This window comes from Silene latifolia, chromosome 6, assembly GCF_048544455.1.
Source record: "Silene latifolia isolate original U9 population chromosome 6, ASM4854445v1, whole genome shotgun sequence".
Classification (NCBI taxonomy): domain Eukaryota; kingdom Viridiplantae; phylum Streptophyta; class Magnoliopsida; order Caryophyllales; family Caryophyllaceae; genus Silene; species Silene latifolia.
The window spans coordinates 139,980,462-140,052,550 of record NC_133531.1 but is presented as its reverse complement, the minus strand read 5'-3'; the positions used below and the strand labels follow the sequence as shown (position 1 = coordinate 140,052,550).

The following is a 72,089-nucleotide window of genomic DNA, read 5'->3' as shown; positions in this document are numbered from 1 at the left end:
AAGTTATCGAGCTAAGTTAATTAAGACGGGTTTATAAGGATTCGAAAGGTAAACTAAATAATTAAATATCGGTCCCAAAATAATTATGGGAACCGTATTATGAGACAAGCATAAAGCATGCTTGATTATTTTTAGAGAACCTATGCTACCCATACTCCACGCCTACACCAACAACAATGCAAACCATACTTCATTGTTCTTCTTCTTCCTCTTTAAGACCGACTACACTACCATTTTCCTACCTTGTTTACTCACCCAACTGTGCAAACGAGAGAGAGAGAGAGAGAGCATAGGTGGTTGACGGTGCAGCAAGGTCGGGTAAGGGAGGTTGTCGACGACCTAGGGTGACCCTGGTGGTTGTCTTGGTGGCGGTAAAGGTAAGCATTCATTTAACTCCTCTGTTTTCGCATTAAGGTCGGGTATTTGGTTGATTGTTTTGTGTCTTATAGGTTTGTTTATGGTAGTTGTTGGCAAGGTATAAGGGTAGGGTGGTTAGTGGTGAGTGTAGTGGTGGTGGTCACGGTGGTTTTGGGTGGTGATTGTAATAAGAATGGGCGGCGTCGACAGGGTTGGTCAAGCAAGTTTTTATACGGTTCAGACGGGTTTGTGACTTATTGGTTGGACGATTAAACACGGGACTTGGGTGTCTGGATAGCTCGGCTATGGGCGGTCTTAATGGTGGAGTCAGGGTGGCTTGAGGTGGTGGTTGGTGCGGTGAGCTGTTTGTGGTGGTTCACGCGGATTGAGCTGTTTAGGTGGGTTTTGAATCGTTTAATGGGTCGGGCGTGGGTGTAGCGGGGTAGTGGAACCACCGTGGGTCAAGGGAGACCACGGTGGTGGCCACGGGTGGTCATGGTGGCGGTAGGATGGTGAGTGGTTAAGTTACTTTGTTATCGTGTCGGGTTTTCGGGGTTGTTTGGGCGTGATTTCATGGCCTGTATAGGAGGTTTCAGGTGGTGGTTAAGGGTTGTCGGGGTTGGCCGTGGTGCAGGCTAGAGCGTGGTAGGTTTGGGTGGTAGTGTCGGTGGCTCGGGAATGTCGCAATCGGGGTCATTGTGAGGGTTTGGGACTCGGTATCGTGGGCATGTCGTGATCCCTGTGTTACCTTTCAATTAGTTATGCGGGATTGTTATGGCAATGGAGTACGTAGAGTTGGTTTGTGTCAATAAATTAATAGGACGGATTACGTAATTGTTACACGGAAAATTAATTAATTGTTTCCGAGTCATTTAAAATAATTAAAGGCGGGTTAAGACGGTTGTGAGTTGTTCAATAAGTAATTCGGGTTTCTCTTAGTCGAATAATCCGTTTAATCTTTTAATTATCATATCGGTTATTTAATTTAATTCCCGAGCCATTTAAATAATTAATTAATGTGATTCCCGAGTTATTTAAATAATTAGAAATGGGTTTAAGTCGGGTTGTTGAATTGTTTTATGTTTGATTCGAGTTTTCCTAAAACGTTTAATTCATTTAATATTTAATTACCATATTCGTTACCCGATTGTATTCCCGAATACTAAATAATTAAAGACATAGTTGAGTCGGGTGTCGAGTTATCCAAATGATTGATTCGGGTTTTTATTGAATCACATAATTCGTTACTCCTTTAATCACCATTTGGTTTTAGTTCCGAGTTGTTTAAAATAAAATAATAATTAATCATAATTAATTATTCTGAGTCGGGTTTGTTAAAATGAAAAAGTTACTATATCGGGAAGGATTCCATTTTAAGAAATTATACTTTAATAACTGTCTATTTTGGGAAGTTGGGTCAAATACTAATCGGGTTATTTTAGCTATCAATTGGGCATAAGTTTGGTGTCGGGATTGTATTTCGGGAAGCTTCTGTTTTGGGAGATTGCTATATTTAGTAGTTAGTAATTATAAATATTATAATTGTTTTAGGTGGCGGATTCGTGAAGGATCGATAATCAATTCATTGCTTTATTTAATCTGACCGCTTAATCGGATTTGCTGGCACTTGAGGTAGGGGAAATACACTTGTCCTAATATCGTTGTTGTTGAATTGTGTTGGTTGGATTCGTGGTTGACTTACGTTATCATTTATACTCGGGAAGGTGATTGACTGATTTGATTGTATTGAGCATGATATCACAACATCGGGTAACTGGCATGATTTTATGATCCATCAGTCCATTGATTTATATATATTGTGTTGCATCCATTTATCTTGAGCATTCATATGCATTGGAGTTGGAGGATGATCGTATTGAGTATGAGATCATTGATTATTCAGGGTATGTGATACGGTGTGGAGATTATTCAGGGTATGTGATACGGTGTGGAGATTATTCAGGGTATGTGATACGGTGTGGAGATTATTCAGGGTATGTGATACGGTGTGGAGATTATTCAGGGTATGTGATACGGTGTGGAGATTATTCAGGGTATGTGATACGGTGTGGAGATTATTCGGGGTATGTGATACGGTGTGGAGATTATTCGAGTGGTCCTGATATGGAGAGGTGGAGGATGTGACGAATTGGAAATGGAGTTATGTATTTTGTTGTCGTACTTATTTTGTTTTCCCTACTCAACCTCGTGGTTGACCCTGTGTATTCGTGAACACCGTGATGATCCGTTTTATGGGGAGCGGACTTGACAGTTTAAGAGATAGGATGGGAGCTTGATGGGCGTGCGACATTGGATCAGACGACTTAGTGGCTAGATCATCATCTAGAAGACTTTCACTTTTATTTATGTCGATTCTTGTAATTCGAGTTGGAAAGAGTATTTGTAATAATTAAGTTAAAATATTACATAAATTGTCTTGGAGTTTAATTTGTTATTCACTACCTCGGAAAAACCGAGATGGTAACGATCCGTTTATTAGAGAATGTCTTGACGAGGACTTCTTTTATAAACCGGGGTGTTACAAAGTGGTATCAGAGCGAACGATCCTCAGGCCTAAACCAATGAGCCCAATGAACATAGGAAGAGTCTAAATAAAATGAACACCGGGATAGAACTGTTAGGAGCACACTGAGGTAAGGTTTGAGTTAGGGGCCCCCTCACACCGAACCACAGTGGCCCTCTCGATTTGACTTTCGGAAAGCCCCGAGGGTGTATGAGAGAAAGGGTAGAAAAGTTGCCTAAGGTTGAACCTGAAATGCCTATACCGTTGCCTAAGTGTTAATTGATTGATGCGTTGATTATTGCATAATCGAGTTGATATAAATTTTGAAACCCATATATTCTAACCATTCCGCAGGACAACGCTGCGGTAAGTATTTTGTATGAACGCTGGCGTGATCATATAATGTTGGGAAATGAGAAATAAATTTTTGGGTTCAGGTTAATAATCAATGGAGTGTTGTGCTAGTCGTGAGCATGAAAATAATTGCAAGTCGATGATAATTACCTAGGTGGATGTTGAATGATGTGCTGATAGTACCATTATGTCTAGTGATATGCGGTTATGTGATCCCAAGCCATGTTAATATAATAATGTGATAGTAATAAGAAACGCCCGAATTGCCTGTTTTTAGTCATAGCAATCGTAATGTAGATGTAATGAGTAGATCGAGATGCGAAGGGGTTCTATGGGGTATATGTTTACGTAAGCACAATGTGAGATTTAAGTTAGGATGGGTTAGTATCGACAGTATGGTTGTAAGAGTTGGAACATATAAAATGAATTGACTTAGTGATGAAACTTGTTTTGGTTGGTGTTACTCTTTAATTGACCTTACTACCATTTCTTTTCTGTTTATTGCCTAACGATGAAAATTTTATGAGAGGTGGTCTCGTGAGTTAGTGTTCATTTGACGTTGGGTTCATACTCATATGATATACGGATTAGGAGAAATAAATAATTTAGTAAGATGTGGTTAGGAAGTTCTGTGCAGTGACGCCTGACCAATGATGTTGTAAAAATCCACATTTAAATTGCATTAATAATTCTCACATAATTCCAACTCCACCGATCATAAAATTCGCACATGTGTTCAAATTGATAAGCCACGAAAAAAAATCTTGATGTCTCAATAATAAATAATAAGTTTTACAAACTGACCCAAGTTTTGGACCAATAGCTGTCACATGTTTGGTTGGACCAACTGAATTGTAAAATTCTTTAAAAATGGTCTTCTTGTGCTTTGAACCTAATTCTCTTCCCTGTGATTCTAACTCTCCGAGTTTTGTAAAAGTAATATGAATCAAGTTTTAATCGAACGATTATTTATTCGTGATCTTTGAAAGTTACAACGTGAATCATGACCTGGAAAATGTGTGTTCTAGGTTGAGTCTACATACGATGGTTGATTAATTCACGAGCTTTAATAATATGAATTTATAATGTCCTTATATGATGATAGTAGCAGGCATGTTCGTGAGTTACGTATCTCAACCAGTGATAAAAATTGAAGTTTAGTTGATAACATTGTTGGCGTGATGGTATGAGTAAAATTGAATAAATTAATTTGATTTGTAATCGGGGTAAATATTTTAAACGAGTCCAGTTGTTACATGTTTTATATATGTTTGGCATGTTAGTAATATTTTATATATCATATTTGCATAGTGGTCGGACATATATGAATAATAAAACTATATTGTCACATCTTAGTAAAGTTGATGGTATTGAAAGTAATTTGATTATTCTAATACACTCGCATGAAAATTATAATAGTTATGTTTAAAAGTTTACACATGGATAATAGTAGTGATTGTGTCTAAATGTTCACACATGTAGGATGTCATTTGAGTTCTAAGGTCTTTCATATGAGTTGAGTGCCCATAGTTATAATTATTATCTTCATCGCAATAAATGATTTCAATTGAACCTAAACCTGTGACACGATAATAAACAGTGTGTTATTTCTTATTGGAAATGATCGTCATTAGATCGTCATAAAATGCTAAAGAGATTCTTGCAATTGTAGGAGTATAATATAAAGGAAATTGTTTGATATAATACGACGATTGGTATATCTAGATTCTCGAGTCATCACTATCAAGTATATTTTAAAAAAGGATTGTTTATGAAAACTATGTGGGCAATATTATAATGGGATAACCCTTTAATGATTCATATGATATGCGTTGGTTTAAATGATAATTGTTATAATTACGTTTAATTGAGCCGTGAACATAATCGAGTAAAGAAGTGCAACAAAAATCCACGATGATTGAGGTAATGGTCGTTCATTAATAAAGATAGGATTAAAATGAATAAGATGAACCTGTAATTTACAATATAGGAGTCGACACCTCAACTGGTTGTTTAAAGGAATTGTATCAAATTAAGTTTATCTGATTTTGAGTTTCGTAGTAAGCTATAAATGAGTTCTATGATGGCCCTGTTATAAGAATATGTTAAGAAAATTAGTCACCATCCTGTATGAATGTAAAAGTTAGAAAAATGAAGTTAGATTTTGCCGTGGGAGTATAAATTCGGAATGAGATTTCCAGCCAGTGTCTGTTTGTGAGTGTCCATGATAATTGCTAGTCTGGAGGAATGAAACTAGAACGGAGTCATAAGTAGCGAGAGAAATTAGTCATGTTATTCGTTCATGAAGTGAATTGGTGGGTTGTGGTTAGTACGAAGGTCTGAACAGGAAATGAATGTGGTGATTTAAAGGAGTTAGGTGTTAACATGGTAGGTTGATATTAGCATAACATATAACGAATATTGTAAAGTTGGTATAGTTAAATACATTTAATCTGTTATGTCATTGTGTGGGGTGCAGTTAAATAAATTCAATACCAATAACGAAATTTTATGAATGAGAGTCTTGTATGTTAACTTCCCAATATCGAGGTTTACTCGCTTGTTTGACTCGACCAATATGTTTGTAGAATTTGTCAATCAAGACGCATTCGTCATTCGTGAATAATTCCTAAACCCTTTGTTATAAGAATTGAAAATATTTCTGGGACGATAAGTACTGCGAAACTGGTTGTCTTCATTTGTTATCGGTGATTCGGTGTCTTGACCAGAATTTCTACAATTGTGTAAAGGAAAGTTAGATTGGACCTATTAGGGTATAAATTTTAATAAGATCGATTTACCAAAGTGTTGACCCTAATTCTTTCCTTATGATGATTGATCCCTTATATTCTAAAGTATGAAATTACAATGATTGGTGAGATGAATAATTACTAATGATTTTTACTGGTAACGGTAGCATCCTTGAAAGAGTTGTATATCGATTGTCTTTGGTAAGAACTATTTATCTGGAACGTGAGTTGGGAACCTTTTATCTTTTTTTTTAGTTGTTAGCAGTAGTTGAGACCATTGTTATAATAATAAAGGTTACGAGGACGTAACCATGTTTCTAGATGGGGAGGATTGTAAAATCTTGATGCTTGATTTGCACTTGTTTGTAGGTTATAGTTGACCAAGTTGATGTTTAGTTGTGGGGTACCTATACAAATGAGTTCCATATGTGTTGTTCCTACTTCTTTTAATTGGTAGATGTGTAAAAGGAGAGTGTGTTGAAACTGCTGGTAATGAGTTATGAGTGGCCTATGAGCCGAGTGATGACTACGGAGATATGTTAGCGGTCCAAAGGCGACCATGGTTAATGAGTTTATGTTGAGTTTGAGATCAGAATTGAGATGAAAAGATGATGGTGTCCTCAGATGAGTATTTAATTGTTATACAGTTGTGTTCTCCGGTAGTTATTAGTCGTAGTTAATTGGGTTAAGTAAAGAAGAGCTAAAACTTCGGGACGAAGTTTATTTTTAGGAGGGCAGAATGTAACACTTCGTTTTTGTAATGTTTAATTGATGTGTCAAAAGTGTGTGTTAACAGTGTTAGAAATGCGTGACGTTTGTAAGTACGATATACAATACCATTTTGAGGTTTGGGTATGGGAGCGAACTTCGGGACGAAGTTCATTTTAAGGGGGAAGACCGTAATACCCGTATTTTTTATATAATAAAAATAATTAAACGGATATTATTTTATATTAATTATTATACATTTATATTGCTAGTTATGTCGGGTTAATTGTTAGTCGAGAATTATGTTAAGTTATCGAGCTATGTTAATTAAGACGGGTTTATAAGGATTCGAAAGGTAAACTAAATAATTAAATATCGGTCCCAAAATAATTATGGGAACCGTATTATGAGACAAGCATAAAGCATGCTTGATTATTTTTAGAGAACCTATGCTACCCATACTCCACGCCTACACCAACAACAATGCAAACCATACTTCATTGTTCTTCTTCTTCCTCTTTAAGACCGACTACACTACCATTTTCCTACCTTGTTTACTCACCCAACTCGTGCAAACGAGAGAGAGAGAGAGCATAGGTGGTTGACGGTGCAGCAAGGTCGGGTAAGGGAGGTTGTCGACGACCTAGGGTGACCCTGGTGGTTGTCTTGGTGGCGGTAAAGGTAAGCATTCATTTAACTCCTCTGTTTTCGCATTAAGGTCGGGTATTTGGTTGATTGTTTTGTGTCTTATAGGTTTGTTTATGGTAGTTGTTGGCAAGGTATAAGGGTAGGGTGGTTAGTGGTGAGTGTAGTGGTGGTGGTCACGGTGGTTTTGGGTGGTGATTGTAACGATAATGGGCGGCGTCGACGGGGTTGGTCAAGCAAGTTTTTATACGATTCGAGACGGGTTTGTGACTTATTGGTTGGACGATTAAACACGGGACTTGGGTGTCTGGATAGCTCGGCTATGGGCGGTCTTAATGGTGGAGTCGGGGTGGCTTGAGGTGGTGGTTGGTGCGGTGAGTCGTTTGTGGTGGTTCACGCGGATTGAGTTGAAATTTTTTAGGTGGGTTTTGAATCGTTTAATGGGTCGGGCGTGGGTGTAGCAGGTAGTGGAACCACCGTGGGTCAAGGGAGACCACGGTGGTGGCCACGGGTGGTCATGGTGGCGGTAGGATGGTGAGTGGTTAAGTTACTTTGTTATCGTGTCGGGTTTCGGGGTTGTTTGGGGCGTGATTTCATGGCCTGTATAGGAGGTTTCGGTGGTGGTTAAGGGTTGTCGGGGTTGGCCGTGGTGCGAGCTAGAGCGTGGTAGGTTTGGGTGGTAGTGTCGGTGGCTGGGAATGTCGCAATCGGCTGGTCATTGTGAGGGGTTTGGGACTCGGTATCGTGGGCATGTCGTGATCCCTGTGTTACCTTTCAATTAGTTATGCGGGATTGTTATGGCAATGGAGTACGTAGAGTTGGTTTGTGTCAATAAATTAATAGGACGGATTACGTAATTGTTACACGGAAAATTAATTAATTGTTTCCGAGTCATTTAAAATAATTAAAGGCGGGTTAAGACGGTTGTGAGTTGTTCAATAAGTAATTCAGGTTTCTCTTAGTCGAATAATCCGTTTAATCTTTTAATTATCATATCGGTTATTTAATTTAATTCCCGAGCCATTTAAATAATTAATTAATGTGATTCCCGAGTTATTTAAATAATTAGAAATGGGTTTAAGTCGGGTTGTTGAATTGTTTTATGTTTGATTCGAGTTTTCCTAAAACGTTTAATTCATTTAATATTTAATTACCATATTCGTTACCCGATTGTATTCCCGAATACTAAATAATTAAAGACATAGTTGAGTCGGGTGTCGAGTTATCCAAATGATTGATTCGGGTTTTTATTGAATCACATAATTCGTTACTCCTTTAATCACCATTTGGTTTTAGTTCCGAGTTGTTTAAAATAAAATAATAATTAATCATAATTAATTATTCTCGAGTCGGTTTGTTAAAATGAAAAAGTTACTATATCGGGAAGGATTCCATTTTAAGAAATTATACTTTAATAACTGTCTATTTTGGGAAGTTGGGTCAAATACTAATCGGGTTATTTTAGCTATCAATTGGGCATAAGTTTGGTGTCGGGATTGTATTTCGGGAAGCTTCTGTTTTGGGAGATTGCTATATTTAGTAGTTAGTAATTATAAATATTATAATTGTTTTAGGTGGCGGATTCGTGAAGGATCGATAATCAATTCATTGCTTTATTTCTGGACTGCTTAATCGGATTTGCTGGCACTTGAGGTAGGGGAAATACACTTGTCCTAATATCGTTGTTGTTGAATTGTGTTGGTTGGATTCGTGGTTGACTTACGTTATCATTTATACTCGGGAAGGTGATTGACTGATTTGATTGTATTGAGCATGATATCACAACATCGGGTAACTGGCATGATTTTATGATCCATCAGTCCATTGATTTATATATATTGTGTTGCATCCATTTATCTTGAGCATTCATATGCATTGGAGTTGGAGGATGATCGTATTGAGTATGAGATCATTGATTATTCAGGGTATGTGATACAGTGTGGAGATTATTCAGGGTATGTGATACGGTGTGGAGATTATTCAGGGTATGTGATACGGTGTGGAGATTATTCAGGGTATGTGATACGGTGTGGAGATTATTCAGGGTATGTGATACGGTGTGGAGATTATTCAGGGGTATGTGATACGGTGTGGAGATTATTCGGGGTATGTGATACGGTGTGGAGATTATTCAGTCCGTGATATGGAGAGGTGGAGGATGTGACGAATTGGAAATGGAGTTATGTATTTTGTTGTCGTACTTATTTTGTTTTCCCTACTCAACCTCGTGGTTGACCTGTGTATTCGTGAACACCGTGATGATCCGTTTATGGGGAGCGGACTTGACAGGGTTTAAGAGATAGGATGGGAGCTTGATGGGCGTGAGACATTGGATCAGACGACTTAGTGGCTAGATCATCATCTAGAAGACTTTCACTTTTATTTATGTCAGTTCTTGTAATTCGAGTTGGAAAGAGTATTTGTAATAATTAAGTTAAAATATTACATAAATTGCCTTGGAGTTTAATTTGTTATTCACTACCTCGGGAAACCGAGATGGTAACAGTCCGTTTTATTAGAGAATGTCTTGACGAGGACTTCTTTTATAAACCGGGGTGTTACACTAGCGGAGTTGGAGTTGGAGCTGTTCTAATCCAAGAGAAACGACCTATTGCATTCTTTAGTGAGAAATTGGGTGGAGCAAGGCTAAAGTATTCCACCTATGACAAAGAGTTCTATGCGATTGTGCGAGCACTGGATCATTGGGTTCATTATCTTCGCCCAAAACCATTTGTTCTGCATTCTGATCACGAGGCTCTAAAGCACATTCATGGGCAACAAAAGTTGAATGCAAGACATGCCAGATGGGTAGAGTTCCTACAATCCTTTACCTTTTCTTCAAAGTATAAAATGGGAAACTCTAATGTTGTGGCTGATGCGCTTTCAAGGAGGCATTGTTTGCTTGTTGCACTTGATGCGAGGTTACTTGGATTTGAGCAATTGAAAGAATTATACAAAGATGATCCTGATTTCTCAAATGAACTTATTAGTCCTACTAATTTGTTCTCGGTGCAAGAAGGATATTTGTTCAAAGGAAACAAGCTTTGTATTCCTAAGAGCTCAATTCGAGAGCTATTGGTTAGAGAAGCGCATGGAGGAGCGTTGGCTGGACACTTTGGCGTCAATAAAACTTATGATATCCTTGGAGAGCACTTCTATTGGCCTAAGATGCTCAAGGATGTGCAAGATGTGATAGCAAGGTGTGCTACATGCCAAGTATCGAAAAGTTCATTCACTAAGGGGCTTTACACTCCCTTACCAGTTCCTACACAACCATGGGACGAGGTAAGCATGGATTTTATTGTTGGGTTGCCGCGAACTCAAAGAGGTAAAGATTCAATCATGGTGGTGGTTGATCGATTCTCAAAAATGGCTCATTTCATACCATGTCACAAAACTGATGATGCTTCTAAAGTTGCTGAGTTGTATTACAAGGAAGTTGTTCGTCTACATGGCATTCCTAAAACTATTGTTTCCGATCGAGACACTAAGTTTTTAAGCTACTTTTGGAAGACGTTGTGGCGTTTGGTTGGTACTAAGCTGTTGTTTAGTACTTCTCACCATCCCCAAACCGATGGTCAAACGGAGGTGACAAATCGAACTCTTGGAAGTTTGTTACGAGGTTTAGTGAGTAAGAGCACAAAGGATTGGGATGTGAAGTTGGCACATGCTGAGTTTGCCTATAATCGTACACCGTCTATGACTACTGGCCGTGCACCATTCGAGATCGTTTATGGGATAAATCCTTATCTCCCTATTGATCTTATTCCTATTCCAAAGAAGGAGACGGTAAGTTTTGAAGCTAAGGAAAGACAAGCTGCATTCTTGCGTACTTGTGAGCAAATCAAAGCTCAAATTGAGAAGGCTAATGCAAGATACAAGGAGAAAGCTAATAAGCATCGAAAAACGACCTACATTCAAGGTGGGAGATCTTGTTTGGTTACATCTTCGCAAGGAGAGGTTTCCCTCTAAGCGAAAGAACAAGTTAATGCCAAGGGCCGATGGTCCATTTCGAGTGCTTGAACGCTACGGTGAAAGTGCTTACAAAATTGAACTCCCTGATGAATATGGTGGTGTAAGTGCTACTTTCAATATTGGTGATCTATCTCCATACTTGGATGATGAAAATTTGAGGACAAATTCTTTTGAAGAAGGAGAGAATGATGCGGGAGCAATGTCGAGCTCTAGCGCACTCTTACTTAACGCTGATCCGAGTCCTTATTTTGGTGCTAAAAGAAATGCGAGTTATGTCACAATGATAAGTTGGACATCGAGCTCTAGCTGATCCAAGGAGTGCCGCCCAAGGAGAGTGCCGCCCAAGTTAGAGGATGATTTTAGTCTTCCTCACCTAGTTTTCCTCACCTAGTTTTTACAAAAATCTAGCATATTTTTTCTATATAATTTTAAATAATGCCTTGATGCGCAAGCATGCCTAGGAAATAGTTTTTAGCATTTAATGTTGCCTTGGAGCCCAAGCACATATTTGCTATATAAGGGGCGAAAATCCTCATTTGTAATCATCCAATTTCAGAAATATAAACCCAAGTGTAGAGATTTTCTCTCAAACTTTGAACGCTTGCGAGTGTTCTTGTCTTCCTTGCGAGGTCGGCGCCATATTTCAACCTTGTTTACTGTGTGTTCTTGGTTGAAATATCTTTTGTTTCCCTCCTTGTTCCTGTGTGGTCTTGGTTGGAGATTCCAGTTTTAGTTGAGTTATCTTGCGAGGTTTCTTAGCTAATCCATATCCATTTTACTTAAACATTTTCCGCTGCAAACTAAATTCCAAAAACACAAAAATATCACTCAAAACACTTCACCAAATCAGTCCTCTTTTGTGTCTAACATTCACACCGATTTGGTACCCGGTTTTACATCAAATTTTATGTTGACTTGTCGAGAGGTACCAAATGCTAATTACCGTTAAAAAAAGTCAGATTTGCGTCAAAACTAACGGAAAACGTAATAAAGACCTTACTTTTTCTCTTTAATCCTTTACCTAAAAATCTAGTATTTTTTCATTAAATTAACCCCTTCTTCATTTCCTCCCACCAATCCTAATTAACCACCCTCTTCATTTACCCCATCTAATTCAATTTTCCCCCACCATAGACTAATTCAACAAGAAAAAAAAAATACTTTGTAACTAACAAGTACAATACCCATAATATCTAGGGGTTTAAGAAGAGATAAGTAATGGAGTTTCAAAAGGATGTAAGATAAAGATAAATGATATGGAGAAGATGATTAGAGTTCAAAGTAAGAAGCTGAAGATGAGTAACAAAGAAGATGATGAAGAACAACAATGGAGATTGATAATAATTATATGTATGAGTTGCAAATGGTGCTATAGTTCTTGAAGAGGAAGAAGTAGACTAGGATTACAAGTTTTGTGGTGGTAATTGAGAGATAGAGATGGTGGGGGAAAAATAGGTGAGTAAGGAGGGTGGTTATGGGGTTTGGTAATGGAAGGAAGATTTGGAGGAGGAAGAAAGGTTGAGGAGTGAGTTAGTGAATTAACAATGGTATTATAAGATCTTAATTGTAATTACAAGTTTTAAAACAATTTTTATTTATGTTTTTCTGTTAATTTTAGCGGAATCTTGACTATTTTTAACGGAATTCGTCAATTGGTATTTGTTAACAAACAAAATATGAATTTTAGGTACCATTGGGCAAAAAATAAATAGTTAGATACCTTGGTGCCAATGAGGTTAAATGTTAGGTACTCCCTGACAAAAAAAACCCCTATCGGCTTGTACCACTTTGGCACTTTTCACTTGATGTAATGTCTATTTGTAATTTTTTGGTATTGAAATAGTAAAGTCATTAAAGTTTTTAGTGGCTTATCCTTCTATTAAACTTAAATTATCATTTCTTTAGTTGGTGTAACGTCAAAGCATGCAAACCGCTAAGAAGATAGGCGGCTTCATCCTTTTTTTAAAAAAAACTAAACAATAGCATTTGGAAAGTGGTACAGATATTAGCCGCCAAGGAGCTTATGCTTAGCGGCTTCACCTAAAAACTAAAAAAGAAGAATAAACTGATAATGTTGACCCATTCGCCTCAAATAGTTTAAAATAAACCCCAAAAATCTAATTAATTTGCTAAATAAACTCCCATTCATTTGCTAACGGCTTAAAGGGAGTCGATATCTTGAGAATGATACTACTAGAAAATATAAGGAACCATATTATATACTCCTTCCAATCCCCTATTTTCTTCCCATTGTTTGTGGACACGGGTATTAAGGAGATGAATAAAATAAGAGTAAAAAAGTTGGGTGGGGTTTGGTGATAGGAGAGAGATATGAATAATTATGAGTTAAATAATAAATTGTGGGCCACAAACATTAAAGTAAGGAATAAAATAGGATTAAGGGGTCATTTGGTTCAAACATTAGGTATGGAATAAAATGGATTCTAACTCCAAGGAGGTATGGGGTTAGAACCCCATACATGTTTAAAGTTGTTTGGTTCAATCCGAGAATGAGAATAATAATGTGTTGGGTGGAATGGAGATGGAAACTTGAGGGGAGATGTGGATATGAGATTCCAATGGGTTGGAATGGAAGAATCCATCAGGTATCTAATTCCATTCCAAAATGTTCCAACCAAACATTGGAATGGACTGTATCCATTCCAATTCATTCCAAAAGCTTCAACCAAACACCAAGAGTTGAGTGGGGTTTGGTTATAGGAGAGAGGAATGAATAAAATAAGAGTAAATTTACCAAAAATAGAAAGGAGAAGAAAATCTGAATAATCCATTTTAGAAAATAGGGAAGAATATAGAGAATTGGAGGGAGTAAAATTTTGATGTCCTTACTATCACTTAAAAAAAAAACGCGCGCTTTTGAGATCGTTACAAAAAAAACGGTTGAAAAGTTAAATTTGGGACAACAAACCGTGCTTCCAGGTTCGGTCTCAATATTGAGACTGAATATTACTTTAGTCTTAAATTTGTCAATACGATCTCAAAATTGAGACAATATTTTTTGGGTTGTATTTAAGAAACCAAAAGAAGAAATAAATTCTTAATATATGCATTAATTGTATCGGTTAATGTGTAATTATTTAGTTCTTAATTCCTAAATTAATACCCAAATTAGAAGGTATTTAATGCTTAAATACAACCCAGTGGGTTGTATTTAGCATTACCTTTTTTTATTTGAGAGACACTAGGGGTGTGTTTGGATAGCAAAAGTGGAGGGAAAGGGAGGGGAGGGGGAATGAGGGAAGGGAAAGGGAGAGAAGAGAAGGGGAGGGGGAATGTAGTGTGGTTGTTTGGATACAATTTCCCTTCAAATCTTGTCTATTGTGGAGATATTTTGATTAGGCTTGGAGGAGGGAAATTAGCTCCTTCCAAATCTCTCCCCCTCCATTTCCCTCCACCCTCGTTTGCTATCCAAACAAGGAATTTTAAATCCTCTACTCTTCATCCCTTTCTTTTCTCTCCAAATCATTCAATCCAAACACACCCTTTGTGGTATAATAGCAATTCATGGATTATACAACCAGTTGTACGGTATAGAATCTGAGCTCTGTAATAAAGTATCCGAATTTTATGTTAAAGAATATGAGCTTTATTAAAAAGTATCTAACTCATCCATTTACACATTAAAAATATGAACTATAAATTAGCTCAGAAAAAAATACATATAAGGTCGGATTCTTATACCTTGGTTGTATAATGCTCTATATACAACTGGATGTATAACTCTATTTGTGGTATAATACGCGGTCTCAAGTTTTAGGCGCCAATAAATAAAGATTAGACCGGGAATTATAAGCTTTTATATTTGCCACTGTACATATAGAATTGAGTGACATAACAGCAGCGGCCACCCCTTGGATCACCGGAGGCAAATTCAGTTGTGGTTTTCGACAATCAATTTCACAGCAATCTCAGCAGGTAAGAAAGACTAACCCTAATTTTTTTTAATGTAATTAATTTCGCCCATTAATTTATTTATACCCTAATTTCTCCTCGTTTGATTTTAATTTATGGTAGAATAAGCTTAATTGTTTCATTGACTTTAGATTTGTCTGTATTAATTTTGAATTGTAGTTGTCTGTTGGTATTTTTTGTTCACGTTTCTCAGCTTCCTCTTGTCCTCCATTGTTGGTTGGTTGGTTGGTTATCTGCTTGTATTCATTCATTCGGCTGTAATTCTGATTTCAAGTTAATGTTTGAATGCAATGACGTACAGTAATTTGTATAATTCTGGTTTCAAGTTAATGGGTTTGAATTATTATTTGATTAATTACTCTATTTCATCTTCTGATTGTTGAACTATTTGATTGATTTTTCAGTATTATTATATTTGTGTTGATTTGTTACAGGATCCAATGGCGCGACTATTCCGTGGCCGCCGCAGCTCATACAAACCCCCAGATGATGGGTATACTGCCTACGAGCGTTACATGAAAGTCGCTAAGGAGAGCGATGTATATATTACCTTTTTTACCGCTTCAACTTTCTTGTGTTAGCAACTCAGAGAGCCTGTTTCTTTTACGTAAAATTTGTGATTAATTTATTATAATTATGATGAATGAATGATATAAAGGGATTTGACGTGACACCAGTGCGAGGGCCTCTGTGTGGAGGGATAGTAGAGATGCACAAAAGTGAAACACTAGTCTATGAAGAAGCCATTGAGGCTGCTAACTATGCTGTTGACGATTATAATAAAGCTGAGGTCGGTCTATTTTCTTCCCTTAATTTAATTAATTAATTGCACTTGTACGTTCTGAGTTCTGACACTGCCGCCGGCTTTATATTACGTCCTTCACCAGAAAACGGATCTAGTGTTTGATGCTATCGTCAAAGCAAATGGTCAGATGGTTGGTGGTTTTATGTACTACATTACTCTTAGGGCTCATAGTCTAACCCATAAACGCCCTAAGATCTATCAGGCTAAGGTCTGGAGCATGGTTGACGACAATTTCGAAGTCCTAATCTTTCGAGAGCGCCCTAAGCGTTGTCAATCACCTGGTATGTTTTTATTGCTACAATCTCAATTTGAATCACTTAGTTACCCCTTAACAATCTCATTTATTTGAAAGTGTAGGGTTAAGTTCAACGATTCAGAATGCTGAAGAAAATGTGGCTAAACCTCTTTACATCCGAAAGGGCGCTTTCATTAGATTCATGTATGTTTTTTTCTATCCATTGTTTCTTTTCCGGCTTTTTGAAAAAATTGGATCGACAGCTATGCTATATACTCGTATAATTTTATTGGTTTTAAATGTAACAGGAAGTACGTAAGGAAGCTTCCAGAATTGGTCAATATGAGATATTCCTATGTCAGTAGCATTTTAATTAAGCTCTCATTCCGGCTAAATTACTTATTCGTGGTCTTGTATACTGAATTATAAATGTGTATCGTCAGGTTACCAAACTTGCATCAAGATCATGGAAGTCCATGTCAGCTCAAGTAAGCGTTTTTTTTTCCTTAACATTCCGAGGTTGTTATTGACACAATTTTGTTCATCTCTTTGAATGATTCAGCTTAGAATATAGTTCTAGCTAGCATGACCTTTGATTATGTGAATTTAATGTTACTGTACTGTTTAGTTAGTATATTTGGAATACTACTTCGTATATTTTATGCTGAATCATTGATTTCTTGTTACACGGCTAAACATGGTTTGTCTTATAGGAGAAAGCGAGACACAGTAGTGATTCAAGGAGCTTGAAATATGAGGTAAACTTTCCCCCGGACTCTTTTCATTCTTGTAAATTACCTCAAATTTTCAGTTGCTGGACGTGTGTGTTTTCACAGGATATAGAGGATTACATGTCGGACGTATCTGAATGATGTCTCAGCGTCTCTGGTGTGTTCTCTGTTTCATTCGATTATATATGTATGGAGACATCTGAATACAACTACTTCCCTATCCTATTGATCCGAAGGGTCAATTATTTGTTCATCATCTGAATACAACTACTAATGTGGTTTCGTAGATCTGCTATGGATGTAATTATGGCTGCAACTGCGCTTATCATGAAGATGGTGACATTGCGCTTATCATGTGACATTTTTATTGCAATGAACCTTTGTGTGACATGATAATATGGTTGCTCAGCGTATGTAATGTGTGTTAATCATAGTCATTTTTTTACGGTCATTGCTGCTGCTAATGCGACATGGGAACACTCTGCACAAAAAAAATAAAATTCTCATTGAATGGAACTGATACGACCAGGCTGGCTGAATCGACCAAACAAATAGGAATAAATAACAAAAATTGATCAACTATATTATGCTGCCTAAATAATAAACAAAGCATTGAACCACAGGTATTCATTCGTATCTGAAACCAAATGTTACATCCCAAAAATCCAACATCAACCATTAACTACAACTCTTTCTTAGTTTCTGTTGTAGTATGACGATTCGACACCATATCTTCTTCAATCTCAGCACGCAAATCAACTTCTTTACAAGCTGCTGTAAACAGCCACTCTCGCTGAGTGATTTGCGGGTTGTCGATGCTTTGCTTTAGACATGTCTGAAATGTGCAAGTATTGCACTTTCCAGCTGACAAAACTTATGATAAACTTGGCACATAAGAGCTGTTGCATATTCAACCGACGCGAAATCACATGCGAAATAATTGATTCTCTGAATACAAAATCCTTTACCCTTATTAAAAAAATGTGATCTATATGTATGTATAGTTACAAAACATCCAGAACCCATTTACACTGAAGAATATATGCTTCATAACTCAGCTTCATATTCCTCTGCATTATTCTGCATTATTATTTCAAACTATATATTCCTAACGTAATTTAATATATTAGGCTGCTCGGAACTCGGAGGTGGTCACGGAGGCGTGGCAAGAAGGTTGCAGATTGTACATTAATTAATTTAAGTATATTATTATAATCTGGGCTAATGAATCCATCATTCTTTGTCATCTGGTGACCCATAACCATACGGGTTCTTGCTCGCCCAATTCCACTGATCACGGCACATCTCGTCTACTCCATACTTGGCCCTGTAAAAATATATTGTCGAGTCATGAATCTTACAATAGGCTTCGAGTAGCATCACATTTCAAGGTTTTGAGAAAAATGTGACTGAGTTCGAACCCATGTTAAAACTAGCTCAAATTAACACGACTATATAAGTGGGAGAACATAATGTTGACCAAAATCAATATAGATGGGTCAGTTCAGAGTAGGACTTACTTCCAATTCAGTTCCCGCTCTGCTTTCTCGGTTGAGGCATATACAACCTCAGCATCACCAGGACGTCGTGCAGCCATTACAAGAGAAATTTTCTGTGATGATGACTAATAGTTAATCACAAACTGTCAAAAGTCAATAATAGACAAACAGCGACAGATTTGAACTAGACACTGTGTATGTAAAGTTGTACAGTCACAAATGCTCATAAATAACAAAAAAAGTGAAAAATGTCTAAAATGAGCAAATGTCATAGTTTTATGGGTGGACGAAGGGAGCTCACAGCGCCAGAGAAAATTAAGAAACGCCTGCTCTCTTTTTAAATAAAAATACAGAGAAAGAAAGATGACACCTAACATAATACATAAAGGAGAAGAAAACGCTTGAGCTGTTAGTACCCTTACCAGTTCCCAAGTTATAAACTTCACAGCCTGAAAGTATATGTCCATGTTAGTAGGGCACGATTGCCTATTTCTCAAATGTGGTCTCCTGCCAACGGCCACTTGCTGTACAAAGGGCATGAGATTGTTTGGGATTCCGCAAGGATCCTCACCTTGGTCCTTCCATATGGATTTGCTGCCGATAAAGGGAATTCCTCCGTACAGGGGACCTCTTTAGGCCAACCATACACTGTTGCAGATGATGAAAAGACTAGCTGAAACATATTCAGAGACAAAAAATCGCAATGCATCAGATTATGGTAGCTCCTAAACTATGCATTTTGTTCCAGGTAAGGACCTAAACTTTCAAACTTTACAGTTAAGGGACTCGTATATGTATTCCGTTAACTTTGATGGCAACCTCATAATACTTGCAATATGGAAGGGTCAATAATAATGTCAAGGCAAGCAGGCCGCAGCTGGGTTACAAAAAATTAACTTTCTTAGCCATTCATTTAGTTAACAACGAAAGAGAAAAAACCAGCGGTATTACTACTTCCGGCTCAAAGCTTACCCCGTGATTAATAAAATTCAAACAAGTGATGAATCTGGCCATGGACTATGGTATATTTTTGGGTCAATCGGTGAAAAATGTTATGAGACGGAAACATATGCAGATATGCTTTTGTGACAGATATGCGTCGCAATTACATCGACCCGAACCAGCTATGCAACGGAAATCTGTGACAAATCACAAATTTCAATAATTGTAACAGCTGCGGGGTATGTTACGACGGATTTAGCGTAATTTGGGGTAAGTTGATGTCCCGTCAGAATTATTAGTGGGTTTAATCAAGAATTAAGAGTTCAAAAATGATCTCAATTGTCGTAGATTTGATCTTGAAGCAAAAGTTTGGGAATTACAAGGGGGGGAATGAAAAGCAGACGAAAAGAGACCTTGTTACATTGATGATAGAATATTTTTGTGAAGAATAAATGATGAAACAGAAAGAAAGACATGAAAGATGGTAGTCATCGGTTGTGGGTTATGGAAGATGAAGATGATGATATATGAACAGTCAATACTTTTGTAACCCAGCTTTTTTCGAGTGATATTAGAGTCTCCAGCTTTTGCAAAATACCTATAATATAAAAAAACTCAAATAAAACTAAAAGATAGAGTTTGTAAAAAATAATAAAAGTCAAACTTGACAATAGGTAGGATTATTTGTGCCTTAAAGAACTCTTAATTAATATATTTACTAGTTTGAATGCCCGTGCGTTGCAACGGGGTAATTAGCTTTTTTATAATGCAAAAAAAAAATGTTATAAGCGTTTAATGTTTACATTATATGTCTAATGATTTGTTTACATATTATTAAAATATCTCTTTCAAAAAAAATAAAAGATTAATATATACGTGGGTTAACTCTTATTTATAATCATATAATCACCCCACCTTATACTAATCTTTCGATGTGGGACAATTCTACTACTTATAAATAATATATTCACAAAAATTGAATTTTTTTTTTCTGATGTGGGACAATTCTAATATTTATATGTAATATATATTTATCAAACCTGCATTATTTTTCAATGTGGGACAAATAACATACTCAGAATTACACCATCTTTTTTGCACTTAGTTCGACATCCAACCAGATCTCGAATACCGAATACAGACAATTGATACTCATTATATCTAATATTTATATTTAAATTTAATAATATGATCAAGTACTCTCCATTAATATTTGTACGTTATTTTTCTTCAAAAAAAATTTAACATAATTGAGATACGGAAATTTCTCGTGGTACCCCTTAATTTTGTTAGATTTTCCATGTCACCCCTACTTTTACAAATCTGCCTATGGTACCCTTAATGTTCCATTTTTTTGCCCATGATACGGATATCTCTCTTTTAAATGCAAATTTAATTAACTATATCATTATAATATTGAAAATTTCTCATGGTAACCTTGAACTTTGATAGATTACACATGCTACCATGAACGTTTTTTTTATCATAATTAAAATATGTGCAAATGATAAGAACCTATACTCTAATGATAGAATATTTTTTAACACAATTCTAATTATATTATTTAAACATAGTATATTTACCACACCTACATTTTTTTCCAATATGGGACATATAAAATCTATAGGTAAAAAATATAATGATATAAACTTTTAAGAGCTCTCCAAGACAATACTTAAGCGACTCAAAAGATTTTGGGTTGATGCCTAAGTTCCAAGGATGCTCATAGAATCACCCACCTTATGCTATATTTCGATGTGGAAAAATTTTATTTTTTATATGTAATATATTTATCACACCTATATTATTTTTCAATGTGGGAGATATAACATACTATGAAATACACCATCTTTAATATGTGCAAATTATATAAAATCTATATATACTCTAATGATAGCATTTCTTACCATGAATCTAATAATATTATTTTCATAATTTTTTACCAACATTATTTTGTCAAATGAAATTTAAAAGTTTTTATATAAAAATTAGAAACAATACTTGAATATAAAATAAGAAATACATAGTATATATTATAATAACTAAAAGATTTTCCAAACATTAACTTAGGTTAGAAATCATTATTGTAGAGACAGTAATATAAACTCTTTTAAGAGTTATCTCTGACAATACTTAAGGGAATCAAAAGATTTTGGGTTATGACTTCTATTTATAATCATAAGATCATCATGCCTTATGGTAATCTTCCGATGTGGGACAATTCTAATATTTATACATAGTATATTCACCACACTTACGTTACTTTTCAATGTAGGACAAATAACATACTAAGTACACTATTTTTTTTGCACCTACTTTGACATCAACCCGATTTAATAATGAGAAAATACAATATAATACAATATACACTCTAATGATAGCATTTTTTTGTCACAATCTAATTATATAATTTTCATACGATACTTTTTTTTTCAAATGAAATATAAAGTTTTTATATCAAAATTACAAACATCACTTTAATATAATATAAAAAAATGTATATATATGGGACATTTCTATTATTTATACATAATATATTCACAACACCTACATTATTTTTCAATGTGGGACATATAACCTACATAAAAGTCTATATCTTTTATATCAAATTTTTTTGGATTAATACCTAAGTTTCAAGGATGTCTCCTATTTATATTTATAGAATCACCCTACCGTATACTATTATTTCAATGTGAGATACATAATTTAATTATTTAGACGTAGTATGTTCATAATGCCTAGATTATTTTTCAATGTGAAAGATATAACATAACAAGAAATACATGTCTCTTCTTAAAAAACCACTATTGTATATTTGTATACATATTATTTTTCTTTGAAGGTAAAACCACTTAGTCTCGATCATTAGATATGGATCTCTACATCGTACATATAACGACTGATTAATGCTCTATTACTGCATTCAGAATACAACCATTAGTAAAATCTTTAGTTTTGTATTGTGTCAGGAGACTACCATTAGTAAAACCTTTAGTTATTTTTTGATTTTCTTGTTCATGTTCTTAACTCTTCCCGGGTAGTTCCAACGATTTCCACTTTATTTTTTATATCATATCGTAGATAATGATAAAAAATCTTAAGAGCTCTTTAAAACAATATTTATGAGACTCAAAATTTTTTGGGTGGATACATAAGTTCCAATTATGCATCCTATTTATAATCATAGGATCACATCACCTTATACTAATCTTTCGATTTAGGACAATTCTACTATTTATATGTAATATATTCACCACACCTACTTATTTTCCAATGTGGGACAAAACATAGTAAAAAGTACACAATTTTACGTATTAAGAAGTACACCATCTTTAATATATGCAAATAATATGAAATTTATACTTTAATGATAGCATTTTTTAACACAAAGCTAATTATATTATTTTCATAATTTTTTTAACGATATTTTTTTGCCAAATGAAATGTAAAAGTTTGATATAAAAATTGGAAATATCACTTGAATATAATTTAGGAAATATACATATTATAATAATTAAAAGATTTTCCACTTTATTTTTTACATCAAAAATTATACTTTCCTAAATTGATTTTTGATGATGTGGACGCTCTCAGATCGCTCGAAAAAACTCTCTTTTATATAGATACTAGATTTAATGCCCGTGCGATGCACGGGCCTATTTGTAATATTCTTTCATGTTTAATGTAATAATGATTATCAAATGTTAATGTTTGTAATCTACAATGTCATTCTTGTAAAAAATTATTTTGTAGCTTTTTTAAGTTAAATAAACATATCTAAATTGATACATATTCGATGATGCACTTTTAATATACGTAGTATTATAACAGAACTCTGTTAAGTAAAAAATATAATATTATCTAAAACACAATAAAACTATCTTGTCTTAGTTTTTTCTTTCACTATCCAATTAGTCTTTTATAGCTCTTAGGATGCCAACTACTGTACCATATCCCAATTCCCACCCATGTTAATAAGTAAATACCAAAAGAATCTATTTTACAATGAACATGTGTAAGCCAACTTTATACATATTTGTTGTTAACCTTATAATTACTGTTATAAAATATTATGGTATATTGCAATATAGCGATATTATAATAAATAAAATGTTAGTATTACGAAATAATATTTGTAATATTTTATGTTACTTCTTCCGTCCTAGTCAATAATTCACATTTGCTTTATTTTCTCTCTCAATAGTTTACACTTATTTTATTTCATACATATTTGATAACTAAACAAAACCAACATATTTGTATTCTCAGGAGGATTGAAAAACGTAATATAAACGCATGAAACAAATGGTGTGTCAATGTGTTATCACTTGACTTTTAACTAATTCAAATTTTGTAGTACTCTGTAATTCGTAGTCCATATACACGTATTAGTTCATCCTTCATAGTAAGCAATTAACATCCAAAAACTATTCTAAGCAATGATAAAAAGTAGGGGTCACTCTCTTTTGTTGCTTATTGCACCTCAACTCTCCTACGACCATGAGAGGCACGCATATATGCATAGATCTCCTTATTTGTGTCTTGTACCATAAAGATTATAAATCATTAGTTTCTATATTGATAAAACCATCAACTACTAATTTGAGAAGTTCGAAATTTTTTGAAGTACCACATATGATAATACGTATGTTTTTTTGAGGTTTATGAGAGTCTCAACAAATACAACCTACAACAATAAGAGTTTAAACAAAAGTTAAGGTTATAACTCAAAATTGTTCTTTCTTTAAATGGAAAAACATGAAGAAACCACCATTGTACATTGGCATATTTTATATCCAAATAGTAGTTATATTTGATGTATTTTACTTCTATGAGACTACCGCTATCTCTATCATTATATTATTATAATCATTCCATTATTGTCTGCTATCTTATTTTTAAGTTGGATGTTATGTTTAATTTGTCTACTTCTCCTATTGTGATTTTTACATTCTCTCATGTAGTTCCACTGTTATAGTAAAGCCAGATTAACATTTTGATTTATATTAAGACTTATTAGATGTGAATATACACTCCCCTCCGTCCTGATAGTATGTTTGTCTACTCTATGTTGGGTATCTCGATTTAATATGACTCAAATATAACACATATCTCCAATATTGTATATATACCCATGCCCTTACCACAAACTATTCATCTTCGTCCTATTGTTTTCCTAATATGTAATTTTTTTTTAATTTTTTTTTAGCTCATAGTATTATATATATCGATTGGTTGATGATTTTTTTTTTCTTTTTTGCAGCACAATTCCATTTATATTGTATAGGTGCGGAGATGTCTAGATGACTTATTTGCATATTTGTGGTGTTTACGTGGTCTCTATACGAGCAAAGGTAACAAACTAACAACTAATCCAAAGATATACGAGTACATGTGATAATGTCCATTGCATATATGGCTGTTTCAATACAATTACAACGTTTTAGATTTGGATATTATCTTTCTAATTCTATTTGCATTGTTTTCACAGAAAACCAACAACGATCGATAATCGCATGCATGCTCGAAATCAAACACTTGATGCATTGAGTAAAATATCTAATGGATAGATAATCACACATGAAACTAATTTAAAGGTTGTTTTGGTTTATTTTATTGTAAAATAATTCTGAATTAGATTAAATACAACACAAATTCCTAAATACAATGGGTATGGATTCTTGCAGTGGGATTGTTTTATGTTGACAGAGTATAATACCCAACCAACATTGTTTATTCATGGAATTTTTTTTATGTTGCCAAAGATTATATTTTACTTATTATATTGAGAAAGTCTTCTACTACAACCAATTAAATATGTAGAGATTCTCTTTTCTTTTATGTTTTAATTGTTTTACTACGGAGTACTATTTTGTCGTTCCGATCATGGTTTTTTTTTTTTTTTTCTCACGATGTTAATCATGTTCTCATAGGTGACGATGCCTAGCAGCGGAGTTCATGATCAAGTACGGAGTGACGCCTAGCAGCGGAGGTCAATGATTGAGTACGGAGAGCATATGCGATGAATCGGTTAAGGATGGTAGAGTTAGGGATGCTTATTTGGTGTTTTGTGAAATTCGGAGGAGAAATTTGCAGGCGACAGTCGTTAGTTTTAATACACTGATCAGTGGTTAGTTTAGAATTGGTCAAGTTGAGGAGGGTTTTTGGTTGAAGGGGGTTATGGAGGATGAGAAAATTGTTCCAGATGTGTTCACTCTTATAGTATATTGATCAGTAGATTGTGTAAGGATGCCAGGTTAGAAGACGCTAATTGGTTGTTTGATGAGATGTGCGAAAGAGAGTTGGTTCCGAATGATGTTGTTTACACTACATTGATAAGTGGCCATTGTAGGCATGAAAGGCTTGCTTTCGGCTTGGAAACGTATGATCAAATGCTCAAGAAAGGTTTCCAACCGACTTTAAGAATGATAAATACATATGAAGTAAATGCCTCATAATAATCTATAGTATGAATTTCTGAAAGAACTTTAACATCACATACCTTCAAAGAGTAATGCTCAATAATGCGTACAATTTAAATCTAAATCAAGTTTTGAAGAAACCACCCATATATTCCCACATGTGAGTGTCCCACATTGATAAAAGAGGAGAGGAGTTACCACTTTAAAGCAAGGGGTTACTCTTGCCAATTGGTTTTAGAGTGGAACCTCCTTCACCTTATGAAACGGACTCTCTCTCTTCCATTTGGGTGCGGCCCAGGCCCGTTGCATGATTTAACAAGTTTCTTTACAAAATTGCCCTACACCACTAAAATAACCCAAAATCAATAATCAATTTTAATTACAAAATTATCCACGACAAATTTGCCTACACCACTGATATAATACAAAAATCAATAAATCCTATATTGATTATGTTACAAATGCATTGTCATCAATTCATTATGCATTTAAAAGTTGATTATGATATCTAATTTGTGGTTTGTTCTATGTCTTATTCTTATCATGCATTATTATTATTATTTTAAATTTACCATCATGCCATACTACAGCTTCAATCCCTTACGTCTATTAGAATCTTAAATTGACTTGGACATATTTGAGTTAAAGATTATGGAAAAAAAAATATTTGCAATGATGATTACACAACCTATGTTATATTGTTACACTTACCTGAAATTACTCTTTATTTATATTTTAACACACGCGAAGCTTGAGAATCGTACTACGCGCGAGTAGTAGCATTACATGAAGTCAACGAGCTAACGTCAAACCACCACATTATAGGACGGAAGGAGTATATACAACCATTGATTGATCATCGTTGAACTGAAATTAGTTGATTAGGACATACATCACTTCTATCATGAGTAAAATACCATAATTTAGATCATACAAACATTTTTTCAGTCATTATACTCTACACAAAAGAACATCACAAATAGGCCCGTGCATCGCACGGGCATTAAATCTAGTATATATATAAAACTGGGTTGAAGCGTTGTGGATGCGCCACGTGTCAACCCAGCCATAAATACAAGTTTTAATTACAACAGAACATTAAATACAAACATAATAAATGCGGTATAAATCTCAGCAAAATATTAATTATAGTTTAATAAATTTTCTTATAAAATTACATTAAATAATTACGGTGATTTGATTCTAAATTTATTAAAAAACTATTTTGATAGAAATTCTAAAATGTAAATAATTACGTTCATTGCGAAAAATGCTTGAAATTGAGTATAGTTTTCATTGTATTTATTGAAATATTTTTTATTTGTAGAGATGATTAAAGTGAGTGTCTCATAATGTTTTATGTTTATGTAAAAAGATATTTTGAAAAAATTATAAAACTTAGACCATTAAATCCTAAAAAAAATATATTTGAAAGAGTCGTATTTCTTAAAAACATAACTTAAAGAAAACTACTAAGAGATAAGTTTTTATATGGGAATGAAAAAAATATTGCGAGAAATTGAATACATATGAGATTTTAATAGGTTTAAATAGTGTGATAACGAGCAGGGCCGTCTCAGAGATTGAGGTGGCCCGGTGCAAAACTTAAAAATTGGCCCTCTTAATATAAAATTTCCGAAGTATACAAAATTCGTCATATATGTCTTTACATATTCAATGCAAAATATTATAGAAGTTTTTGAAGATTTTCAAAAATTAAAATAGTTCATGGAAAAAGTAAAGCTCTTCTTGGTTCTCAAAAGCAAAATCTCATCATAAGTATTCTCCAACAAATTATTCGATCTTATCATCGTCGCCAATCCATTGAGCCGATCCCATAACATTGTGGTTGAGTGCAAATATGGCTTCAATAACTTCAAACCCGCAAAAGCTTTTTAATTGTCGTTATTCAGACTATCCAGTAACTCTAAAAATTAAAAAATAAGTACTCCGTACTAACTAAATAGTCTATAACAATGCTAATTTTGATGATTGAGCTGTAAGCGACTCTTCATACTTGTTTTTTGTTTATGCAAAAAAGATAAACTTACAACTACGAACTATACAAACAATTCAACAAACCAATAGGCTAAAAATCTGAAATTGACAAAATTCAACCATGAAAACCAAATTACAACAAGAACTTAATAATAAACGTAAATAATGCATCTTTAAGAAGTTTGATAAGGAAGAAAAAAATTACCTATTTCGATCCCTTTCAAACTCAATGTATAACTGGGACTTTTATATGCAATTGAAACTGACGAAGTTTCGAATCTATCTAATTGCAAATTTGGAATGATTTGTGAAAAATTGATTTGAGATAATTATATTTTAAAGATTGAAAAAGAAAACGTGAGATAAGTTTGGGGAAGATTAAATAGCAAATTTAATTATTTTTAGGGAAGGTAATTAATTATTCAATTGGTCTCCCTTGTGACGGGTCACCATTTGTGGCGGATATTTTGTGAGTTAAAATGGTAACAAAATGGGTTAGTGGAGAAAGGGGACCACATAAATAGTGTTGCAGAGAGAGAAAAAGTGGGTACTTTGTGAGGTAAAATGGTATCCGTCACTCCAAAGTGACGGATAGTGTTGGTCACAAATGAGATTTTGTGTTAATTATTTGGGGAAAGAAAATTGTGGAGGATTGGAAACGATTAGCATGCTTCGTGCTCCTATCTTCCTTCATTGCTTTACTTTTTTTTTTTTTTTATTAATCACATGGGCAAGATTTGGGCCCCAAAATTTTGAGGCCCAGTGCAAATGCACATAGTGCACCATGGGTTAGACGGGCCTGATAACGAGTCTGTGTACGAGTATGTATGTACACAGTGATCGCGAGTGCATTTGAATAATCAAAACAAAAGTAATGATTATTAAATAATAGAAAAAATGTTACATTTTTCTTTAATATATTCAATTAAAATATATATACGTCAAGTATAAATATTGATTATGACTAGCAAAATATTACTTTTAGTTAAATATTTTATATGTTATCTTTTAAACACTTTGAAATTAAAACCCCAAAAAATATTATTTGAGAAAGTTTAACCTATTTTATTTATAGGCAAACTCTTAAACATCATTTATATATAGTTGTTTCAAAATACAAATGATACAATTCTTATAGATATGTTTGACACATAATACATGCAAGACACAATCAAAACATTTGAATAAGTTGAGTTTGAACTATATATATTTGATACATAAATATCAGACGTTATACATAAAAAAATTAAAAATTACAAAAAATTATATTCACATCATTTTGAACAAATATTAATTGATTTGGAACACAACGAATCGTGAAATGATATAATTTGAGAACTTAATGTTGATTGTTGCATTATTTGAATAAATTTTATTTTAATTAATATGATATTTGATCAGTCACAAAATAATTTATAAAACATTCATCATGCATAATTAATTATCACTTATTAGTTTTAATTAAAATTGTATGTATTTTATTTTAAAACATTGAAGTTAAACCTTAAAAAATTAAATTTGAGAAAAATTAATTTATTATTATTTATAAGTAAAAATATTAAAGGTCATATATAACTTATGTTATTTTTCTTCAATTATAATAATAAAATTTTAAAACAGGCCGCGCGAAGCGCGGGATACTACCTAGTATATATATATATCAGGGTTACCTAATTCGCTCGTCCCCTTCCGAATTGCGAATTAATTCGAACGAATTAATTCGCAATTCATTTTCATCTTAATTCGTCCCAATTCGCGAATTATTCGCTAAGATGAGCGAATTATATGATTATGCTAAAAACCAAAAAAAATCAGGAAAAATTGAAGTATAGACAAGATACCTGGTTATTTTGAAGTTTGAACTTTGAAGCCAAGCACAATGATTTGATTCACTATTGTAGATTTGTAGATTTAGCTTTAATTTGATTTTGATTTCTGACAGGAAGATGATTTTTTTTAGCTTTATTGATATAAAAGGATAATCCTTTTGCGAATTGGATTCGACGAATTACCGAATTTTTTGAGAAAGGAGCAATTCATTAATAGAACGCCATACGACACTTACAAATAATAACTATAATCGAAAACAAATCTAATGGAAACCAAAGAAAAATCATTTTCTTATAAACTAGGGATCTCAAAACAGCATCTGACAATTCGGCTCGTCCTATTATCGCTATCTTCATGTAGCTTTTGAGGGGATCCTTCGTCTGATTTATGAGATAAAATTTACCTCTGAATGGTTCCAAAGATCGTTGACACATCACTTTTACCCTTTGAAAGAACACGCTGCAAACCATCAATGAACTACTCCTGACTATATTACTGATGAAACTAAAACCACGAATAAATGGAAAACCCCCGAAATAAGGGATGGAAAAACGATTCTCACCAAAAGGGAGACACTTATTGAATAGAAAATAGGTATGCATACTATTGATTAAAATTTGAAACAATTTTGGGGCTTACCATCGATCGATTAATAATCGATGGAGCCCCTTGTATAATTTGATGGAGGCTAGGGTTTTTTAGAGAGAGTTTTTTGAGAGACGAATTACCGAATTTTAAAATCATGTAATTCGCCAGCGAATTGAATTCGCTAAATTGAGCGAATCGCGAATTAGAATTAAGAAAGCGAATTGAACGAATTGCGAATCCGGTAACCCTGTATATATATATATAAAAGAGAGTTTTTTCGAGCGATCCGAGAGCGTCCACATCATCAAAAATCAATTTAGGAAAGTATAATTTTTGATGTAAAAAATAAAGTGGAGAATCTTTTAATTGTTATAATATGTATATTTCCTAAATTATATTCAAGTGATATTTCCAATTTTTATATCAAACTTTTACATTTCATTTGGCAAAAAAATATCGGTCAAAAAATTATGAAAATAATATAATTAGCTTTGTGGTAAAAAAATGTTATCATTAGAGTATAAATTTCATGTGGGATCCGTCTTATGAGCCTTCTCAAATGCATGGAAGCGGAATCAACTCAATCAATTCATCAGAGAGAAAATTCTAGTGAGAGAAAATTCTTTGAATTTTGAATGCTTAAACCAACTGACGGTCTCCCGCCGGAGACCAACCCATCAACCCCACTCTCTGTCAGCGCCGCCCTTCCCGGTGGCAAGGAAATGTTGACACTCCCACCACTCACCAAAAATGCCAAACGGAAAACAATGCATCTCGATTCCTTCCGGGCCTCTGCTAGCCAAAACCCTAACTCGTCAGTTTCGCAACCTCTTGCCGTCAATGGTGTTTTGAAAGAAACACAGGGACAACATATATTTTCCTATAAAGATAAGGTGCAGGGGTTCGATACCGAGTTCTACTCAGCGGACTTCACCTCCCTAGATGACATCGAGTTTGACTCAGATGATGACATAGAAGAGGATCAAGAGGAGGACGCTTTGTGTCCCCGAATTTGCCTCACTAAGGAAGAGAAATTTACCATCCGGAGACCATGGCGAAATTCAATCATAATCAAAATGTTTGATAAAAACATCGGTTATTTGTCGCTAATGAGAAAGCTTAATGCCAAATGGTCAATAAAAGGTAAACTCACGCTCACTGATCTTACCAATTCCTATTATGTGGCTCGCTTCTCCTCGAAACAAGACTACGATTTTGTTATTTCTCAAGGGCCATGGATGATCGATGACCACTATCTAACAATCCGAAAATGGGTTCCCAACTTTGTGCGTTCCGAGGATTCTATTAAAAAGCTAACAGCTTGGGTGAGAATTCCGAATCTACCCGTTGAATACTTCAACGAAACTTTTCTAAGAAAAATAGGATCAAAGATTGGAGAGGTGATCAGAGTTGACAGTAACACGGCTAGTGCTCAACGAGGGCAATTCACTCGTTTGAGTGTAGAGGTGGATTTATCGAAGCCACTGCTATCAAAATTCAGACTATATGGCAAAGTTTATTGCATTCAATATGAAGGGTTAAGAATGATATGTTTTAAGTGCGGAAAGTTAGGACATTCATTGGAGAATTGTACGAAAGATGCCATGGCTAATACTAATGCGGTTGATGCCGATCAGACCCAACAACAAGCTCAAGACTTAATAATCCCTAATGAGAATTCGTTGGAGGCAGGACTTCGTCCGGAGGAGAAAGAGGACTTTGGTGACTGGATGATGGTTAAGAAACCGCCTCGTCGAAAGCCCACTGTCCCTGTCAATAACCTTACACAGCCACAAAAGGAGAATAGTGGGGTATTCAAATTCGGTCAATCATCTCCGAAAGCAACCGGGTCAAGATTCGATATACTCCAAAATAATTCAGAAGATTTGGTTAACAAACAGAATCCTAAAGCAATCGAAAATCTTTCCATAATTCTGGATAGAAATATCCCGAGAAAAGCTCATCAAACTCCCAGTATCAAACAAAAAATCGCCACCCTTAATAAACAAACTAATAAGCTTCTTTCAAAATCAAACATTACCAAAACTAATACCAATTTTATTAGAAAAGATAGTAATATCCAACATATAATCTCTTCAAATAAAACCACACCTATCCCTAATATTCCCTCCCCTGTTTTACAGGATATCACCAACACCTTAGCACCCACCGCATCCACAGTGATCCTGGCAGGTCCACAGAGCTCCCCTGTTTCGCTGCTAAACCGCCAAAAATCTTCCTCTAGCTCTGAATCCACTAAGCACGATGAACCCCCACCCATACTTCTCCTATCTAGACCGCCCCCTACCGCAACCTCGATGCCTCCCTCAAAACCCCCAGATCGAGGTCATCCCACCAACCGAGAGAACGGTAATATCCACTTGGCCGGAGATGGCAGCACCATACTTGGGCATAATGATTTCGAAATGCCCAATAATGGATGGAAAATCGAATTGGCGAAGGGCAATCAGCCGAGTCTAGCCATAGAGATGTCGATACCATGGAGTATTGACGAAGTTTTAAAGCTTGTAAGTAGAGCCTATCTATCTTTTATAAATTATCTACCCGATTTAATGAGTACAAGAATACCAAATTTGACTCCTAACCTTCCCCATATCAAATTCATGGTGTGGAATGTACAAGGAACCGGCAATAAAAATAAAATTAATGCGATTAAGGAAGTTGTTCGTACCTATAAGCCTTCTTTATTAGCCCTCATCGAAACACACATGGGTAGTGATCATGCTATTAAACTAGGAAATATCCTAGGGTATAATGGGCACTCTCGGGTGAATCCAGTCGGGTTTAGCGGTGGTATATGGATGTATTGGAAAAAGGAAATCGTCACTGTATCCCCGGTTGTTGAACACCCACAGTTCATCACTACTGAAGTAGCTCGAAATGGTGAATTTCCTTGGTTCTTCTCGGTTGTATATGCGAGTCCAGACCCGTCCAATAGGAGGGAGCTTTGGCGAGAATTGGAAGCCTTTGCTCGAAACAATAATAGGCCATGGCTCATTGCAGGTGATTTCAATGAAACTCGGTCACTTAATGAAAGACATGGGGGAGATTCTAATATGGTGAGAAGATGCGAAAATTTCAACAATTGGATCGAAGATTGTGAATTTATCGAGCTCGCCTTTTCTGGAGCAACCCATACTTGGGCCCGAGGTAATACAGTGGAAACACGCAAGAGTGCGAGATTAGATAGAGTCCTTTGTAATGCGGAATGGGGAACTCTTTTCGAGGATGCAATGGTTAAACACCTACCTGCTATTCAGTCCGATCATTGTCCTCTGCTTATATCCCCTAACGGATTTGCGCCTCTCGCTGCTATCAACAGGCCGTTCCGCTTTCAAGCTTGCTGGCTTACACACGAAAAATTTAAAGAATTTGTGGATTCTAGTTGGCCTTCAGACGGGTCGTTCCCGTCACGATTAGATACCCTATCAAAAAAGCTCCAAACCTGGAATTCGGATGTTTTTGGTGATATATTCAAAAGAAAACGAACTCTTATAGCAAGAATAGGAGGCTGCCAACGAGAATTGGCTATGGGAAGACAAAGTCATTTAATTAAATTGGAAGCGAAATTACGCAGGGAGTTTGATGAAGTGCTCGCTCAGGAGGAACTATTATGGTACCAAAAGTCGAGGTTAGAATTTATTAAGGATGGAGACCGCAACACGTCTTATTTCCATGTTAGCACGATAGTTCGAAGATGGAGAAACAAGATCTCGGCATTAAAAAATAGCGATGGTACTTGGACGGAAGACGTAAATGAGGTAAAAAATATTGTGGTTAATTATTTTAAAAGCTTGTACACGGATGACAACGTGACAAGTGAGCTGGAAAATTTACCTTGGGATTTATTTCAAGATTTTAATAACAAGGATTGGAATGGCTAAACCGACCATTCTACATCGCTCAGATCGAACAAGTAATTAACCATATGGGATCACTTAAGGCCCCCGGTTCGGATGGTTTTCAAGCATTGTTTTATCATAAAAATTGGACTCTTATTGCTTCCTCTTTATGTGACATGGTTATTAAAGCTCTAGAAGGAAAGGGGATGCCGGAAGGGCTAAATGATACTCATCTCGTTTTGATTCCAAAGGTAGACAATCCTGAATCAATTACTCAATTCCGTCCTATCAGTTTATGTAATGTCGCTTATAAAATAATCAGCAAGACCTTAGCCAACCGGGTTAAGAAAGTATTGCCCCATGTTATATCTGAGACACAAAGCGGTTTCGTCACAGGGCGTCAAATTAAAAATTACAGATAATAATGTTGTCTTTCAAGAAGTTATACATTCTATGTGAAAGAAGAAAGGACAAACAGGTATTATGGCGATCAAAATAGACCTTGAGAAAGCCTATGATAGGCTACGGTGGAGCTTCATCTATGCGACATTGAGTGATATTGGCTTCCCACGACTTATTATTGAGGTGATTATGGAGTGTGTCACGTCGCCCCGTATGCAAATATTATGAACGGTGAGCCAACAGAGCAATTTACTCCTTCTAGGGGAGTACGTCAGGGTGATCCATTTTCCTCATACCTTTTCGTCATGTGCTTAGAAAAATTGCAACAAACTATTGATTTAGAGGTCCGAAATAATAATTGGAAGCCAATCACAATATGTCGAGGTGGACCTCAAATCACTAATCTCTTCTTTGCAGACGATATGGTCATTTTCGGGGAAGCTTCAGTGGAACAGGCGCTGGTCATAAAGTATGTCATCGATAACTTTTGCAAAGCTTCAGGCGAGAAGGTTAGTATTGCTAAATCTCGTGTTTTCTTTTTCTCTAACACCGAGATCAATACTAGAGCCGCGGTATGCGAAGCCATGGGTTTTGAGGAAACAGATGATTTAGGTACTTATTTGGGCATGCCTACTATTAATGGGAGGGTTACTAGACACACTTTTGCTCATTTGGAGGACAAAATTAACAAACGGCTAGCTGGGTGGTCGACCAAACGTTTATCGCTTGCTGGCAGGTCGACTCTTGTTCAATCTACCCTCACGACAATTGCTAATTATAGTATGCAGTCGTCAAAAATCCCACGATCTGTATGTGACTCTATTGATAGAAAATCTCGCCGTTTTTTATGGGGCGGAAGCGAGGACAAGAAATCGATCCACCTTATATCTTGGGAAAAAGTTCAGCAACCGAAATCGATTGGTGGGCTCGGCATTGCATCCGCAATGCAAGCAAACGCAGCATTCCTGACAAAACTTGGTTGGAGGGTCCTTTCTGAACCGGCTAGCTTATGGTCTCGAGTCCTACGAGCCAAATACTGTAACAATCGTCGTGACATTGATATTTTTCGAGCCAAGCAGAACATGTCCAATGTATGGGCAGGTATATCGTCACAAGCCAAGACTATTGTTCGAGGTACTGCAACTACGGTTGGAAACGGACGGAAGACGCTCGTTTGGGACCACGCGTGGGTTGACGGTATATGCTTAGCTGATCATAATATTGCTCCCATACCGGAAGCTCTATTAGGTGTGTCGGTCAGTGATATGTGGTGCCCTAATTCCGAGTGGAAGTGGGAGCTCTTCTCTGATTTAATTTCTTCAAAAAATTGCGTCCATCTCGTTATTCAACGACCCAGATATGGAGGACTCCTTTTACTGGATTGGAAATTCAAATGGAAAATTTTCCATAAAATCAGCCTTGGGATTCCTAAAAGTAGATGACAATTCGATCAATCCCGAACCCATTATCTGGCGAACTATATGGCGCTTACCCATTCAACAGCGAGTTCGTATGTTCTTGTGGCTAGCAGGCCATGAAAGGCTTATGGTGAATGTGAATCGAGTAAAAAGAAATATGGGAGATAACCCATTATGTCCTAGGTGCGGCGAGTTCGAAGAAACCACGGATCATTTGTTGCGTGCGTGTTATGTCTCAAGGCAAATATGGGAACTTATGGGTATTGACAACTCCAACCAGCCTTTCTATAATTCTTCATTCTCAGAATGGATTTCGAGATGCGCAAGTAACGATGTTATAACCACGGTCTCAAATTGGCTGATTTGTTTTGCCTTCACCTGTTGGTGGATATGGAAATGGAGGAATAATATCGTCTTTGGACGCGAAGATGATAATCCTACTCACCCTCGGGCTTTTATTCAACAACAAATTGTCGCCACAAAGCAAGCATTTGATCAATTTGATATCCTGACCCTTAAGCCCCATTCGGTCAATACGGAGGTTTTTATCCGCTGGCTACCGCCTCCACACAATTGGATTCTTTTAAATACAGACGGCGCCTCTAAGGGCAACCCAGGTCCGGCTGGGAGTGGTGGGATTTTTCGAGACGAAACAGGTAATTTCATCACGACATATTTCTTTTCCTGTGGTAATTGTACTTCGATGAAGGCCGAGCTCCTCGCCCTTCTCGCTGGATTACAGAGGGCGAGAACGATGCAAATTACGAGACTTATTATCAACATGGATAACTCACCTTGTGTGGAGCTCATCAACGAGAATCAGCTCGTCAGTAATAGTCTCAAATTTATAGTTCGAAAATGCCTAGGAATTGATACGTGATGAAGGTTGGATAGTCAAGCTGGAGCATGTCTATAGAGAAGCGAATAGGGCCGCCGACTATTTAGCTAACCAAGGTGTATCCGCTAGCACGACTAGTACTTTTATAGACAATCCGTCTGTTGAGCTTAGATCCATCCTTAGGGAGGATATTTTTGGGGTTGCTAGACCTCGTGTAATAGCTAGTAGTTAAAACTCGGGGCTTTGCCCCTCATTCGCACCAAAAAAAAAAGAGTATAAATTTCATATTATTTGCACATATTAAAGATGTTGTACTTCTTAATATGTAAAATTGTGTACTTTTTAGTATGTTTTGTCCCACATTGGAAAATAAGTTGGTGTGTTAAATATACTACATATAAATAGTAGAATTGTCCCACATCGAAATAGTAGAATTGTCTCTGTTCCGGGTGTAATTCCAGAGCAGTTATTTGTTACCACCCGTGCTTGTAGAATGACGTCTTTGGTTGAATCCTCCTTTCGGTCTCCTGAAACGATGAACAAACTGAGGGCTCGGCTTTAGGCCGAGCGAACTCACTCCGACGCTCAAGTCAGTAAACTTAAAGAGATAAGTTGTTGTTACTTGGCTAAGTATGTATTGTAGAGAGATAAGGAAGATATTACCAGATGAATAGTGATTCTTAGGTTAAATTGTGTATCTTCTCCTCAATGAGGGCTGAGGAGTATTTATAGACTTTCACCTTTTGTCACGTAGTGGTCAAGTGGCCAAGTGGCTAGCAGGTGGAAAGACTGATCTGCCCTCGGCCGGGGGGCCCATGGCAGGCCGGCGGGCCCTGTTGACTCGCCGCCGAGGGGTCTTGGATATGAGTACGCGGATATGTGCCCCGGCTGACTAGTTGGACCAGCCGAGACCCAAGAGACAGGCCGACGGGCTGCGTCGGTTAGGCCGTCTAAGTCGTTGACTTGCTATGGATATCTTTGACCTTGCTCAATATGTTGACTCGGTCAGCGGGTGCAGAATATGCCCCATCAATTTGCCCCCAGCGTAGTCTATGCCGTGGTATGGGCTCCGATGTATGCCGAGCGTATATTCTGCGCAAATTAAATTTTCTGCCCCAGCTTCTTCTACCTCGGCTTGGTCATGTCGTGGCCGTACCATATCCCTCCTCCACATGGTTGTGTAAAGGACATCCGATGTGGAAAAGAAAAATGACGCTGGCCGAGATCAAGGTTGAGAGTGCCGGCTGTTTCTGATTGCCCCCAGGCCGGTGCTGTCAAGATTGGTTGGTCAGCTGGTCGGCGGAGAGCGGATACCTAGGAGTTTGTTGAGGAAGATGAATAGGCAAAGAGATATGAAGGGGCGTGTTGAAGACGCTTGGTCACTGTTGCATTGATTGACGTTCAACTGTTGCGACGATTGACATTCCGTGGTTGCATGTCTGACACGTGTCGGTTCGCTGATTGGCTGATGTTTCATGGGCTGTGCCCTGATTGGTCCTTCTTCATGGGCTTTCTTCTATAAATAGGGCAGTTAGTCCCTGAAATTGGCCACCAATTTCATTCTCTCTAAAATTTTCTTCTCTCTAAACTTTCAAGGGCTTCTTTCTCTTCAAATCTTCAGAGTCTTTCTTTCGGCTAGCGCTTTTCTTCAAGGTAAACAAACAAGTTTTTCTACTTTTATTTGTTAAGTTTTTGTTGTGAACATGTCTTCTGCTGATGCCGGGCCTAGTAACCGTGCGCCGGGGGATTCCCCGTTGCGTCTTGATGAGGAGGAGGCGTTGACCGCCATCCCGATAAGGTCCGGGGGCCCTAGGTCTTCTTCTCCCGAAGTTGATCCAAAAGCTTTGGAGGATTGGGAGGATGATGATGATGATGACGGTGATGAAGAGGAAAGGGCTCATCCCGATGATGGGAGACAGTACGTCATGGATCACGGCGAGGCCTGTAAGATCGGCCCTGACCGTGCTTGGACCCACAAGTTTGCCAGCTGTTCTGGCCCTGACTTTTTTGAGCGTCACTTCTCCTTCGGCATGGAGTATAGTATTGTTATTCCCAAAGAGGGTCAGGCTGTCTGTTGCCCTCCTCCGGGCTGCGTCGGCGTGTACATGAGACACCTGGAGTATGGGCTCCGGTTTCCTCTCAATGTACACGTTGCTAGCATTATTAAAGCCATGAACGTCGCTGTGGCACAACTGCATCCGTTGGCCGTTAGGACGATCATTGGCTTTGTGTGGCTATGCCAGTTCAAGGGGGAGATTCCGACGGTGAACCTATTCCGCCGGCTTCATCACCTTCGACTGAACGTCGCCGGTGGCAGGGGATGGTATAGCGTGCAGACGGAGGCGGGTTATGCCTCTGTTGATAAGCTCTCTTCCTGCAAGGACTGGAAGGCGCGGTGGGTATACGTCGAGGTGCCAGATGATTATCCACTGCCCCGGTCCTTCCAGCACCAAGTCAATTTGCGGTGCGAGAGTAAGGGGGAGCATGACAAATGGGTCTCCCGGGGTAAGCTTAAGATAGACGCCAGCATGGTCCCTCTTAATGTGGACGAGAAGCGGGCGATGAGGCTGTTTGAGACTGAGAAGGGTGGGTTGCCGAAGGGATGGATGCCTCCGACTCAGATCATTCTTCAAGACGAGCCGCTCTGCCATGTCGGCCTCATACCGGCCCTAGCGCAGGGTGAGTGGGGTCGGTGTGAGGCCTATCTCTGCTTTTAATGTTTCTGTTTCTTGAACTTCGATTTATTTCTTTTACTTAACTCTTGCTTCGTTTCCTTTGCAGATCATTTTGGCCCAGATCTATCTGAGGAATTTCTCTCGAAGATGGGGCTTGACAAAGACAAGAACGTTCTTCAGAAGCATCCGAAGGCCGATAAAAATGATCGCAGACCGGCGCCCAACGACCTTATGGAGCAGGAGCTGAAAGGCATAAATACGACGGCGGCCCAGGCGAAGGTTGTTGGCAACATACCGCGCCGAACGCGAAAAACAAAATCTTCGGGGGCGACGGTGTCGGCATCAGTTCCACCTCCACTCCCTTTAGTCCAAACGGGGACTGTGGAGATCGTCGACATCACCGCCGAGGATGTTGTCACCGTGGCAGAGGAATCTCCTCTCTTCCGCAAAAGAAAAGGGGCTGCTTCCACCGTTGCTGCTGATGCCGAGGCCGGTAAAGAAAAGGATCCTCCGGCCAAGAAGGCCAAGACTGGTACGGATCTAACTTGTGGCTCGGACTTAGCCGGCTCTTTAGACATTCCTGATGACAGTCTCACTGGCATGTCCACATATGTTGACACAGATGCCTTGATTGAATTTTTTGTAGATCCTCGGCCGCCGCCGTCTACTGGACACGCTGCTGAACGGCGCGCTGAGAAACGAGCGGCGCAGGCAAGCGATAAAGATACCACCGCCCTCTCCTTCCCGAAGCCTACCCCCGCCCAGATTAAGTCGGAGGGCCTGAGTTTGGCCAGGATGCTGTCGAAGTGGGCTGAGGTGGCCGGTGCTCTTATTGTTGAGCAAGAAAAGGCCGTGGCTGAAGCTGCCCCACAGCTTGAGCGGCTCAGGCTCGAGGTCGCTGCGGCGAAGAAGGAAGCTGAGGCAGCCAAGGCTGAGGCTAAAAAGGCGGTCCTTGCTGAGCGGAAACTCAGGGAGGATGCTGAAAAGGCGGTCCTTGCCGAGAGGGCCAAGGTCGAGGCCGCGGACGCTGGTGCCGTTAAGTTGCTGGAGGAGTGTGACCAGCTTCGGGCTCAGGCTGACTTCAACGCTAAAAGGAGGGATGAATGGAAATCATTTTTCCAGGCCCAGGGGAAGGTGGTTCGGAATAAGGAGGCCATCATTGCCCAGAGAGAGGAGGACATTGAGACGCTCCAAAGTGTTGTCCTTCCTAAAATATGCGCCCAGTACCGGGACCTGGCTGAAGAGGCCGCCAGGGAGGTGATAGGGGAGCTCTTTCCTGATGGCTCCTTTCCGTGGCAAAAATTTGACGAGCTGTTGGATGACAAGCTCGAAGCTAAGGAGAAGGCCGCGGAGGTGAAGGCTGCTGAGGAGGCAAGGGTGAAGAAGGAAGAAGAGGAGGCCGCGGAGAAGGCGGCCCTTGCTGAGAAGGCGAAGGCGGCTCATGAAGAGGCTGATAGAATGAGGGCAGCTGAGGCTGCTGGGGCTGAGGCTGCCGAGAAAGCTTCTGGGTCGCCCACCAAGGATGATGCTTCTGACGTCGCCGGTGGCGAGCAGCAGCAGCAACAGGCATAGGGAGACGGGCGGTCGTCACCGGACTCACCCGGCATTTCGGACAGCTTCAGCTGTTCGGGGGCCAACTTTTGAGCCTTTCCTCCCTGCCATCATTTTGGCACTTCAAAGCTTATGTCTGTAACCTTTTGTTTTTCTTGTCTCTTTTTGTACAACTTTGGTAGGTTGTGTTTTGGCTCATCCCTATGGGGACGGCCGTCGTTTGTAATTTGCCTCACTTGTACAAATTTCTAATAAAGCTTGTCTTATTGGCCCTCGGTCTGGCCGAGGCTTTGATCATCATTCTTCACTTGTCTTCTTGCGTTATTAATTGAGCGCTTATTCTGTTTCCACCTTCGGCTTGGCCGAGGGAGTTAGAGTGCGTATCTCAACTGTGTTTAACGTTTTTTTTTTCTTTTTTTTTTAAACATGTTGGTCGCTTCCTCTTTCACTCTCGGTCAAGCCGAGGCGTCTGATTTGCGCTTCCCAACCGCCGCTGTGAACATGTTAGCGTATCGACCGTTGTGTCCCCTGCCAGGCCTTCGGTTGGCCGAGGCGGCTAGAGGTTACGGCTCGACAGCGTTCGTATCTGTAGACATATTGATCGCTTCCTCTGCCAGGCCTTCGGTTGACCGAGGCGGCTAGATTTGCGTCTCAACTGTACTGAGTATACGTTTCTTTTAGCGTATCGGTCGTTGTGTCCCCGTCACTCCCGGCTTTGGCCGAGGCAATCGAGGTTACGGCTCGACAACGTTCGTATCTGTAGATATATTGATCGCTTCCTCTGCCGGGCCTTCGGTTGGCCGAGGCGACTATATTTGCGTCTCAACTGCACTGAGTATACGTTTCTTTTAGCGTATCGGTCGTTGTGTCCCCGTCACTCCCGGCTTTGGCCGAGGCAATCGAGGTTACGGCTCGACAGCGTTCGTATCTGTAGACATATTGATCGCTTCCTCTGCCGGGCCTTCGGTTGGCCGAGGCGGCTAGATTTGCGTCTCAACTGCACTGAGTATACGTTGCTTTTCTTGGGGTGACTGCCCGGTGGCAACCGTCGGCGTCTACCTCGAAATGACTACGGAGGGGATAAACACTTTGATGGAAAACTTGGGTTGTTCTTTATTAAGTATAAACATGCGTTGGGGTGCCAACAATAGTTTTGGACACCTCCGCCGCTACACAAAGTATTTCCTGAGGTTGTCAGTGTTCCAATGGCTCATCAAAGGCACACCCTCCATGTTTGTCAGCCGGTATGTACCCGGCCTCATCTCTTCAACCACTTTGTAGGGACCCTCCCAGTTGGCCGTCAATTTACCATGAATATTTCCTTTGTTGGTGGCGGCCGACTTTCTTAGGACCAGATCCCCTACTTTTAAGTCCCTTTTGTGGACTCTTCGGTTGTAGGCTTTTCTCATCCGGTTTTGGTATCTTTGCCAAGTTGAGGCGTCTTGTATCTCGGCTTTCTTCGACCAGTCTAGGGAGGCTTTCAAGCCTTCCTCATTCTCGGGCGGGTCAAAGGTTCGCGTTACGTATGTCGGCACCGTTTGCTTCGATTGCGGGGCGCGGTCCGTAGACTAAGTGGAAAGGATGTACCCCGTTGCTTCTTTCTCCGTGGTCCTAAGGGACCATAGGATGCCGGGTAGTTCATCGGCCCATCTTCCCTTTAGGTCTTCAACTTTCTTCTTCAAACCGTTGAGGATTGTTTTATTGGCTGCCTCCGCCTGTCCGTTGCTCTGTGGGTGGCAGACGGAGGAGTATGCAAATTTGATACCAAGGCCTTCCAACCAGCTCATTATTACGTCACTCCAGAACTCTCGGCCGTGGTCAAATACCATGACTTGGGGTAACCCGAAACGAGTTATGACATTTTCCCAAATTACCTTTCTGACGGCCGCCGTGGTCTTCGCAGGTACCGCTACAGCTTCAACCCATTTGGTGAAGTAGTCAACGGCGACGATCAAGAACTTTCTTCCTCCGGAGGCCGTTGGAAAGGGCCCTAGCAGATCCATCCCCCACTGTGCAAAAGGAAGGGGACTAAGTACCGGTTGCAGGTCCCGGGAAGGAGCATGTATCACCGGAGCATGCATCTGACAGTTTGTGCACTTCTTGGTTTTGGCTCTGGAATCCTCAAGCATGGTGAGCCAGAAGTAGCCGGCTCGGAGAGCCTTGTGGGCCAGTGTTCTTGCCCCCATGTGATGACCACAGATGCCTTCGTGAATCTCTGTCAAAATTAGCTCCACGTCGGCTGGGCCGACACACTTCAAGAGTGGTCTTATTACGGACCTTACGTAATTCTCCTTCAAACAACAAGTACCGCGGCGATCCTTCTTATCTTCTCGAGACAGATTGCGGTTATCAAGCAACTCATTTGTGAGTTTGTATTTCATTATCGGAGTCATCCATGTCGTCTCGGCCTCGATGTTGCCCACCATGCGAGTGTGTCGGTAATGCTTTTAGCGATCCGATATCCACTAGCACGGTTCGGTGATATTCTTGATGGTTGAACTGGCAAGTTTTGAGAGAGCGTCGGCCCGGTTGTTCTCGGACCTGGGGATGCACTGAATTTTGAAGAACTTCAATTTTGCTGTGTCAGCTTTCACCCTTTCCAGGTATCTTACCATTCCGTCGTCCCGAGCCTCATACTCCCCTCTGATTTGGTTAGTAACCAACAGCGAGTCTGTCTTCAACATAATGTGTTCTGCTCCGGCGGCTCTAGCTAGCTCAACTCCTGTTATCACCGCCTCGTACTCGGACTCGTTGTTTGAGGCCGGGAAGGTAAATTTCAAGGCGTACTCAAACTCGTACCCGTTTGGGCTGATGATAAGGATGCCGGCGCCTGCGCTGTTTGTCGTGGAGGACCCGTCGGTGAACACTTCCCATACACCGGAATGTACTTCTTCTTGATATGTGCATTCGGCCAGGAAGTCTGCAAGTGCCTGTCCCTTTATCGAGGGCCTCAGCTTGTATTGAATGCCGAAGCCGGATAGCTCTACCGCCCATTTGATAAGCCTACCAGATTGTTCGAATTTTTCTAATGCCTTCTCCAACGGCTGGTCGGTTAAGACCGTCACGGGATGCGCGTCGAAGTAAGGTTTCAGTTTCCTTGAGGCGACGACGACAGCAAAGGCTGCTTTCTCAATCAGCGGGTAATTTCTTCCGGCGGGCAACAATGTATGGCTGACGAAGTAGATTTGGTGCTACTGCTTGTTTTCTTCTCTGACGATCACGGCACTGACCGTGGCCGAGGTAACTGCTAGATATAGATATAGCGTCTCCCCTAGCATCGGCCTGGACAGGGTCGGCAGTGTCAGAAGGTGAGCTTTCAGTTGCTTGAAAGCTGTGCTCTATTCCTCCCCCGAGTTGAAGTCTTTATTCCCTTTTAGCACTGTAAAGAATGGAGTGCTCTTGTCGGCTGACCGAGAGATGAAGCGGGCAAGAGCGCCATCCTCCCGGTCGGCGTCATTACCTCTTTTCGGTTCCTCGGTTACGCGGGGTCCAAGATTGCTTGGACTTTTTCTCGGATTTGCATCAATTCCCCAGCACCGACAAGTACGCCGAGGAACTTGCCGGCCCGGACACCGAAGTTGCACTTCTTTGGGTTTAGCTTCATGTTGTATTTCCTTAGTGAACAAAATGTCTCGTGTAAATCGGCTAGGTGCTCGCTGTCGGACTTGCTTTTTACAATAGCGTCGTCGACATAAGCCTCAACGTTTCGCCCTTTCTGATTTTGGAACACTTTGTCCACTAGTCTGGTGTAGGTCGCACCGGCGTTCTTCAAACCGAACGGCATCATTTTGTACATGAATGTGCCGTCTCTGGTGATGAATGCACATTTAGGCATGTCTTCCTCGGCCATGAATACCTGATGATACCCTGAAAAGGCGTCCGGCGAGGCTCGGATAGTGTAACTGTAGTGGCGTCAATTAAACTATCTATTCGAGGCAAAGGATAACAATCTTTGGGGCATGCTTTATTAAGATTGGTAAAATCTACACACATTCTCCATGCCCCCGATGATTTCCTCACCATTACAACATTAGCTAACCACTCAGGATAAGTACAAGGCATGATAAAGCCCGCCGCTAGTAATTTTTCTACCTCAGCTTTAATGGCTTCATCCTTCTCGGCTGAGGAGTTCCTCATCTTCTGTTTGACAGGGCGAGCGGTGGAGAGTACGTTCAGCTTGTGAACAATCACCTCCCGGTCCACGCCTGGCATCTCGGCCGCTGAGTAGGCGAAGACGTCTTTATTCTCCCTCAGCAGGTCAAGGAGGTCGGCTCTGAATTTCGGTTCCAGGTTGACACCGACAGTTACGGTGCCGCCTGGGGCAATTTCTACCTCCTCGGTCTCGGCTCCCTCGACCATGCCGACAGTGCTATCCATGAGGTCCCCCTCCTGCTGTAAGGATGGTCTCTTCCCTTTCTCTGACTTCCTTGCCACTTTGAGGGATTGCATGTTGCACCCTCTGGCAGATACCTGGACATTGACCGCCTCGTCCTTCTCGTTCTTTGAAACGAGTTTATGCGCTTCCCCCCGGTCCGAGACATACATCAATGTCAGGGCCCGGATGGACATTACTGCATCGGCCTCGCTCAGAGTGACCCGGCCAATGAGAACGTTGTAGGCAGACGAGCCGTCGATGACCACGAACTCAGACATGACATTTTTAGCCGCATTCCCCTCGCCGAACATCACCGACAGTCTGATTGACCCCAAGGGTACCAGGCCGGCCCCAGAAAAACTGTACAACGGGTTGGTGCAGGGGCTTAAGTCTTCAACCTTCAGACCGAGGTTGAGAAAGCAGTCCCTGTACATGATGTTCGTGTAGGCGCCTGTATCAATGAGGCACCTCTTCACCAGGTGGTTGGCTATGTCCAAGTGGACTACAAGTGGGTCGCTGTGCGGTGCGATGACTCCCTCATAGTCCTTCTTCCCAATAGTTATATCGGGGATGTTGGAAGCGGGGGTTGCTGTGTTGGGCACAAAGTTGATGGCCTGATATAGTTCATTCAGGTGCCGTTTGTGCCCATGAGCGGACCCACCGTTCTCGTTGCCCCCGATGTCAACATGGATTATTCCTATCCGTTAAAAGACGGATTTTTTATTTGAGTCGCCGGCATTAGTCTTTTGGCCTCCGGCAACATATTTGCTGAGGCTCCCCTTCCGGATCAGCTCTTCAATGGCATTTTTCAGATGCCGACAGTCGTTAGTTAAGTGGCCGGTGTGGCCGTGGTACTCACAGTACTGGCTCGTGTCACCGTCACTCCTCGGCCTGGGAGGCCTTTCCCACTTCTGACCCTCGTTCTTGCTCAGGGCGAAGACCTCGGCGGCAGATACGACCAGGGGGGTGTGATCATTGTACCGTTTTTGGTAGTACGGTCCCGAACTCCCCCCGGTGCCCGCCGAGTTCTGTTTCCTGGCAGATTTGTCAGACCGTGACCTATTATTGTCACGTCGTCTTTCATCGGACCGTGACCCATTGTTGTCACGGCGTCCTTCATCCGGGTTGTCCTCCCGGCGGCTCTTCTTTTCTGAGTGTTCGGCCTCGCTGGGGCCTACCCAGGTCTTGTGGTAGTCTTCTACCCTTGATGGCTTGGTCGGCCATCTTCCTGGCGGCGTCTAAGCCCAGGCCTCCGTACTTGATGAGCTCATTTTTCAATTCTCCCCTCGGGAGGCCTTTCATCAGTGCGAAGGCCGCCAGCTCGGGGTTCAGCTCTCGAATCTGCTGAACCTTGGCTTCGAACCTCTTTACATAGCTTCGTAGAGACTCGCCCCCCTCCTGTCTGATAGTTAGGAGGTCCGACGTCTCTACGACTCTCCTCTTGTTGCAAGAGTACTGGGCTAGAAAAGCGTCCCTTAGGTCGGCGTAGCAGTATACCGAGCCGTCGGGCAGTCCCTTGTACGAGCCATCCCATGCAAGGTCGTTGGGAAGACTCGGCACCAGACCTCATCAGGTTGCGCCCACACCGACATGTAAGACTCGAAGGCCTCGGTGTGGTCGGTTGGGTCACTCTCTCCTTCGTATGAGAATGCTGGTAACTTCAGCTTAGTCGGCACAGCGGTTTCAAGGACGTAGGCACTAAGGGGCTGTCTGACCATGTGTCGAACGATACGCGGCGATCGGCTCCTCGTACCCCTAGTCCGGCTACTCTCCCCGTGGCGGGAAGGGCTTCTTCTCCGACTCTGGCGAGTCGGGCTTCTTCTCCGACTCTGGTGAGTCGGACTCCTTTGGGACAGGCCTCGTGGGTGCCGCGACGACGCTGTCCTCCCACGAGTGCGGGAAGGACTTAGGTCTACCACTGGCACTACGGGCACCACCGCTGTCTTCGTATGGCCTGCTTCTTTTAGGACTCCGTTCAAGTTTCTCGGAGTCACATTTTGGGCCCTGGTCTCCTGGACGGGTTCCGCCGCTCTTGTCGGTGTGACAGTGTGAGTCGGCGTACTACCAATTAGGTCCAGGAGTAGCTTCAGTTTAGCTGCATCCACCACATGTCCCATGATGGTGACTTGGTTGGTGGGCAGCGGTGTTGCTTGCTCCGTTGGCATCCCGTACGCCATGTCAGTGACTTGGCCGGTGGGGGTCTGCCTGATCTCAGAGTTTGGGACCGCATCATCGTGGTAGAATTCACCTTCGTCGGTCACCATTACTTCTTGTTGTTTCGACATCTTCTTAGCTTTTTGGGTGAGTTTTTTTTTTGTTTGGGAAAGAATGTGACTAGCTTCTAGTATCTAATTCCCACAGACGGCGCCAATTGTTCCGGGTGTAATTCCAGAGCAGTTATTTGTTACCACCCGTGCTTGTAGAATGACGTCTTTGGTTGAATCCTCCTTTCGGTCTCCTGAAACGATGAACAAACTGAGGGCTCGGCTTTGGGCCGAGCGAACTCACTCCGACGCTCAAGTCAGTAAACTTAAAGAGATAAGTTGTTGTTACTTGGCTAAATATGTATTGTAGAGAGATAAGGAATATATTACCAGATGAATAGTGATTCTTAGGTTAAATTGTGTATCTTCTCCTCAATGAGGGTTGAGGAGTATTTATAGACTTTCACCTTTTGTCACGTAGTGGCCAAGTGGCTAGCAGGTGGAAAGACTGATCTGCCCTCGGCCGAGGGGGCCATGGCAGGCCGGCAGGCCCTGTTGACTCACCGCCGAGGGATCTTGGATATGAGTACGCGGATATGTGCCCCGGCTGACTAGTTGGACCAGCCGAGACCCAAGAGACAGGCCGACGGGCTGCGTCGGTTAGGCCGTCTAAGTCGTTGACTTGCTATGGATATCTTTGACCTTGCTCAATATGTTGACTCGGTCAGCGGGTGCAGAATATGCCCCATCAGTCCCACATCGAAAGATTAGTATAAGGTAATGTGATCCTATGATTATAAATAGGAGATATATTTGGAACTTATGTATCAACCCAAAATTTGTTGAGTCTCATAAATATTATTTTAAAGAGCTCTCTTAAGATTTTCTATCATTATCTCTACGATATGATATTAAAAATAAAGTGGAGATTAATGATAACTACCCGGGAAAGAGTTAAGAACATGAACTAGAGAAGAAAAATCACATAATATTGGTGTCATATAGGCAACCTACCTATACTGAACAAGATTACAACATACACAAAGTTAAAGCACAATACAAAACAAAGGGTTTTACTAATGGTAGTCCCATAACACAATACAAAACTAAAGATCTTACTAATGGTTGTCTCCTGAATGCGTTAATAGAGCGTTAATGAGTCGTTATATGTACGATGTAAAGATCTCTATCTAATGATCGAGACTACGTGGTTTTACCTTCAAAGAAATATAATATGTAAAAAATAATGATTTTTTTAAATATAAATAGAAGACATCCTTGAAACTTAGATATTAACCTTAAATTTTTTGATATAAATGATATGTACTTCTTAGTATGTTATATGTCCCACATTGAAAAATAATATAAGTGTGGTGAATATACTATGTATAAATATGAGTCATCCTTGAAACTTAGGTATCAACCCAAAATCTTTTAAGTCTCTTAAGTATTGTCTTAGAGAGAGCTCTTAAACGTTTGTTATCATCGCCTAATAATCTATAAATGAATGGTTGGTAAAAAGTTTATGAAAAATAATCTATAAATGGTTGGTAAAAAATTATTTGTACTATTACTTTTTTTAGAATATGTTATTTGTCTTACATTGAAAATTAATGTAGGTCTGCTGTATACTACGTATAAATAGTAGAATCGACCCACATCGGATTACCATAAGGTGGGGTGATCTTATGTGTTGGGTTTCTTATGATTGATGATAACATGCCCATTTGATTTGTGCTATCTTAGTTTACCTTTTCAGGATTTATGATCATATCAAGCATGGATTAAGAAGTGTTGAAGTTGTTATTCTTCCCTTTGTATTGAGTATTAGTGTCATCTAATGTACAAGCAAGAAAGTAGAGTATCTTAGAGTAATAGAAACAGTCCAGACGACTGTTGCTTTCATTAGTAAACAGCTGCTTGGATTGTTGCCACAATCCGCACAACTTGAAGTCCCTTTTTATCTTTCAAAAGCTTTCACGTGACTCTTATTTTTCAAAGATAAAATTCAGATTTTTATTAAGGAGTTGGTCTTCAATAAAGAGTGGTTTGAATTATTATTATTTTCAAAATGTTTCCTCTTTATGCAAATTCAATCCTTTGGTCTTTTAGAAAACAAGAAATGCTTTTTGCCATATTTGTGTTAACTTGTCATCATGTGACTTGTCTCACATCCTTTGTTTTCTGAATTTGCATGAGCTTTTAAGGATATCTTTCAAACACTCTTTCCCTATTCTTGCCTTTGCAAAAGAGCCCTCTTTGGTGCAAGTTTTGGGTGGTTGCAAAGGCCCTTCACATGTGTGGTCTTTGACCTTTCAAAACCCTAGCAACCCCTTCACTCACCTTCTCTATATAAACCGTGCCTCTCCTTCATAAAACCTAAGACTTCTTTCTGAGTTTATTTTCAAGTTTGCAAAATTGTGTTTTCAAAGTTTTAAACCGTGTCCTTTGCAAATCCTTTAAAGAGTCTTCAAGTTGTTACAGTCGTGGCTACTGTTACTTTATAATACTAAACTCTCTTGCTTAAGAATTGTTGATCTTGTAAAAGTTGTCCATCTCTATTCTTTGTTAAGAATGTGTTAGTGGAAACTTGATCCTATAACATTCTAAGTGTGTTAGTAGAGTTTAGGACGGAGTAGTCTTTAACTCTTGGCAACCGGAGTAGGTTGCGAGTTAGCTTGTCATAAGAACGAAGTAGTTCTTGTACTAGCTTTACAACCGGAGTAGGTTGGTGTCTTTTATTATAAGGGTATTTTAGTTGTCGGAGTAGATCACTAAAGGAAAGTAATAAAAAGGTAGATTGGACGTAGGCACTTGAGTTTCTTGCCGAACCAATTCAAAAATCTCGTGTTCAAGTGCTTTACTTTATTTCCACTGCAATTTACTTTGTTTGTTTGTTTTGCTTTGCTCAATCTTAGAAGTAACAGTTCATCATACTGTCACATTTGGTCTGCAGTCGTATTGCACAAACTGAGACAAATAGCTACAGTCAGAACGATTGTTACTTTCATACTTCAGCAAATATTCATCGTGATACTTGTTTAGTCTTTCAATATTATTCAAAGTATCTCATAATCTCTCTTATGTTCATAACTTACTTTAAATCAATAAAGTTGAAGTTATAATTTTTTAAATAGTACCTAATTCACCCCCTCCCCCTCTTAGGTACTTGAATCCATAAACTCAACAATTGGTATCAGAGCCTCGTGCTCTTGATCAAGGCTAATCGCCTTAGAGTTTGATTCGTGGGTAATGGATTCCGAGAAACACTCCAAGATCCCGGTCTTTACCGGTTCGAATTTTGGATGGTGGAAACTTAAAATGGAACATTACATCAAAAGTATCGATTATCAATGTTGGAACATCATCCAAGATGGACCTCTTGCCATTGAGGAAACCGATATTTTAAACGGTTTCACCAAGACAAAAGAGGAAAGAAATTACAATGAAAACGACTTTAAACTTGCCGAAAAGAATTCCAAAGCAATGTCGATTCTTCAACGTTGTGTTGGTGAGGGGGAAGTTAGTCGTATCTCCGGATGTCCTACGGCAAAATCTATTTGGGATTCCCTTGTACTTGCTTATGAAGGGACGTCCAAAGTGAGAAAACACCGTATTGACCTTCTCATGCAACAATATGAGATGTTTAGAATGTCAAAGGACGAATCCTTAAATAGTTTCTCTTCACGTTTTTCTTGTATTATTAATGAGCTTAAAAGTCTAGGAAGGAATTTCGAGTCCGAGGACATCATTCGAAAAATCCTTCGTAGTCTAACCTCTAAGTGGCAACCCAAGGTTACCGCCATAGAGGAAGCAAAAGACTTGTCAACCCTATCTCTTCATGAACTAATGGGATCACTAATGGCTCACGAGTTTAATCTCGACAAGCATTCTAGTGAATCATCAAAGGGAAAGAGTCTCGCCCTCACATCTTCTCCAAGCGATGAAGATGATGATGAGGATGACGAGTTTGCTATGTTCTCAAGAAACCTAGCCGGGTTAGTCAATGGTCAAGGAAACAAAAGATTCACTAATAACTACTCGAAAAAACGCTTTCCTAAGAGACGACCTAGCTCCACCGTGGGATGCTTTAAATGTGGTGATAAAACTCACCAAATTAAAGAATGTCCCAAGTGGGATGACATCAAGTCTAAGGAAAGAAGAGAAAAGGTTAAAAAGGACTATAAACATAGAGTCATGAGTGCCATTTGGGGAATGTCCGACTCCGAGGAAGATGAGGAACTCATCGAGGAGGAATTAGAGGCTAAAATGTGTCTTTCAAATCATTCTAAAGAAAAAGTCTCAAAAACCTCAAAAATTGAACATCTAAGATGCCTCATGGCTAATCCCGATGATTCCGACTCCGATTCCGACAATGAGGTAAATCATTTAAAGGCCAAGGCTAGAACTTACTCCAAAGAAAAAATATGTAAGCTTCTTGATCAACTCTTTGATAAATGCCGGTCTCAAAATAATAAGCTTGATGTAATGAAAAATGAGATTGAGGAAATTGCTCAAGAGAACTTTAATCTGAAAAATGAACTAAAAGCAACAGACAGCGTCACTGTCACTTCTGAGGCTTATGACGAAGTTAAAAGAGTCAACAAGTTAAACAAACATTTGACTAGAGAACTAGAGCGTCTTAGGTTGACCCCCACGGACGTCTCTGACCTTGAAAATGACAACACCACCTTGGTGATGCAAGTTTCCTCACTAACCAAGGAACGTGATGATCTTTTGAAGGTCAAAGATGCTCTTGAAAATGAGATCTATGACTTTGTAGTTGAAGTTGTAGACCTAAAAGAAATAGTGTCTAAGACTGTTGCTTCTGACCAAGATTCAGACAAGTCCAAAGAAAAAATTGAACAGTTGAAAAATGAAAACGAGTGTCTTAAGGGTGAGGTTGTTTGTCTCAAGAATGAAATAGAAGATCTCCATGATAGGCTTACTTTCTTTCAAAAAGGTATGCCCGAATGTAGCACTTCTAGGTCTTCTCCTCACCATATATCCGATGAAATCGTTAATCTAAACAAAAGACTTGACGAGATGACATCTAAATATGAAGAGTCCAAAGAAAGAATCATATATCTCGTGTCTAAACTCAACAACCACACCCATGACTTCATTGTTGAGAAAAGATTGTCCATAGAAAGTGTCAACAATGATGAACTCAAAAGAGAAAAAGAAAAGAATTTGCATCTCCTCTCACGTGTCAATGACTTGACCAATGAACTTGTTAATGCTAAGAACATCACTGAAAAATGAGAAGGAAGTCAAACCGTGTTAAATTTCCTCACGAATCAAACCGAGAAATGTGATAAAGTTGGCTGGTTTGGGGTTCAGATGGAACGGTCAGACTGACTGTTGCATCCAGAAGCCTAAAACTGATTCTAGAGGAAGGAAATACGTGGGTCTTCCCGAATACATCATTTGCAATTATTGTGGTGACAATGGTCATGTTTTTAATGGATGTACAAAACTATTTGATGACATTAACAAGAATACCAAAGCAATAAAGCAAATGTGCATTAAAGAAGATACCACAAGACATGTTGATCACAAGAAGGGACCCAAATCCATTTGGGTTCCTAAACTCAAAAACTAATTTTGTGTAGGGCTTGGTGAGAGGCGGCCGCAATTGGTACTTGGATAGTGGATGCTCTCGTCACATGACGGGTGATAGAAGCCAATTCCTCTCACTCAAAGCATACAATGGTGGCACGGTAAGGTTTGGTGACAACAAGAAAGGTGAAGTAATTGGCATTGGAAAGGTTGGTAAGTCATCATTACTTTGTGTCGACAACGTGCGGCTTGTCAAAGGTTTGAAGCATAATCTCCTTAGTATCTCTCAACTTTGTGATAAGGGTAATTTTGTAGAATTTAGTGCTAATTTGTGTCGAATATTTGATGCCACTACTAATGAACTAATACTCGAAGGAAGACGTGTCAAAGACGTATACTTAACTAATTTGAACACTCTATCCGGTCACACTATGTCTTGCATGAGTGTAATGAACAATGATCCTTGGTTATGGCATAAAAGGTTTGGACATGTTAGTACAAAAACTCTTAACACCCTTAAAAGACTTGACTTAGTTGAAGGCATTCCTAATATGAAATTTGACTTAGATAAAATGTGTGATGAATGTGCTAGAGGAAAACATGTTAGAAGTTCCTTTAAATCCAAAAGAATTGTGAGTACATCTCAACCTTTTCAACTTTTACATATCGACTTATGTGGACCAATGAGAACTAGAAGTAGAGGTGGTAGTCGTTATGTGTGTGTCATTGTTGATGATTACTCTAGGTTTGTTTGGGCACTCTTCCTAAGCTCTAAGGATGAGACATTTGATGAGTTTCTAATTTGGTTAAGAAAGATTCAAAATAAACTTGATTTAAAACTTGTTTCAATGAGAACCGATCACGGAACCGAATTCGAAAACTCATCATTTGGTGCTTATTGTGATGACAATGGTGTAGACCATAACTTCTCGGCTCCTAGAACCCCACAACAAAATGGTGTGGTTGAAAGGATGAATAGAACCCTTGAAGGAATGGCTAGAACAATGTTATTATGTAGTAAGTTGCCTAGGAACTTTTGGGCCGAAGCGGTAAATACCGCTTGCTACATTCATAATCGTGTCATGATAAGAAGTATACTAAATAAAACTCCCTATGAATTGCTACGTGGTAGAAAACCCAATATCTCACATTTTAGATGTTTTGGAAGCAAATGTTTTGTTCATAACAATGGTAAAAACAACATGGGTAAGTTCGATCCACGTAGTGATGAAGGAGTATTTATTGGGTACTCCGATCATAGCAAGGCCTATAAAGTTTACAATAAACGAACCTTGTTAATTGAAGAAAGCATCCATGTCATTTTTGATGAATCTAGTGTACTTAGACAGGTACAAAACATGGATGATGATGATGAGGATGAGGACGATGAGTTTGAGATTGGTCTTGTTCGAAAGGACTTCGTGTTCGAGGATGAAGAAACTTCCAACGCTGAATTGCAACAGACGCAGGGACTGTCACCTTCAAAGGATATCAGCAACTCAGGGGGAACACGTAGCACATCTGCTACTGTTTCTTCTCTGGAAGCAACAGACCCAACGACTGTTGCCTCCACCTCCAGAACAGAAGCAATCCAAAACAGTGATAATGAAGATCATTCCAGGCCATAAGAAACAGTCACTGTGACTGTTGCTGAGGGGGAACAAGAAACCATTGTTCCAAAGAAGTGGAAACATCAAGGCTCTCATCCACTTTCCAATCTCACAAGTGATCTCAACTCGGGAATTCGAACAAGATCATCCCTCAACAATCTCGCTCATCTCAATGAATTTTGTGCCCACAATGCCTTCCTTTCTCAAATTGAACCTTCAAATGTAACAGTCGCCTTGACTGATGCGAACTGGTTACTTTCTATGCAAGAAGAACTCAATCAATTCAAAAGGAACGAGGTATGGCACTTAGTCCTTAGACCGCCTAATCGTACCGTCATTGGTACTAGGTGGGTCTTTCGCAATAAGCTTGATGACTCGGGAGAAATTGTAAGGAACAAGGCTAGACTAGTGGTGCAAGGTTACAACCAACAAGAGGGTATTGATTACGATGAAACCTATGCACCGGTAGCTAGACTTGAGGCCATACGATTGCTTATAGCTTTTGCGGCTCACAAAGGCATTAAACTCTTCCAAATGGATGTCAAAACCGCTTTCTTAAATGGATATTTGGAAGAAGATGTCTTTGTAGAGCAACCACCGGGTTTTGAGAACAATGATTTGCCTAACCATGTTTTCAAATTAGACAAAGCTCTTTATGGTTTAAAACAAGCACCTAGATGTTGGTATGATAGATTGTCTAAATTTCCTATTGAAAATGGTTTTAAAAGAGGCTCCGTTGACAAAACATTGTTCTTGAAGCAACAGTCCAGTGAACTGTTGGTTGTACAAGTATATGTTGATGACATTATATTTGGTGCAACAAATGAACTTTTTTACTTATATTTTTCGGAACTAATGAAATCGGAGTTTGAAATGAGCATGATGGGTGAGCTAGGATTCTTCCTCGGGCTCCAAATTAAGCAATCAAAGGATGGAATCATGATCCATCAACAAAAGTATATTAAGGAAATGCTTAAGAAATTTGGGATGACTAATGGTAAGCCTCATGATACACCCATGGTAGCCGGGTCCAAATTGGACAAAGATGAACTCGGTAAGAATGTTAGTGATAAGGTGTATAGAGGTATGATAGGCTCACTTCTCTACTTGACCGCAAGTCGTCCCAACATTCTCTTTAGTGTTTGTTTATGTGCTAGATTCCAAGCAAATCCGAAAGAATCACACTTTAAAGCCGTTAAACGAATTCTTCGGTATTTGATTGGAACACAAAATCTTTACTTATGGTATCCCTTATATTGTCCCTTTGATCTCATAGGCTATTCGGATGCGGACTATGCGGGATGCACGTTGGATAGAAAGAGTACCTCCGGAATTGCAACATTTTTGGGTCCTTGCTTGACTTCTTGGGGCTCAAAGAAACAAAACACGGTAGCTCTTTCTACGGCCGAAAGTGAGTATGTTAGTGCGGCACATTGTTGTTCTCAACTCCTTTGGGTAAAACAACAACTATTGGATTTTGGTATTATTTTTGACTCCATTCCCTTAATGTGTGATAATACGAGTGCAATAAATATTTCCAAAAATCCTATTCAACACTCTAAAACCAAACATATTGATATTCGTCACCATTTTATTCGTGATCATGTAGAAAAAGGACATATTAAACTTATATTTTGTAAAACCGAAAATCAAATTGCCGATATTTTTACTAAGCCACTTGCAAGAGAACATTTTGAGAAATTTAGACTAGAAATTGGGTTAATTAATTGCATGTGATTTTTAGTGTGAGTTTTACAAATTTCCTTAATTGATTAAAATTGAAATTGGATATATGTTTGAGTATTCTAAGTGCATTGACATCATGTTTAGACCAAAAATTGACACCGTATTTGTGAGTCGGTAATCACTCAACCTCATATCTAAATTTACGTTTATTATATGCTACCTTGCGTTTTTATTTCGAGTGATTAAATGAGTTTAAGTTGGGCCAACTACCTCTCCTCCCTCATTTATTGGGCCATTAACTACCTTAACCCATCTCCTATCCACATACCCGTCCAAACCTCCTAATCCACCTATCCTTTCATCTCCCATATCCACAAACTCCCTCAAATAACCCACCATGGTAAAAACCTCTCTCAATACTACCATACCCGTCAAACCAACAAAAATTACCTCACCACCTTTCACATCAAACCCACCGACATCAACAACTCAAACAATGCCTTCACCCAAAATCTCCCACGCCTTCCCTCCTCAAACCTCAAACACGATTCCTTCACCTAACCCAGATCCACCAAATCCTCAACCATCACCTATCCCCACTGTTTCATCATCACCAGACGACATCCCTATCTCATCCATGGTAGGACGTCGCACTCGAGGAGGACGGAAGAAAAACACTTATGTCCCAAGCTCTTCCTCTGAACCAGTTACGGTGGATGTCGAAGATATTGAAGAATCTGAGTTTGATTTGAATGAAAATCCAACCAAGTCCGCCGAGTCTGACCTGACTCCGGCGAAGAAAAACAACAAAAGGAAAGAAAAAGCCTCTTCATCCCAATTACCCCCAATTTCTGAAAATGTCGAACAAAGCAATATTGAAAACCCTGCTGTTAATCCCTCTGATGAAATACCGTCTGAACCTCTTCTGAAAAAATCCAAACAATCAAAGAAAAAATTGGTGTACCTTTCTCCCTCTGATCCGGTTTCCCTAACCTCCAAATGGGATTTAGCTCTTGTTTGGGATCACCTTGATAGCCTAGATATTCCTACTTCCATCTTCAAAAATTGTGAGAGGCTGATGAATCTCAAAGCTATACATTCCCCTCGGGTTTACAACCAAACTTGGTTCGAGCCTCCCGCCTTTCACTCTGTCCGAGACATGATCTTAGCTCAAGGTTGGGAAAAATTGTTGGAAATGCGTGAACCAGTCTTTGTGAGTGAAGTATTTCAATTCTTTGCAACCGTCCGTGTTGATAAAACTGGTGAATTTCTCACGGCTAAGGTGAACGGTAAGCCTCTGAAACTTTCTCAATCTGATTTTGCTACCGCCCTTGATATCCCAACCGGAGGTTATGACAAACTCCCCTCCGAAACATGGGTTGCTTTACCTTATGCCTCACCACTTAATGTTGCTCAAGTCGTGTGTCCCAAAGCCATCACTTGTGGTCCTGTGAGTAATACCCAGATACCCCCTCCTCTTCGAATCATTTTTAATATGTTGTGTCGATCAATTTATCCCTCGGGTGATCGGGGAAAACTCACCATAGCCCAACAATATTTAATCTATCATATTGCAACTCACAAAAAGGTGAACTTAGTTGGGTTAATGTTTAAGCGTTTTCATCTTATTTCGACCAAGCTTCGTAGACCCTCTTCTAGCTTGATTCACTTGCCCTATGGAATGTGGCTGTCGGTTGTGCTCAAAGCACAAGGGGTTTTAGTGAGTACTAGCTTGGGTTCTTTGGACATGTGCGATGTTATGAGTAATGGTCAAATGGGGAAAATGCTCATCAAGGTGGAAAATGATGAATTGATTTCTGTAACAGTTAAGAAGGACCCTGAGGTTGGGTCGTCTAGTCAGGTGAATACGGGTAGTATGCGGGAAGTTCTTAATGTCGTGGCTGAGTTGAGTGCTTGGCTTAAGGAAGATGCTCATCAAAAGGATTTGGCAATCTCGGCCCTTGCTTCTACAGTGGACCTCATCCGTGGTGAGGTGGATATCATTTCCACCCTCGTGTCAACAAAGGAAATTGGTGATGATGCTCATGTGGATGATGATCCTTTGGGTAGTAGCTCGGATGGTGAACAAGCTTCCTCCCCTTAGCCTATCCCTTTTACTCTCGGCCCCTTAACCTTTACCCGTGCCCTTTTTCATTTTGCTCCACCTTGGTTGTGCCCTTCTAAGACAATATTTTCTCTACTTGTTATTTTGACATTTGGTGGTGTATATTAAACTTTATTTAGCCATGGTGAGCTATGGTTAACTTATGCTTAATCCATATGTTTATGTTGACTTTGTTACCTTGTCACGATTACATGTGTCTTTTTGTGTTTTCTTGTGAAATATCTGCACTCTAATGCTTTTGACATCCCTATCCGTTTGATGATGTCAAGAGGGGGAAAAGGTAAACTCATGTTCTTAATCTCTTTGCTTATTGATTAACTAATGTCTTGTCTAACCTTCTTAGCTTGATTCTTGTTTTGGGGCAATGTAAAATTGTCATGATAGTTTGATTCTAAGTTTTTGCTCCCTATAAGGTAATATTGTCCCTTCTCTTATTTGATCTGGCTTGACGAAAATTTTGAATTAAGGTGTTTACATTGCTTATACATTCGTTTGGGGCTTGTCATCATCAAAGGGGGAATTTGTTGGGTTTCTTATGATTGATGATAACATGCCCATTTGATTTGTGCTAGCTTAGTTTACCTTTTCAGGATTTATGATCATATCAAGCATGGATTAAGAAGTGTTGAAGTTGTTATTCTTCCCTTTGTATTGAGTATTAGTGTCATCTAATGTACAAGCAAGAAAGTAGAGTATCTTAGAGTAATAGAAACAGTCTAGACGACTGTTGCTTTCATTAGTAAACAGCTGCTTGGATTGTTGCCACAATCCGCACAACTTGAAGTCCTTTTTTATCTTTCAAAAGCTTTCACGTGACTCTTATTTTTCAAAGATAAAATTCAGATTTTTATTAAGGAGTTGGTCTTCAATAAAGAGTGGTTTGAATTATTATTATTTTCAAAATGTTTCCTCTTTATGCAAATTCAATCCTTTGGTCTTTTAGAAAACAAGAAATGCTTTTTGCCATATTTGTGTTAACTTGTCATCATGTGACTTGTCTCACATCCTTTGTTTTCTGAATTTGCATGAGCTTTTAAGGATATCTTTCAAACACTCTTTCTCTATTCTTGCCTTTGCAAAAGAGCCCTCTTTGGTGCAAGTTTTGGGTGGTTGCAAATGCCCTTCACATGTGTGGTCTTTGACCCTTCAAAACCCTAGCAACCCCTTCACTCACCTTCTCTATATAAACCGTGCCTCTCCTTCATAAAACCTAAGACTTCTTTCTGAGTTTATTTTCAAGTTTGCAAAATTGTGTTTTCAAAGTTTTAAACCGTGTCCTTTGCAAATCCTTTAAAGAGTCTTCAAGTTGTTACATCGTGCTCTTTTGTTACTTTATAATACTAAACTCTCTTGCTTAAGAATTGTTGATCTTGTAAAAGTTGTCCATCTCTATTCTTTGTTAAGAATGTGTTAGTGGAAACTTGATCCTATAACATTCTAAGTGTGTTAGTAGAGTTTAGGACGGAGTAGTCTTTAACTCTTGGCAACCGGAGTAGGTTGCGAGTTAGCTTGTCATAAGAACGGAGTAGTTCTTGTACTAGCTTTACAACCGGAGTAGGTTGGTGTCTTTTATTACAAGGGTCTTTTAGTTGTCGGAGTAGATCACTAAAGGAAAGTAATAAAAAGGTAGATTGGACGTAGGCACTTGAGTTTCTTGCCGAACCAATTCAAAAATCTCGTGTTCAAGTGCTTTACTTTATTTCCGCTGCAATTTACTTTGTTTGTTTGTTTTGCTTTGCTCAATCTTAGAAGTAACAGTTCATCATACTGTCACATTTGGTCTGCAGTCGTATTGCACAAACTGAGACAAATAGCTACAGCCAGAACGATTGTTACTTTCATACTTCAGCAAACATTCATCGTGATACTTGTTTAGTCTTTCAATATTATTCAAAGTATCTCCTAATCTCTCTTGTGCTCATAACTTACTTTAAATCAATAAAGTTGAAGTTATAATTTTTTAAATAGTACCTAATTCACCCCCTCCTCCTCTTAGGTACTTGAATCCATAAACTCAACATTATGATTATAAATAGAAGTAAGACATATAAATAGTTGAATTGTCCCACATTAGAAGATTATCATGAGGTGAGGTATCACATGATTATAAATATGAGTCATATTTGAAACTTAGGCGTATCAACCCAAAATCTTTTGAATCGCTTAAATATTATCTTAGAGAGTTCTTATAAGAGTTTGTAATAACAGCAAACCTTAGTTATAACAATATCATACAAATATTAATCACGTAGATATTTATAAAAGCGATTATTTATTACTATATTAATGATATTATAATGTTTATTTTAAGACAATCAATAGTATAATAACTTTATTTAAGACAAAATCATAATTAAAAAATAAAATGGGTGCTAAATATACATAAATTGGTTATTAATGTGTCATATATAATGATAATCTCTGCACTAGAATAGAAAATTTATGAATTATAATAAAATCAAGTGTTGCATAAAAAGATCTTGAATCCACAAATAAATCAATAATGAGCTTTTTTTACTTTGATAAATAGTAGAATTAAATCTTTTTAACTTTCAAATATAGGTAATTATTATGCCTCATTACATTTGAGTAACTAAAACACATCATAATTTTTAACCATTAATCAAAATCGCACCAGGAAAAGAAAATATTTTGCATTTGTTTATACATTTTATTGCTCCCTCAATTACATCTTAAAAGTCGTGTTAGGAAAAAAATGTAATTTAAATCATATCATTTGTACATATTTTAATTATGACAAAAAATGGAAAAAAACGTACAAATATAAAGAGATAGTATAGTATTTTCTTATTATTAAATCGGGTTGTATATCGAAATAGGTGAAAAAAAGATGGTGTACTTTTTCGTGTGTTATTTGTCCCACATTGAAAAATAATATAGGTGTGGTAAATATACTACATATAAATAGTTGAATTGTCCCACATTAGAAAATTATCATAAGGTGGGGTGATCCTAAAAATTAATTTAAGAAAATATCATAAATAATATTTTTTGATGTAAAAAATTAAGTGGAGAATCTTTTAATTATTATAATATTTATTTCCTATATTATATTCAAGTGACGTTTCTAATTTTTATATAAAAACTGTAACATTTCATTTGGCAAAAAAATATCGTTAAGAAAATAATGAAAATAACATAATTTGATTCGTGGTAAAAATGCTATCATTCTTTTTTTTGGTATAAACCATCCGGTAATCCGAACTATATTGGGCCGACTAATCCGGATTTCGTGGCGTGTCCAAGGATTACGGTATTTAAACCCCTCCCAATCGCAGTTGTGGGGGATCGATCAGCAGACCTTCCTACCAAGCGCAGCCCCATGCTAACACTGCGCCAACCAACGATTGGTAAAAAAAAAAATATTATTATTAGTGTATAGATTTCATATAATTTGTACATATATAAAATTGTGTGCTTCTTAGTATGTTATATGTCTCACATCGAAAAATAACGTAGAATTATATAAAAATAATAGAATTATCCCACATCGAAAGATTAACATAAGATGTGGTGGTCTTATGATTATAAATATGATGCATCATTGGAACTTAGGTATCAACCCAACATCTTTTGCGTCTCTTAAATAAGATGTTTTGACTTTTGATCCTATCTAAATAAATGATTAGACAAAAGATGTAAATATTAAGACCTTATAACCATTTTTTGTTACTCGGTTAATTAACCCGTTGCAACGCACGGGCATTCAAACTAGTTGCAAATATTATGATGTTTCCATTTGACGGAATTCATATATGAGTCCTTTAACTGTAAAGTTTGAAAGTTCAGGTCCTTAATTGGAAAAAATGCATAGTATAGGTCCTTAAAGTACCCTTTACTCAGACAAAAATTGTGCTGTGATTGAGTGTACACAATATTAATGCTATAATTAGGTACACAAACATAATCGAACAAATCAAAGTTGAGGCTGGAGGTAAAAACATAATCGAAATCTGAAATCTGGAACTCAGCTAGGCAAGTCAACACTCAACAGGCCTAGGTAAATGCACTGTATGGGCATATATAAAACTGAGATAAAAAGAAGACTGACCATTTTGCAACCATGAGCCGACATCACTTCAAGTAGATTAATTGTACCGATAATGTTGTTATTGTAGTACAGCAATGGTTTTTGTACGCTCTCACCGACAGCTTTCAATCCAGTAAAGTGAATGACAGCATCATATCTAGAACCGAAAGAACAGCGACAACTTAATTAATAAGAAACCATGGAAGAGGATTCCTCTCCATTTCCTAAAAAGAAATGGAGAGTCCATTTCCTATTAAGGGACGAGATTGAATTCTATCGACATCGAACGGTTCACGATTTATGCATAGAAATAAAGGAGTAATAGAGTATGGAGAGGATAATATTATTAAATGGGTTTGTGAGAGGAAATGGAGAGAAAGGAAATGGAGAGGATCCTAATTGGAAACGATGCAAGACAAAATTTTACCATATTAGTAAGTACGCTTTTTTAAACAATACCAGCAAAATGGCATCAGGCTAGGAATAATGAACAAGCCCATTAGTAGGAAATATATTTATAATGTTTTTCGCACAAAATCATACTCCCTCCCAGTCGTTATAATGTTTCCCATTGACACGATACTTAAGGAAAAGTATTAAAATATGAGTAAAAGAGTTGTGTGAGGTTGGTGATAGGAGAGATGGATGAATTATTAGTAATTAAATAAAGAATTGTGGGGCCAAAACATAAAGGAAAGTAATAAAATATGAGTAAAAGAGTTGTGTGGGGTTTGGTGATAGGAGAGAGGAATGAATAAAATAAGAGTAAAAGTTTCTAAAAATAGAAAGGGGAACATTACTTGAATAATCCGTTTTGGGAAAGAGGGAATATTATAGTGACTGAGAGGGAGTATATGCTTATTAAACCACTACTATCATTTAAAATGGCCTACACACTCCCGGAAATAATGTGTGCTTGTCCATTTTCTACTCTATAAAAAGGGATCGTATGTAGTGATTCCCCTCTTTCTCATTTTCCTACTCCACTTGTCCCTCCCATTCCTCCGAGTAAAGATCTTCTCCATTTCCTTCTCTCCATTTCTTGTCCATTTCCTCTCACATTACAATATAATATTACATCTCTCTTTCTATTGCATTTTTCTTTTATTTATCGATTGAAAACATGGACCGTTAGATCGCCGTGAGATGAAATCTTGACCCTTAATAAGAAATGGACCCTCCATTTCTTTTAGGAAATGGAGAGAATCACAATTGCATTCCTCCTCCCTCCTCACAATCTCAAAACAACAACATCAGAACCTTAATCCCAAAATGATTTGGGGTCGGCTGACATGAATCATCCTTTAGAACCGTTCCTCCTCCCTCAAAATACGAAAATATAGAAAAGGAAAAGTGAGAAACAAAAGGTGGGTGAAACATAATACAAAAGGCAAGGTAAACTTATAGGTTTCTAGAATCGAAGTCCGGGATTTCTGTTATAAAAACTTAAATTTTGAAAATCGGAGTAAAACTTAATGGTCCGGAATACCGTAAAAGTAAACCAAGTATTAATATATAAAAAATGGTTGGTAAAAAAGTAGTTGGTAAAGAAAAACACAAATTCTCATTGAAGACATGACATATCCGTCACAAGCTGAAGACGGATACCATTTTACCTCACAATGTACCCACTTTTTCTCTCTCTGCAACACTATTCATGTGGTCCCCTTTCTCCACTAACCCATTTTGTTACCATTTTATCTCACAAAATATCCGTCACAAATAGTAACCCGTCACAAGGGAGACCAATTGAAAGAAAAATGATAATCCATATGTTTAAGACAATTGATAGCATATATTCAAAGGCCCGATTTATTGAGTCACTAGGGAGTCGCCCAAGGGCGGACCTAGGGGTGCGCACAACACCCCACGTGCGCACCCTAGATTTGTTTAAATTTTTTTCGTAAAAATCAGGCAGATACACTATGTATACAATTAGTGTGCTATATTAACACAATGGGCAAAGCGGCCCAGCGTATAGAATTGATCTCTGTGTATAGGAGGTCGTGTTTTCGACTCGTTCTAACTAACATTTGTTTTTTCTTTTTTATATCTACCTTCCATAATTACCATCTAGTTTCTTCCATTTCTTTTTTTTTTCTATCCAATTTTGTAAATTAGGTTGTTAATTTGAAATTCTCTTTGATGAATTATTTATATGAATGTTTTATACTTTTATTTTGAATGTTCATTATCTACTTGTTTATTTTCTGTTTTTTTGTTCAAGGATGATACAAGCTCGAAGGAGATGCTTTTGTGAGTAGGTCTCCCTTATGGTCTTATCTTAAGACTAGAAAATGCCAACATTTTTTAATAGAAAGTAACCATTTAATGATATAATGTTATAACTAAAATTGTCATTTTTTAATAATAAACTGATGTATGTAAACATTTTATCATAAAATGGTTTCGTCTACAACAAATATTAGCCTTTTGTAGAGACATAGTTAAGCGTTTTCAGAACATGAGATCTCGTCGTGTTTGTATATAACTTTTTTTAGTATTTGTATTTTTCTTTTGGGCGTGTCGTTTAATATTTAATCATTTTTATATTATTCGATTTTGTTTTCCAACTGTGCACTCCCATTCTAAAAGCTCTGGGTCCGCCACTGGAGTCGCCTAGTTGCATTACACCCCAAGTTGTCTATGACTCTTTAACCCTACAATTTCTCTACACAAACCGTCACCAACAACAACATTACCTCAGTGCCACAATGGCTCCAGCAAATTGCAGGGTAGGGGATGGGGGGTCCGAATGACCGAAGATAAAAATTGCGTCAAAAACTGCATCGAAAGACTGCTACTTCACAAGAGAAAGAAGCGCAACCACTTTAGTAAGTCATTTTGCTTTACTCCATCATAATCCAGAACCAAAGAGTAATGAGTCTTTGGCTCCATTGGAAATATGGAGAAACAAACCGTCACCCTCGATAAATAATTATAGTTTAGAGACAATTTTAGGCCATCAGCGGTAGCGGTAACAAGTCACTGATTACCAGCATATTCTTTCGGTTAATCCCTAATTAGCGGATGTGTTTGTATGACTCAGTGAAAAATGCATATTTAATTCTTCCACTAAAAGAGGGGCAAACCGGCTTTTTTAACTCTGTTGCTTATTTAACTCCTCCTTTAAAAGGGGGGTAAACTGGCAAACTGAAAATCAGCTTCTGATCACATTTTTGAAAGCTCTCCCTCTAACTCCTTATACTTGGCTGAAAACTCCATTAACGATCTGCTCTCTTCTCTTTCAAGCTCTAGACTCTAGAGGACTAACTTTGACCGAAAGATATTTGGCCTCTCCTTGTACACCTTCAAGTTGCCTCTCTACCTCTTCTTTCTTTGTTTTCATCATTGCAAGCTCTCTTATGACCTCCAAATCATTCACCAAATCTAGTTGAATTTGCCACCAGTCCTTTAATCTCAAAAGCTCCCACTCTAATTTCTTGTACTTGGCATCAAACTCCACTAACTTAACACTAAACTCATCTTCTAAAATCCGATATTTTTCACACATCTCTTTTGATGGTTAGCTTTCGCACATCTCTTTTGGTGATAACCTATCAACATTATTATAATATTACACTACAGCTAAAATTAAACCAATAAACTAAAATAACTACTTGTCAATCATCATACCATTTTTTCTAAATCCTACCTACATCTACCAAAAGCTCAACTCAGACACACATATAAATTCAAAAGATAATTGATTCTGTACTCTTTAATGAGTTACCGCCAAAAAATGAAGTTAATGGGCTGGGATGAGACTTTCTTCGCCTTTGTCCACAATTCATACCATTCCCCTCTCTCTGTTTTTTCGTCTCCCTCGTTGGTCCTCTTTCTGAACTCTCTCTCTATCTCTAAATCTCTCTCTTTTCTTTGAGAGACAACCGAATTTTTTTTATATCAAATTGCAATTTCACATTATAATTGAGAAATGAGAGGAGAAGCATCATAATTGAATCCCAAGAAACTAATTTGTATCCAATAAAGAAAACTAATAAGACAAACAAAATAAATGAAAAAATGAGGATAAGTACCTACTGAACTCGTCAAAATTGGAACCTCGTCATGGAGTGCTAATGGTGAACACTGCGTACGGGAAAATATACTCATTAGAGCTAGAGATGTAAATAACACTAAGCAAGGATTTGTCAAGGATAGAAAAGAGGGATGTATACTCATTAGCACATCTAGAGATCTAAATTACAAAGCCATCTCTTATCTTAACGATCTTCTAGAAAAAAAGAACAATTATTTGTGCCCCCAAGATGGAAATCATGTGTCCGCCGCTGTCTGAGATTTACAACTTGAAACACTAATAGCAACAATTGTTCCCTATTTATGATAGCATTTTGTGATACACTCCTCCTTTCTTCCCAATCAGCTTTAGGTTCTGCGAGTACCATCGCCAAATTTGGATTTCTTGCCATACACAAAGTTTAAACAAAGCCAAACACTCAATGTCAGGATATCAACACCAATAAGAAACTTGAACAGCAGCACGATAATTTTAAAACCGAACACCAAATGAATCTTTTGCCCACACACACCTTGCTTCTGAAGTTCCTGTACAAACTTTTCAGCACGAACAAACGAGTCCTGAAAGCATTTTAGAAATCAGAAGCCACATTAACCGTCAACAGCAACAATATTTAACTAAACAGTCCTTTGGTAGAAATAAATTCAGTAAACTACCTATTGAAAGGAAAAAACAAGGAATTATAATTTTTAAATCTTAAGCATCTGAAAGTGTAGGATAAGTTACTATGACTCGACTGTGATTGCTGAACACAAGACAGTGACGAGAGTCTGACACGACTTTTGTGTGAAACAAATGCATGTGTAGGATGTGACACGACATTGAAGTGTCGTGTGAGAGGTCGGAGTTCGAGAAACGTGACACACAGCCAGTGAAGTGAGGAAGTAATTTAGATTATACGGATCCCAAAGGGAAATGTTATTCGGCAACATAATCTAGGCATGCAACACCCTAAATTTGCGGAAGCAACTCTTTGAATTTTGATTTCACAAGAAAAATAAATGCATGCTAGAATGACATATATTAGCCATATATAACATCGCAATAAACTGACAATTATGAATACACTTCAGCTTAGGCATCACAACAAAAGGACGCTGATACAAATTGTTCCGGGGTGTGATTCCAGAGCAAATGTGTTGACCACTCGTGCTTGTAGAATGACGTCTTCGCTTGTTTCCTCCTTTCGGCCTCTCCTGAAACAATGAACAAACTCAGGGCTCGGCTTGGGCCGAGCGTACTCACTCCGATGCTCAAGTCAGTAAACTTAAAGGGATTAAGTTGTGTGTTACTTAGCGCAATATATTGTAGAGAGATAAAAGAGTTTGATACCAGTTTATGTGTGATATTTGGATGAATTGTGGATCCTTTTCTCGTTGAGAGAAGTGGAGTATTTATAGACTTTCACCTTTTGTCACGTAGTGGCCAAGTGGCTAAAAGGTGGAAAGACTGTCTTGCCCTCGGCCGGGGGACCCGTGGCAGGCCGGCAGGCCTGGCTGGCTCAAGCCGAGGGGGCCGGATGTGAGTATGCTGATTTGCCTCTCGGCCGGCTAGTTGCCGAGGCCGAGTAGTGAATGACAGGCCGGCATGCTTCTGTCGGCTAGGCCGGCTTTCTGTGTGACTTGTTGTCTTTTAGCTTTGACCTTGGTCAAGATGTTGAGTCGGTCAGCGGGTGCAGAATATGCCCCATCAATTTGCCCCCAGCGTAGTCTATGCCGTGGTATGGACCTTCGATGAGTGTTGAGCGTATTCTGCGCATTTTGAACTTCTTCATCGGCGAGCTTCTTCCTCGGCTTGATCATGTTCAGGCCGTACCATATTATCCCCCCTCCACATGGTTGTGTAATGGACATCTAATGTGGAAAAGAAAACAAGCGCTGGCCGAGACCAAGGTTAGGAGTGTCGTGTGCTTCTGATTGCCCCCAGGCCGGTGCTGTCAAGTTTGGTTGGTCGGCTGGCCGCTGGCAATTGGATACCAAGGGGCGTGTTGAAGACGATTGGTAACTGTTGCATTGATTGACATTCAACTGTTGTGTCGATTGACATTCCGTGGCTGCATGTCTGACACGTGGCTTTGCGCTGATTGGCTGACGTTTCATGGGCTGTGCCCTGATTGGTCCTTCTTCGTGGGCTTTGTTCTATAAATAGAGCAGTATGCCCCATAATTTTTCCGCACAAATTTCATTTCTTCAAAAAATTTCTTCTCTCAAAATTTTCAAGGGTTTCTTTCTTTCTCTAACCTTCAGAGTCATTACTTCGGCGTAGCACTTTTTCTTCAAGGTAAACGAACAAACTTTTCTCAATCTTTTATTTGTTAAGTAATTGTTGCTACCATGTCTTCTGCTGAAGCCGGACCTAGTACTTCTGCGCCGGGGGGTTCCCCGTTGCGTCCTGATGAGGAGGAGGCGCTAGTTATTACCCCAATAGGGTTTGGGGGTCCCAGGTCTCCGTCTCCCGAAGTTGATCCAAAAGTTTTGGAGGATTGGGAGGATGATGATGCTGATGATGATGATGACGGTGATGATGGTGGGGAAAGGACTCCTTCTGATGAGGAGAGGCCGCATCTCTTGGATCACGGCGAGGCCTGTACAACTGGTCCTGATCGTGCCTGGATGAATAAATTCGCCAGTTGTTCCGGTGAAACTCTTTTCGAGGGCCATTATTCCTTCGGCAGGGGATATAAAATTGTTATCCCTGAGGAGGGTCAGGCGGCCTGTTGCCCTCCCGAGGGCTGCATCGGCGTATACATCAGACACCTGGAGTATAGGCTCCGGTTTCCTCTGAATGAATACGTTATGGCCATCATCAAAGCTATGAACGTCGCTGTGGCTCAACTGCATCCGTTGGCCATTAGGACTATAGTTGGCTTTGTGTGGCTCTGTCTCTTTAAAGGGGAGGCCCCAACAGTTAACCTATTCCGCCGGCTTCATCATCTTCGGCCGTCAACCCCCGGTAAAGTGGGGTGGTACAGCGTGCAGACGGAGCCGGGCTACATTTCCGTGTCCAAGATTACCTCTTGTAAGGACTGGAAGAGGCGGTGGGTGTACGTCGAGGTGCCAGAGGACTACCCATTGCCTCGGTCATTCCAGAGCCAGGTTAACTTGCGGTGCGAGAGCCGGGGAGAGTATGAGAAATATGTCTCCCGGAGTAAGCTCAAGATGGATGCCTTGAAGGTCTATCTCAAAGAGGACGAGAGGCGGACAATGCGGCTGTTTGAGGCTGAAAAGGACGGTACGCCGAAGGGATGGTTGCCCCCGACGCAGATCATTCTACAGGACGAGCCGCTCTGCCACGTCGGCCTCATACCGGCCCTCAGCCAGGGTGAGTGGGGTCGGTGTGAGGCCCATCTTTGCTTTTTTTTTTTTTTTTTTTTTTTTTTTTTTTTTTTTTTATGTTTCTGTATCTTTGTCCTTGGTTTATCTTCTTTTACTTAACCCTTCCCTTGTTTCTCTTACAGACCATTTTGGCCCGGATCTGTCTGAGGATATCCTCGAGAGAATGAGACTTGATAAGGGCAAGAACGTTGTCAGTTTGCATCCTAAGGCCCAGACCCGTGATCGCAGACCGGCGCCAAACGACCTCATGGATCAGCAGCTGAAGTCCTTGGATGTAACGGCGGCCCAGGCGAAGGTTGCCAGTAAAATTCCGCGCCGAACGCGAAAAGCAACGTCTTCGGCGGCGACGGCTTCAACTTCAATTCAGCCTCCAATCCCTGCAGTCCACAAGAAGACGGTGGTGGTCGTTGATATTACCGATGAGGAGGCCACCGTTGTAGAGGAATCTCCCCTTTTTCGCAAGAGGAAAGGGACTGCTTCTGCCGCTGCTACTGATACCGAGGCCGACAAAGAAATGGGACCAGCCGACCCTCTGTGACACCCTCATTTATTGCGGAAAAGTAAACACGTAATTCTAGAATAAAACTGCATGGATATGTTTGTAATAGGTTCATTTGGGTAAAAACCTGTAATTTTTAAAACTGAACCTGTTATAAAGATATCCAAATTGAAAGGGTGTCAAAACATACAAGGTCTAAATAGAAGTTTCATAACATAACCATCGCTAAAGTCGCGAATAGCAAAGTTATACAACCAAATGTAAAGAGGGAGACATATGTCCCTAAAATGTATGTGACATAAAAACTCGTATAAGAGTCTCTTCAAATAAAACCAAATCTAAGTAAGTCCCAAGGTTACTTTGCTCGCTAGCTCGTCCATGAACCCCATATAAGCATCACCATACCTGTCGATCGCATTTTATACAAATACGAAAGCCACAGTCAGTGGGGAGTAACTCCGAGTTCTCCCAGCCACGAAATGTCATAATTAATATAACATGTAAACATAAGAATATGAATATGAGTAATGATAAGGCTAAAGTCGTATCACCTTAATCAAAATAAATCCTAGCTTAGTACTAACAAAATAGCTAGCGGTAAGTCAGAGTCGAATCCACAGGGAGGCGGTGATTATCTAGTTTGTTTATATTTAAATCTGTCTTAAAGTAACAAATTGTGGGGGTTTGTTTTGTTTGTATGCTAACCAACTAATTGCAAGTAATTTAAAGGGCAAATAACAATAATATTAAAGGTCTAGGATTTACGGTTCACTAGGTCAATTATATGGGGTCTATTAATCAATTGCTAGATCTGTCAAGCTGTCTAAGGTCATAAGATCGGTCGACTCTATTATGCCCTTTAGATCGATTCTAACATGCGGTCGCTATAATTAGATACAATCTATTTGATTATCGCAGCCTATATTAATTCTAACCCGGTCGGTGAAAGGATTAATTCGCTACACTAATTAACAACTCATGCCTAAGTTAATTAACTAGAATAAGAACAATAATCAAACGACAACTTATATGATTTCCCTAGCAATTAATCAATTTTCCCTTTCTAATTAACCTAGATCACCTTCGTCCTAGATGAAGATTTAGCTACTCATAGTAATTATAATAACAACAATAACGATATAAAAAAGCATAATTAAGAACATAAAAGATGAACAATAATGATAGAATAATTATTAAAGAAAGATTGATACCGTAACAAAGGAATACTTAGATCCGGAAAGAAGAACAATAAATAAACTAAATTAAGTATTTGAGAGAGTTTTCTAAGGTAGCTATATTAAACCTACTGAAAATAAAGCATCCTCTAACCTAGAATACAAGTTTTGGTATTTATAGTAGTCATAACCGACTTAAGGAAATTTGCGGGAATTATAAAACTGGAAAGTTCCTCGATCGAGCCTAAGTGGACTCGATCGAGGAACAACTTCCTCGATCGAGCCAGGCCTGGCTCGATCGAGGCACCAAAGTTCAATAACACCCAACTCTCGACATTGCGAAATTTAGTTGATTAGGTTGGTTCCTCGATCGAGTCGAGAG

General features: G+C 38.9%; 1 protein-coding gene and 2 pseudogenes across 1 annotated transcript; 2 read left to right on the top strand and 1 right to left on the bottom strand.

Annotated features, from left to right (window-relative positions):
- LOC141588816 (uncharacterized) overlaps positions 1–11,641 on the top strand; it is a 14,423-nt pseudogene extending 2,782 nt beyond the window's left edge.
- Positions 11,642–15,133: 3,492 nt separating this feature from the next.
- On the top strand, positions 15,134–17,315 carry LOC141585816 (uncharacterized). The gene is made up of 9 exons (XM_074406855.1): positions 15,134–15,249; positions 15,681–15,822; positions 15,924–16,036; positions 16,134–16,332; positions 16,409–16,490; positions 16,595–16,643; positions 16,730–16,774; positions 17,000–17,044; positions 17,123–17,315. The coding sequence occupies exons 2-9, from the start codon at positions 15,687–15,689 to the stop codon at positions 17,156–17,158; spliced, it is 705 nt and encodes a 234-aa protein (XP_074262956.1). The 5' UTR covers positions 15,134–15,249; positions 15,681–15,686; the 3' UTR covers positions 17,159–17,315.
- A 782-nt stretch (positions 17,316–18,097) lies between these two features.
- LOC141588815 (UDP-glucose 4-epimerase GEPI48-like) lies at positions 18,098–68,950 on the bottom strand (annotated as a pseudogene).
- Positions 68,951–72,089: the final 3,139 nt, after the last annotated feature.

Coding starts and splice junctions, on each gene's coding strand:
- LOC141585816 (XM_074406855.1), top strand. CDS start 15,687: ATGGCGCGACTATTCCGTGGCCGCCGCAGCTCATACAAACCCCCAGAT. Junction 16,037..16,133: donor ACGATTATAATAAAGCTGAG/GTCGGTCTATTT, acceptor GTCCTTCACCAG/AAAACGGATCTAGTGTTTGA. Junction 16,775..16,999: donor GGAAGTCCATGTCAGCTCAA/GTAAGCGTTTTT, acceptor TTTGTCTTATAG/GAGAAAGCGAGACACAGTAG.